The following is a 72,089-nucleotide window of genomic DNA, read 5'->3' as shown; positions in this document are numbered from 1 at the left end:
GAATAAAAAAGAAAAGAATATGCGAATGATAAGAAAGATATACAGATTACAAGTGTATAAAATGTGGGGAATTTGTATTGTCACTTAGTATCAGCAGGTACTAAAGAATAAGAATAAGATCATGTCCTTCACCTCGTGGCCCGAGTTCCCTGGGATAAGCTCCAGAAATGTATGGATGGCTTAGACCATTAACCCATATGAGATGTGTCTCTACTTTTATGAATTAAAAATAAATAAATAAATAAACCTTCCCCTAAAACTCAGGACACTCTCGGAGCTTCTCCCTTTGGAAGCCATCTTGTCTTCTCAGTGAAGGAATGAAGAAATAATAGAGCCCTAGGCGGCTTGTGTTATTTATGGAGAGAGACCTTTGCGTGGGGATCTTCTGTGGAGAGTGCACAGTCTTGAGGTTGTTAACCGACGCCTGTATTGGGATTCATATCTTCCATGACATCTAAGTCTGGAGGATGGGGAGGTCTGATGAATTGTCTGGGTGTGCGGAGAATTGAGATGGAGCGCTCATGGGCCATGCAATGCCCTCAGGAGTGACACGTTTTGGAGTGGGTTTGGGTTTTCTTGACAGAAATGAGGCGCATACAGGCTTTACCTCTATGGCCTGGATAATCGGTTCACAACTGAAAATTGCATTTGTCTCTAGAATATTAAAGGTAAAAAAAAAACAGAGGAATGGAGAATACTGCAACACTTTCTCATATGCAGCATGTTCGCTGAAGCATGGCCACACTACCAAATGCGTGTTTGTTATTCTTGAGAGCACCAAACCATGACGTGCTGCTGTCAGATCTGCTGGCACTCTGATCTATGTACTATAAGGGTGAGAAAAACTAATGGATACTTAGACGCATTTTGATTCTCTTTTTAATTCTGAATTGTTCTCCATATATATACAGTCCAAATATAATGTGAAAAATTCATAATCAATGACACTTTTTTCTTCTTAGTCTAGACCGATTGTGTGAGGAAATTTGAAACCATAAGCTTTAAATTTTATTTATTTATTTATTTATTTTTAAAAATAGTGTCTGCCTTTAAATATCAGTGGGATAGAAAATGTCGACTGAAGTAGCAGATTGTTGTTTTTGCCTTTTTTACTACCTAGGCAGTGGTATCTCAGTGGTTAAGACATCCTAGCACTACCAGGCGGGGCTGATCATTGCTGGGTCTTAACCCTCAGCCGCTCAAAATGTATAAACGAGGCGAACGTAAGTCGCTCTGGATAAGCGTGTCTGCCAAAATGCTGTACATGTAAATACTATATAGTCTAGTATATTGTAAATATATTTGCATGAATAGTCGTAGTAGCAATTATCACGTTAATCACAGCAAATTTGGTTTGATTTAATAACATGGCTTCCACTCTCATTAGCTAATAAAATAGCACTTGATCCAGCGTCATATTATTTCAATTTTTTTATTTTATTTCATGAGCCAGCAGTTAATTGTGCTATAAAATCTCTGTTTAGAGTTGTCAAATTAAAAAAATTAAGAAAAAACAAGGATTATGTTTTTTTTTAAAAAAAAAAAAAAAAAAGATAAGATGCCCATGGTTTGAAGGATAAGCTGACCAGCATGAGCATATATAAATATCATACCCCACACCAGCTGTCTGCAAGGAAATTATTCTCATTCAACCCATAAAAAAAAAAAAACAGCCGTTTCTGTATGATTTTATTCAAATCCTGTAGATTTTCTTTCTTTCATCTGAATGCTGCAAAAGGCTTACAAAGCCTGTACGGTATCTCACTTGTTGAAAGGTATCAATCAGGAGAGGGGTATAAAAGAGTTTACAAAAAGGAGCTGCAGGAATATCTGACAAGTACTGATTACTCTCTGTATGTGGCAACAGTCTCTCATATTCTTCACATGTCTGGGCTATGCGAAAAGGTAGCTGGAAGCTTTTCTCACGAAAAAAAAAAAACCCATCTTCACCCAAATAAATCACCCCAAACCATGTGGTAAAATGTGTTATGGTCTGATGAGGCCAATTCCAAAAGGTATAATAATTCAAGAGGTACAAACAAAACAAAACACCACCAAAAGAACACCATACCCACAGTGAAGCACGGTGGTGGCAGCGTCATATATAGCTCATATGCTACTTTTCTTCATCCAGACCCGGGGCGTTTATGAAGGTGGAAGTAATCAAGAATAACTACAAATACCAGTTGAATTTAGTGCAAAACATCACACAGAAATCTGCCATTTTAACAGAGGTGTGTATAACATATACTGATTGAGTATATATAGTGCAAGAAAAAGCGAATCCAAGACTCCGCCCCGTGTCCGCGATTTCTGAAGAATAGATTGTAGGTGTGTCTAAGGTGCAATTTCGGTATTAAAGCCTCACTACGTGTGCGTAACTCTCGTAACCCTGAATATGACCACCAACAAATAAGCCCAAGTATCTTCTATACAGTCCCCATTAACATTGTTTTATTTGACAGTGTGGATTATTTCTTGGTATCTTTAATGAATATGTGTGAAAATATCGGAACGACACCATTTAACAGAGCACAGCTTTCACATTCTGATGCTGGATCCGATGTGAAAGATAATATAGACTCAGTGATGATAAATGGCCCTGTACGTATGAAGCGTGGACAAGGCTGAGGTTATGCATGTTGGTTATGAATGCCGTATGGACCACGGATCAAAATCACTCTCAAATAATCACGAATATCACTGAAGCACAGTATCTGCCTTATGAAGGTGTGTGTACGTCTATCTCCGTCTGTTTTCTTCTCCTGTGTTGTTACGGGTGAACTTTATGTGATGGATGACCCTTATTGCTTACGTGTACAGTATGTCCTGTCTCTGCATTTCAACTACGGCTCCTTGTAAGACCTGTAAGATTGTATCATAGTGCAACTGGACTGCTTTTTGAGTGTCGATAAATATTTAATTACTTTCCAGCAAGTTGTCTGGCTTTATATCACCGCTTTGTCTCTAGTGTTGCACTCTTCTGATTATTATCGCCTTTTCCAGCTCGCTCACTCCGGGCCCGCGTGCCAAAGAATATTTGCGGAGCTCTCCGGAGAGCTAGCACTTTCTCCAACCCTTGTGTGTTCTCTGTTCTCATGCTGCTCTGTTCTTTCCGGGAAAACTCTCTCACCCTTGTTTCTGGTCAGTTGGTGGCAGCTTCCGTGCTCTAACTCTATGTTATCCTCAATAGGGAGTGACTTTGAATTAAATCAGAACCCGGTAGCAAAAGGAACCACAAACGGTTCCAAGTGGAATCCTTTTAAAATGCAAGGACCTTCAATGATAATAAGAGACTAGAAATAATTCAAATAATAAATGAGACAAATTAGTGCATGTAAAGGAAATATTTCATAAGAAAAAATATAACGCTGTTGAATACAACTAATCGTTGAATTCTTGATTCTGATTGGCCGGACCGGTCTATAACAGCAGCTCCGACGCTAACCACAGGTTCGAACCACAGGTTTATGCGCTCATTTCTAACAGTTTTCTGAGACGGGAAAGTCTTTACGACGTGCGCTTTGCGTTTTCTCTGTGACATGACGAACTTCAATTAACTTGTTTTTTTATTTGTGTGTGTGTGTTGCACAATATTAAAGGTAACTGTAAACAGATAAAAAGTACAATGTTGTTTTTTTTTTTTTTTTGAATGCACCTTTTTTTAAATGTCTGCTGAAGAATTGGGCAGTGCTCTGCCTTGCACACTCTTTGCTCTTTAAATGGTGTTGTGCTCGTTTTTCTAGTTAGGCCATCACACTGAACAAAAGACAAGTGGTGCTGAGCTGTAAATGAAAAAAACAACAAAAAAAAAACAACATTAATGGTGTCACTAACGGTTTGCTTTGAATGATACTTCACACCGAGAATAGAGCTAATCGCTTGTCTTTCTTTTTACAAATGTGAAACTAGCAACTATGCTTCAGGTCATCGGTTGTATTATTTTTCTACATTTGCTGGCTGGAAAATGGGCTGGATATTAAAATCAGTGGAAGAGGATGGAGGGAGGGAGGGAGGAAAAAGGAAAACATGCTTAGATAGATGAGTGCTATCAGCTTTGTGCTTGGGGTTAACAGTTGATTACATGGTCTGTGGAATACCAATTTGGTGGCTCTAGCTTGAAATTCAATGCGCACTAAAAACAGTGGGTTTCTACAGAAATGAAAGAAATGCTTATCTAAAGAAGTTCTATTAGCACGAAATGCTGTTGTGTGCTACGGCACAGCGCTTAAATTTAAATTCGATACCTTGAAAAGGATTGGGATTGACTGACTGGGTTCTCTGAGATGATTGAGATACTGTATAAAAGGCACGTTGCTGTACTTTGGTGGTTCTGTCGTATAAAATAAAAGAAGAGCACGAAAGCCTTCGACGGAAGTCTACGTAAAGAACGCATGGGTTATGTGGAGGTAGAAAAGTTCATGCCCACACCTTCTGACCAATCAGAGTTGAGAATTCAAAGACACCGTGCCATAATTTTGTTTAACAAAATGTGAATGTTGTGTGAATTTCAGCAGACATTTTCACAACAAAAGCCATTTTAAATGAACTCCAACAGAAGAAGAAGAAGCAGAAGAAGTTAACAGAAGAAGTTTGAAAGAAAAATTATTGTTCTATGTTTTCTCTCAATACAAAACGCAGTTACGTTCTTTAGGTGGATAAGAAGAACCTTTCTACAGAATGTGTGTAGGCCAAATCAAAAACTCAAGAAGCGGTGAAATCGATGGCTTACCCTGGGAGGTTGAAGGATTGAGTGAATTCATAGAGGTATTCGATAGATGACAGATAACAGTGCTGCCATTACGAAGTGCTCTGGGCCAGCAGTTCAATCTTTATACAGCGTTAGACGGGGGGAAATCTCAAGGAGGAGCAAAATCAAAGTGTAGGAAGGAAGGATTAAAAAGTTAGCAGGACTAAGTCAATGTGCGCTATCAGGATAAAATGCAGTTATGTGGTTTGAGGGAAAAACGGCTAGCCTTTACGCAAGCTAAATGACTGCTTAGGATGATGCCACATGCTGGGAGTCCTTCACCGGCAGGAAAAGAACAGCTAATGATGATGATAACACACATAACTTCCGAGAATAAGAAAAAAATAGTTGATAAAAAGTTTTAAAATCTGAGTGCAGCCTTTATTTACGACTCTGAATAATGACTTTGATGAACAACTTCAATCCCTCTGGAGTTATCATTTTTTCTGAATCAAAAACTGTGGGAAACAACTTGAGGAACGTAGGTTTGTTTACAGTACGGTGCATGGCGATGATGTATTTTGTCTGCGTAGGGTAGTATCGGTTGGTCGTCTGGCAGTCAGTTAGCTAGAATGCTAATCTGCGAGTCTCAAAATCTCGGAATGCTAGGTTCCGCCCAGGCCGAGGTATGTCATTTCTAAATGACTTACTTTGACTCAAGTATGTTGGCATCCAAGCTACAGGTTAAAGATGATGTTAGAGAGCGTCTATAAAACCTTGTCATGGAACTTGGTCTCAACATGTAATTGCAAGGTTCCACCTCACCTCAAGGCTCAATATGTTCTGCGTTCTGAGATGCTTTTCAGCTCACCACAGATGTAAAGAGTGGTTACTTGAGTTACTGTAGCCTTCGTGTCACCTGGAACCAGTCAGACATTTTGCTCATTGTATTTTTCCTCTAGCACGTCTGCAGTGGGTGTTATACTTTGGTAAACCTCTAAATCTAAATACCTGCTCATCAATTTCCTCTTTCTAATAGTAAGACTTGATTTGTACTGTCTTTTTCTTGGTGAGCTATCTCATTAGGGCCTTATAAAAAGCCTGGACTGGTCCTTAGGTCAAGTTTGATATGCCTATCTTGGAAATCCTGACCCGTACCTAAACGTAACAGCATGCCGTGCTGAATATTTTGCCAGTATCTACGGTTCCTGCAACATTAGGCAGGACGGAATCTTTTTTTTTTTTGACAAATAATGGTCTGTTATCAGTGGAAAGTTCAGTTCACTGGGGAATCGACTGTCTCTTTTCAGGAATGGATGAATGAAATTCGACACGTGATCCCCTGGGAATTTGTGCTTCTGGGGTTAAAGCCAGGACCGAGACTTGTTGACAGTTAGGCAAGAACTTGCTTGGCAGCAAAGCGCGATATGGTATATGACGGAGATCTAAGCAATATCTGTGGGAGTAAACAAATGACCACAGACAGGTGACGAATTAGATGAAAAACAAACCAACACGTGTTTGTTTCAGTGGCGACAGTACGACACGCGACATCTGAATTGAGATTTCCTCACTTCTCTGCTAATTATGTGTGAACAAATCCAAACCATTTCCACGAATGATTCTTCGGGCCAATCCTATACCGCACGTGGTCCGATGTTTCTTCAGTTCTCCGGTCACAACTTTAATTCCTGCTTGTCATTAGTTCCCGTTTACTGTTAAACAGAAGACATTACAGAGATAAATAAAGCTTGGAAGGAAGTCACAGGGACCGTTGAAGTAAAGATGCACTGGAGAGTACACACCCACGAGCGACAACGGTAGCAGTCAACTACTTATCGCTTGATGATGTGAACATAGCCAGTTTATTCTACATCACGCAGGTCTCTCTGCTATGGTGGCCACCATTTTGGTCGTGTCACTTTAAGCACTGACACACACTGAAATGCATGGAAGGTCATTATGGATATCATCAATACAAAGACAGCTTTTGTCTATGAACTGTCAGTTAGTATCATATCCACCCAATCAGAGGGAAGTTCTGTCAGCGATGAGTTACAGTAGTATTACCTTCCAGGCAGCGCTCCATCATGATCTTTCCACCCATGGAAGAGGTGAAGAAGCACCAAGAGTTGTCAGAGTTGAAGTCATTTGTTGCTTAATGCAACATACTGAAAACCGAGTTGCATCATGTCATCACCGCCTGCCTGCTTATCTTCTTCATGTCAGTCAGGAGCTCGGCTATGGGTGCTTTTTTATTTTTTTATTTTTCCCGAGCTGACAGGATCACGTTGAAGATGTGAGCACAGCAGGGCAGGAACCATGCTTGTTCCACAGCTCCACTGTCAATTCCAGTCAACAGTCAAGTATCTAAAACAATAAGGTTCTAATATATATATATATATATATATATATATATATAGCCAGACTTGGGGTGTACAAATCCAGAATTCAGTTTTTATTATTAGAATAATAATAAAGTTAAAAATAAAGTTAAAAATAAAGTTTTTATTATTAGAATAATAATAAAGAATAATCTTTACAGGTCTTTATTGGAAAGGGTTTAAACGAGGTTTTTCATGCGTGTTCAATGAACCATAAACAAATTATTGCACATGCACCTGTGGAACAGTCCTTAAGACTCGAACGGTTCACAGGCGGGAGGTGATTAAGGTCACGGGTACAATAAGTTACGGACACTAAAGAGACCTTTCTACTGACTCTGAAAAACACCAGAGGAACGACGCCGAGGGTTCCTCCTCTCCTGCGTGAACATGCCGTAGCCCTGCTGCAGGGGACATGAGGACTGCAGATGTGTTCAGAGCAATAAACTGTAATGTCTGTAATGTAAGCCGCCTGAGACGGTGCTACAGCGAGACAGGAAGGACAGCTGATCGTCCTCGCAGTGGAAGATTACATGTAACCGTGTGTCCTCCAGACGTGATCAAGAACTTGCAGATGTCTTGGTGGAAGAGTGGAGGAACATCTCACAGCAAGAATCTGGTGCAGTCCATGAGGATGAGATGCACTGTAGTGCTTAAAGCAACGGGAGAACACCCCATACTGACTGTTCCTGCTGATATCTGATATCGTCCTCCATTTTATTCAGGGACTCATTCTTCCATTTCTGTTCCTCAAACGTCTGTGAAACTTCAGTTTATGTCTCAGTTGAATGTTTTTATGTTCATACAGATATTTACACATGTTAAGACATTTGCTGGAAATAGAAGCAGTTGAATGTGAGAGGACGTGTCTTTCTTTGCTGACTTTATCTGTCATGAGAGCAGGTCCATACTTGGTAATGATCTGTGTCGTGACATCTATAGCAACCCTTCTCTTCCAGAGTGTTGCACTTCTCCGTTTCATCGGACGGAGTAACATCTCTTGGTGTCCGCCAGGTTCAGGTTAACTGGTTAAAAGCATGTTACATGAACAGAAGAAGATATTTATTTAACATTTATGGAAGGAGTCTCCAGTGTCAGTGCCTCGGAGCAGTTTCGCTGATGGGAAAGTTTTCAGGACGGAGGAGTTTGGGTATTCCTGTTGCTTAGTAACATGATGTTTTTTTTAAAATTATTACCTTCAAAAGTGAGGGAGAAAAGGGCTGTTGAGGGAATGGATTCTATACCGTAAGTGATGATTTGAACTAACTTGCGGTTCGCGGATGTATCATAACATTAAATGTAAGTATAAATGGATAAAATGGACCTTGTGTTCTTTAATAAATGGAAAATTTAAATCACTCATGAATTGCTACTATTATTATTATTATTATTATTACTACTATTATTATTATTATTACTATTATTATTATTTTAGCAGTTAATTGACTTCCTGAAGTATTCTACTTGAAACTCTTTCTGAAAGTGAAACTCATTCCCATGCCTGAAGGTATTTTACTGGATTTTTTATAGAAAGACATTTTTTAAAATCCACCTGTACTGTCTGCTTGACCGCCCACTCACTCCTGCATCCTTTCAAATTACTCCCAAGCTGCACGCTGTTGTGTCGGCTCCTCAGGGTCCTGCCATAATAAATGCTTCTATTGCAAGTGGATCCGTAATTATAATACAAACAGACAGGCAGAGGTCAAACCCAGAACTCTAGAAGCATGATGGACTCAAACCTGGTGAGCAAGTCAAGATTGATGTGGAAACTAGAACCCGAGAAGACTAGGAATTTTGTAAAGTACATGGACGGCTTCACAGGAAAAACAAACATACCGATAACTGAACTGTAAGAGAATGATGGGAAAAAAAACTTAAGACATGGAGCAGGAACTGAGGGAAACTAGGAAGAGAAAGTATTCCGTCCTAGTAGTTGGGTCTCAGATGGAATACCTTGGCCTACTCTATACACTTTATGTACGTACAGTAGGTGAAGTGGGTAGCATTGATGCCTCACATCTCCACGGTTCCTGGTTTGATCCTGAGCGTGGGATGGAATCAGTATGGAGTTACTCCATGGATGTTCTCCACTTTTCTGCATGGGCGTCCTCTGGGTTCTCTGGATTCCTACCACCTTCCTGGTGTTGGTAGGTCGACTGGTAACTCTATTTTACCTCTAGGAGAGAGCACATTGGTTTAGTGGTTAGCATGTTTGCCACACACTTCTGGTGTTGACAGTTCAATTCCCACCTCCACCCTGTGTGTGCAAAGTTAGCATGTTCTCAGTCCAAAGACATGCATTGTAGGCTGATTGGCATTTCCAAATTGTCTGTAGTGTGTGAATGTGTGTGCGAGTGTGTCCTGCGATGGGTCGGCACCCCGTCCAGAGTGTCCCCCGCTTTGTACCCAGAGTCCACTGGGCTGGGATAGGCTCCAGGCTCCTTGTGACTCTGTGTAAGATGGAAAATGGATGGATAGACATTATATCTAGGTGTAACGAGTGTTCCAGTACGTGTGTACGGTGTCCTACAATGGACTGGCAAATCTAACCATCCAACATTCCCAAAATTCCAGATCCCTGAGGATGTAGTTACTAAACATGAATAAATAAATGAACAAAAACACATTTTGGCATGCTTATAGGACATAAACAGTATAAACTGCTTTACCTTATTGTACCCGGAAAGCGGTTGCCCAACGTTCAACCCTATCACTGATGCACTTCGTTAGCAATTTGTTATATTTTTAATCATGAGTCTTTCATATCTTCACCAGTAGACTCATAGTAGTTAATCTGCTAGAAGCTGTGACACCACTGCATTGACAGGTAATGTGTGTGTTCCCCTCCCCCACTGAAAGGAGATTGAAAGAACGAAAGAGAAGTGTTCCCCGTGTAGATTGTCCGTTTCCTCTCAGCGGGTTGTAATTTAGCCATGGACCACGGAGGAAAAATGAATTGATCTTAAGGGTCAGATCGATGAACATGCGCAGGCAGTACGAGTCCTCCCCCCAACCCCCAATCCCACAACCCCGCCTTATGATATTTACTGCTAAATGACAAGATCAATTTAAACTCACTCCAACACACTAGATAGGAGAAATCAATCATAAACCGTAGGCCTCGCTTGCTAATTCCACGGCGAGGTGACAGCTTCGGGGGGAGAGCTGTGATAGGACTCAGGCGTGGAGAGCGGTGCTGATTTGAATGTGGTGCAGGTAGACTTTGCACGATACAGCATAATTCAGTTTGGATTGAGTCCTCCAAAAAAAAAAAAGAAAAAAAGAATGAGTTGGGCAGAATTGTAATCATTCTTAAGAGATGTGTTTAAACTGGAATCAATAAAGGTGTCTTGATTTAGGTTGGAGTGTGACGCCCCGTTCTGCTTTTTTCCTCTCGTTGCGCTAAGAGATATGCCAGCACTCCTATAAAGTCTGGGAGCTTTAATGACTTTTTTTTTTTTTTTTGCACTGCATTTACATATGCGGCGAGACGGCATTGAAACGTAGCACGAAGCAGGGCTGCAGCCGAACTGTGTCTCGAGAAAATGGTGCATTATTACACCGTCAAAAAAAACAACAACCCAAAAACAAGGAGGAGGAGCAGACAAAGTCTTTGAATGCTCTTGGAATGAATTTATGATCTGTCTAATTGTGTAATGGGAACGCCGGAACCGCGAGTTCTCGGCTCATGAGATAGTGAGACGTTCGTTTTTATTACATCACATCGTGCGTTTTTTTCCTTAAATTGCTGAGTTGTAATTAAAAACAGTTATTGTTTTTGTAACATTAGGGAATAACCGTTAGACTAGCGCACGAGGAGGAAGTCAGAGCGAGAAAACATGAAGTTGTTCCTCACGGTTTGACTTCGTGTAATATTGTTTAAGAAAAAGTTTATAAGACGAAAACAAAACAGCATGTCACGAAAGCTGAAGACTTTCCCAATGTCAGGGATAAAGTTGACACTGGAGACTCCTTCCATACAGTAAATGTTCTCCTTACAGACAGATGTTCTGTTACAAAACAATAATCCATTTTCAGATGTTAAAAGTGACTCCGCTTTGGTGATTCATTCATTTGATTCATTTGATTCATTCATTTCATTCAACTTATCATACTTTATTCCCTAAAATTTTTATTTCTAATTTTTTTTTTTCTCCGTAAAATTTGTTACATAATAATCGTTAGGTTTTCCGTAGAGGTTAAAAAAAAGAAAAAAAAAAGAATAATAATAAAAAAATGCACACAATGAGCAACAATTCCAAGTGGCATTTGTTATTTGTTATAACATTTCACATTTACAAGCAGATTTGTTGATTCGTTCACATTAACTATGAATAAACATTCGTTTTTGACAGCTGTATATATTATACAGTGTACTGTACTTGAGAATATAATACCTATTACCTATAGAGTAGGATATAGAAATGCCTTTCAATGCCCTTGGGATGAATTCATAGTCTGTCTAATTGTATTCTGCGACTTAAATTAAATGAGAAGGACAGAATCGCAAGGTCAGGGCTCAAGAGATGGCGAAACGTTCTATTCGCTCTCTTTTCCCCCCCCGTCTTCTCATCCTTTACAAACAAAGTCTGCCTTGTAGATTAGAAATGCAATAAAGGCATGAAAAAAAATGCATATAAGCAAGGCCAAGGTAGATGACTCATCACCGACGAGCGCAAACACAACATGATGGATACAATGAAAGTGATTGGGAAAAGCGATAAAGTGCAGACAAACTGCGAGCAAAAATCCTCTTTTAAATACCTGAAGTAAGAATGGCGTGCTCCGTTGAAGGGACACGATAAAGCCGCGTTTTATATTTCCACCGGTATTGAATTCTCTTCAGCGGATTCGTCGGACTTGCATAACGAGCATTGTTTTATTACCGTCTATTTTATTAATGTAGAACGGGACAGTGTGTATACTCAGACATCATCTCGTTTTGAAACGCCCGAATGACCATTTAAAGACATCCTTAGAGATAATAAAAAAGCCCAAGGTTAAAACTAGCAAACATTGAAACACACAAGGAAAACCAATAAACTGGGGAAGCCTAGTGATCTTGAACTAAGAGGGCAAAGGTCAAAGTGGAACGCTTAGTAAACGTATAAACACAATATATACATGCGAGTATGGTTACAACAAACTCTTTTCTAGGGGATTTAGCAAGATTTGAATTTTTGGACTTTAATCTATAAGAGATGAAACACTTGGGGGTACGCCGTTATAGGAAAATAATCAACATCGCACAGCACGGTTAGTATCGGTAAGTACGGCATGTCTTATTCCTCTCATACCACAACAACTTGCCAACAATTACAAATATACAGCCAGGTCCGTAAGTATTTGGACAGTGACACACTTTTTGTAATTTGGCGTCTGTACACCATCACAATGGATTTGAAATGACGCAATCAAGATGTGACCGAAGTGTAGACGTTCGGCTTTAATTTAAGGGGTTTTACAAAAATATTCCATTAATCATATAGGAATTCAAAGCCATTCATTTTAAAATGGAGTCCGTGCATTTTCGCAGGCTCAAAAGTAATTGGACGTTTGGCGGATGATTAGCAGTCGTACGGCCAGGTGTGGACTGCTTCCTCGCTATTTCATGACAAATTAAGGCGAAGAAAGGTCTGGAGTTGATTCCGATTTGCATTTGGTAGCAGTTCATGGGAACTCTCGATACGTGGTCCAAAGCGGTCTCGATGGGAGTGAAGGAGACCATCATTAGGCTGAAAAAACAGAACAGAACAGACCTATCAGAGAGATAGCACAAACTTTAGGAGTGGCCAAATCAACAATTTGGTCCATTGTTATAAAGAAGGAATGCACTGTTGAGCTCAGCAACACCATAAAACCTGGAAGACCACAGAAGACAACTAAAGTGGATGATCGCAGAATTCAAACCCCTTCACAACATCTAGCCAAGTCAAGAACACTCTGGAGGACGTAGGCGTATCGTTATCGAAGTCTGCCATCGAGACACGCCTTCATTAAAGTAATTACACACGTGAATGAACGTAAATTCAGTGACAACACGACCTAGCTTGTTTTCTACAATATTAAATGTATACAAAAGTACAACGTGTACAATATGGGAGTTCTGTTATGAGAAAATAACCACGAGAACAGTCAGTATGTTTTGTGGCAGGCCACGTCACACCAGCGGTTGTTGTTTATTTCACTATAACAGCGCACCTGGTTGTGTTTTATTTCTAATGTATGAAATAACGCCCTTCTTAGTTATGCTATTCAGCAAACTACTTATATGTATAAGTAAACTCTACGTCGTATTCGTTATACTTTCCAAAGGAAGTAAAGAAGTGTATGAGACAGCTAAACTCACAGTGAACTCCGTACTGTAGAACACAGCCAGCTTTCTGCCTCCGTCCCCTGCTGGCTTGGTCTGGCCAGGAGATGCTAATCACCCCGACTACCCCGGCCCCCAGCTGAATTCTGCATGAAGTCAGTGTCAATCAGGCCATTTTTTTATGGCCTGATTGTTCCAAGGACCTGAGATTCTGGAGCAATGATGTAGTGCTTCAGAGCTCTAGCTTCCCTCGGCTCCTGCTGAGAGCGGCTCGTGAATGGATGCTTGGAGATGGTCCAAAACACACTTTCCCATATTGTTTACGGGGGAATCAATGCTGTTAAACAGGACAAAAGATGACTAGCGAGAGGCTAGTCGGTTCTAAAACCGACGCCGCGGATTAGGACGCAAAGGGTCAAATCATGTCTGTTTTATCAGGGTATGAACCCATTTACTAATTACTCCCGACTTGGACAGCACTTTAATTGGCGAGAGTTAAAGGACGAAGGGAAACAATGCTAATGCGACATGACACAATTACACCGGCAAAAAAACCACCAAAAACAATTAAGGATTGGTCTAAAATGGCAGCGCTGCTAATGTGTAATTACTGGGCACTGGTTACTGGCTGAAGCCCATTAGTGTGAAAAGAACTGGTGCTTGGATTTTCAAATGCATACAGATAAATAGTCTCTCTCTTAATGGCTCATTTCTCCAAATGTCATTTGACCCGGGGAACAAAACGCAGTGTCCCTGAGGTCGAAATATTTTCATCACATCAAAATGGGAGCAACAAATGCAGAGTAATTAAACGCTTGACCTCATATGCTTGTTATAATTCATTTATTTTCTGAATTCTCTTACTTTCTCTCTCTCTCTCTCTCTCTCTCTCTCTCACACATATATGAGAACCATTTAACATTTCACATTCGAAATGTTTTTAGGGTCTTGTGTGCTTTTACAGGACTCTCACATTGGAGTTGCCATGGCAACTGCATAGAAACCTATGCAACTCATACTAAAAAAGCATACAGGTTCTATTCGCCGGCCTTTAGAGCACCAGTGTCGGTAAACAGCCTCTCTGGAGCTCTGCACTCAATAGCTAGACTAATAACAGGGCAGTCTTTTATTTTACATTCAAAGAAATCTTCCAAAAATTAAAAAAAAAAATCTCAGCTAGTAATTCGCTGTAATGGATGCCAGAAGGAACGTCATTCCTGAGATTGATGAATATAATAATTATCTCGGTATGAAAAATAATTAATGTGTGATGTGTTTTTCATGTCTTTATAACCTTGGATATAATATATACCATTCATACATGCATACATCTAATATATTGAAGTTACAGTGTACTCTGTGTGAGGAATAAAACACTGTCGTGGGAAAATAATTAATGATGGTCTGGTATGATGCCCACTTACAGTGCACATTTCCTTGGTTATAAATATAACAGATAGTGTATGAATATTCTTTCCCACACAGATTAATCCCAAGTCCCATGATTTAAAAAGAAAAACAAAAACCACTGCCAATTCTACATGACTCAAAAACAGACTTAATCTGTGAGCAGTTTGGCGTTTATAATAATCCCTACAACGATATAAACAGCAATGAGAATTGGTTCAGAAAGAGGGAGGAGATTAATTAGGCTGCGTGTGAGAATTAATTGACATGACGACGTACAATTCGCAAAGGAAAAGGAAAATGAAAAGAGCTGGAGTTGTGATTAAAAAAAAAAACTGCAGTCGTTTCAAAGGAGAAAGACTGAATAGCAATTCAGAAGTTCAGTCTGTAAGGAATAAAACACTCGAGGCGGGGGGGGGTGTTTTAGGAAAACAATCGTGGGGCGTGTGGGGCGATCAGACATGCATGAAAAGAGGAGTTGATTATTTTCCAAAAACAACACATTTTGAAAAGTTTTATTTAGTGTTTACACCAAACTCTAATAATTTTGTATTTATTTATTTAATGTTATGGAATGTCTGTGAAACAAGTTCGTCCCTCTTATATCTGCTATAAAAGATAGTCGTTCTTAACCAGGTGACATTCTTCAGCTGTGCAGTTTTGGTGTCTACTGTTGCGTCGTGTTCTTCTCTGACAGGAGGGTGACCGTCCGGGTTACGCTTGAAACCCTGTTCCCTGAGCTGGGAGCACGACATCGCGTGAGCGTCACACTGCGTGGAGCGCTCTCGCACGCGACTGGTATCTGAAGTCTGTGTGAAATCCTGCCATGGTCAGGAGACGTAGCGTTTCACGCATTTCACGCGTCATGTGACTATAAAACGCCACCTGTAAACCACGTCATCAGCCTCTGTTATCTGAAGTGAAGACGTGCCTTCTCAGGGAAGAGGGGTACATGCGCAACCCGGGCATTCCCTTTCAAATGGAACTCAATGTTGCATGAGCTTCACGCTGTAGGAACGAGTATACCCACTCCGTCATACTGAGGGTATGTCCTGTCACAGAGGCTTCATCAATAGTGCGACAGACTTTCAAAGGAATACAGACAACTGGTGATGAACTGCGTTCCTATATATAAATAACCAGTTCTTATTTTCAAAGGTAATGAGCACACGCAGACACATCACACATGCATGTACGCTTTATTGAGTGGTATATGCAGGGTGGCAGCGTGTCTGCCTGAGTGGCATTACCTTCCTTTTTGACTTTATCTGTCACTATTTTCTCTGCACTCAAAAGCACACTGTGTGCTGATGCGTCCATGCATCTTGAGGTGCGTAGAAAAGGACTCGGTTTATCAGTCAGCCATGAGATAAAGACAGAAAATCCATGACAGAGTACTGTGCAGTAAGCAAACACAAACTTCAACTGCAACCCTGATAATCCTACAAGACTGACAGCACTGAGAAGCCCATATATTCCTCCCGCATGGCCTTTCAGTTCACTTCAAACCCGCACAGCGGGGATCTGTGATATAAAAGAGCACGATAAGCACAGCTTTCACGCCGTTACTGACGGCGTCACTTCATCTGTCAGGCCTGTCACTTCCTTTTCCTTTTCATCATTATGGCAGATGTGTAGCTTAATTTTCTTCACAAAGGTTATCAGAGAACAAAACATTAATCATTGGGTGAATTTTGAGCCTCTGAGGTTTGTTTTCGTGCCTGACATGTCTATCTCAAAGACCTTCGCTCTTTTTTAGATGCTTGGTGTACTGTTTTTTTCAAAAGTATTTGAAAACATAGCTTTTATTTAATTTCATTGTAAGTACTTCCTTTGTTTTGGTATTTATAGTTTCATTTCCATTATACTTATTGAATAACAACAACAACAACAATAATAATAATAATAATAATAATAATAAAAATAATAATTATTATTATTATTATTATTATTATATAAATCCGACTCGGGAGGTAAAAACACACTGGCATGCCATTAGCATTACGCGTAAACCCAACATCATGGTAAATCATCCTCATACACTGAGTTATTCTCAAGCTGGATTGAAAATAATATAAAGCGGAGGCTGCAAGCTCTCCACATCACGCCATATGTCATCATCATCGTGAGTGTGATTCAGGAATTACGATGTGGAAGGTAAAAGCCAGCCTTAATTGATCTCATTCAAATGTGCATTACTTAACCTCTTCAGGTGATGGATAGGGAGCACTTCGGAAAGAGTATTGGCAAGAGGCGTTTCCGAGCGCTCATCAATCGTGTATAGGGCTGTAATTACATGGGCGACAATTTCATATACCGAGCAACACGGATGACAACAACACACGATCAGAGATACCGGACGATGTTGTGTACTTTCAGAATTCGAAACCATCCCGTGCTGACAAACTGAGACCCGATGCTGTGTTAGATCACTGTTCTTCCAAAATATATCCCCTCAGTTGGTGTTTTGACGATGGTGCTGTCTAACACTTCGCTCCAAAACCTCCAATAGGTATTTATTTGGGGTGAGATTTGGTAAAAATGAAGGCCATAGTGTTTAAATTACATCCGACCACTCAGTCAACCCATGTGCACTGTGGATAGGGGCGGGTCATCTTGAAAGAGACCACGCCCCCCTGGAAAAATGGGATAATATTTTGGATCAAATTCAGGATGCATTGATTTGACATAGCGCTTCTTTCTAAGGGGACACTTTGAGCCAAACTATGAGCACAAAAATAAATGCCCCCCAATATATAGTATAGCACAGCCACTGTTTTTTTTGGTCTTCTTTTCTTTTCTTCAATTTGTTGCAATTTGACGCAATATGTTGGCTTTTTGTATTCCGTGATGTTGTGCGATTATTTCATGGACCCAAAATGAGGTCTGATCTTGCTAGCACAGTTGCATTGGTTGTCTCTGACTGCGGAAATGAGGCCAGTTTGAGCAATTTTAACATTTTCAATTTGTATTTATATCTAAAAAACAAACAAACAAACAAAAAAAACACCAGAAAGCATTATTTTACAAAAATCTTGTTCTAGACTCAATCATTCAAAGGTGACAATGGTGATGAAAAACTCCCTATGAACATTAACAAGAACCCATGCCATGTTTTATCCATTTAACATCTGTCAGTGCTTACCTTGTAACTGCTATAAATACTAAGTTAATAAATCTAAACTAAATGCAGCTTGTTATGCTACTGAGATTCACAAGTCCAAGCTGAAAAGACAATTCAACAAAAGATGATGAATATACATGACACAGAATGTACCGTACGGCAATGAATTCTATTAGAATGAATTATACAGAATGTAAAGCATGGCAGTCAATTTACTCTAGAGAACTAATCTACCCAAAAACTAAAGGCCTGCCATATTTGATTATTGATTATTGATGTGTACCCTCAAGGTTGAGCATTAGTGAGCTGTTAGCTAAACTGCTCCATGGACTTAATGCAAACTGATGAATAAGGGCCGGCAGGGTGATTCGTTTATGTCACTATGCTAATAGCAGTTCCAACACAAGGCGTGTGTAATACGCTACACAGTCATGTAACACGTCGCACAGCCGAGACGCAGTCTTGGCAGCCCTTGGTATGATTTTAAAGATAAAATAAGCGCCGATTGCAAACTGGTTCCTGCGTTCGATGTGTGACATACAGCACAGTGTGTGGGATTCGGAGAGAGGAGATTTCTTTGTGTGGGCATGTGATTATTCATTTAGCAGACACTGTTATCCAAACAAGTTAAGTGAGACAGGATTGGTCCAAGTGGAGAGCTGAGCAGCTGAGGGGTTAAAGGTGTAAAAGTTATGTGGAAAATAATGTGGAAAACATGTAGAACATGATGTAAAATCCTTAAAATAAGCAATGGCATCGGGACAAGAGTATAATTTGGCTGACAAAAAGTCTGCATGGAAAACCGTGGTCTTTATATTTCATACAATCCTCATGTCAGTCATTTTACAGATACGTCCCCAGCACCTCTTCACTCCGCCCCCGTATCTGTTTGTTTGGAAAGGAAAACATGGCGGAATCTGTAAAATTGGAATAAACATTGGGATAATAGTAAAAACAAGCATTGTTCGCCATGGGGGAGTCTGAGGACGCCCCCGGGCTTGTACATGGGCGGGAATGGGAGGTGGGTCCGTTGATAAACAATGAAATAGAATTGCTCCAGCGTAAAAGAATCGCTCCAGTGTTGCTGTACGTCACCCACATGACCAATCGACAGCTAATCTTGACTAATTTAGAGATACACTTGAGGTCATGAGTTTACGTATGCCTTGCGGAATCTGGAGAACGTTAATAATTTAACACGAGATGTTTACATACTGTCCACAAGACACAATAATCACTGAATTTACACAAATGAACCAGTTCAAAAGTTTACACACACTTGATTCTTAATACTCAGTGCTGTTACCTGGATGATCCACGGCATCCATTTTTATGTGTTGTGAGAGTTGTTCACGTTAAACTGCCCACTGTTCTTCAAAAAAAAAAAAAAAATCCTCCAGGTCCTGCACATTCTTTGATTCTTTGCTTTTCCAGCGTCTTCTGCATATTTCACCACTTTCCGACAGTCGCTATATGATGTTGAGATCCATCTTTTCACACTGAGGACGACTGAGGGACTCCTACACGACTATTACAAAAGGTGCAAACGTTCACTGATGCTCAAGAAGGCGACACGATACATCAAGAGCCGAGGGGGACGAGGGGGACGGGGGGGGGGGGGGGGGGGGGGGGGGGGGGGGGGGGGGGGGGGTCTAAACTTTTGAACAGGGTGATCTTTGTTAAATAACAACGCCTTGTCTTAAATCTGTTCATTATTACGCTTAGAGGACGTGTAGTATCCGTCGTACACGTCCCTCTGAATTGGAACAAGCACATTGATATAAACCTGTGATTGGAATTACAGCCAATGCTATTATCTCAGATTCTGAGTTACTGTCCTAGAAAATGAATCGACACCTTCTGACCAATCAGGATTGAGAATTCAACATTGCTGTGGGCGGTATTTCTGAACGGAAGTGATTTTATGTGTGCTGTTTTTTTTTTTTCTGTACGTGTGGTAGATTCTCATATAAACACCCCTCCCATCTGACTGTCTCTCTCTCTCTGCAGATGCTGTACTGCTGTGTTCCCCGATCACCCAAGCTAGGTGTTCTGGTGTGTTGTCTGGGGCCTAGTTGGTTTATCTCTGATGCTTTCAGCTCCCAGTGATGCTTTAACCATGTACCGCCATTTATCATCTTGAGCCAGGTGCCATGCGCTCAGCCAGTACAGATATGCACTTCATTTCTCACAGGTATTTATTCTGAGCCTGAATGCATGCCTATGTATGTGTGTGTGTGTGTGTGTGTGTGTGTGTGTGTGTGTGTGTGTGTGTGTGTGTGTGTGTGTGTGTATGGACAATCTAGAGGTACATCATATAAAAGGTTCAGAGTTCGAATGGGGATAAATGTAAGTCGAAGGACAGATAAAGTTCATCAATTAAGGTGTGAAATATTGAGATATGGCAACGACAGCACTACACAAGATTAAAAGTTGTGACACTGCTCTCAGCCAAGGTAACACTTAATCTAATGCCCCAGCAAAGCCTTTTCGTGTCAGTGCAGCAGTGAAAAGCCTACATCATAACTGATGCTTTTCCCTATCCAGTACATGATGATGAATTTGCCATTTAAAGCTACAAAGACCAGCATGCGCCATATATATATATATATATTTTGCCGAACTATAAATCGTACCGCAATTTAGACGCAAAACAGTAAATTACGTGTGCTTAGAGGGAAAAAAATCAATATATGCATCACTTTGTTGTATCAGTGTCTTCCATAATGGGCCCTGGGCTCCCAGATGTATGGAGGCCCCCATGATAAAATGTCATACATCAATGTTTATATATAATCCACAGGGGCTTTGTAAGGAGAAATGTTCAAATGTTTTGAGCTTACCTCTGATTTTTATGGCTTCAGGCATGCAAAATAATATGATGCGCTGCAGCAAGTGCTATTTTACAAACTGACAAATAATAATAATAATAATAATAATAATAATAATAATAATAATATTCATAATCATCATCATCATCATCATCATCAATGTATTTTCAAGATACTAGACTCCTATCAGAACATTTCAAATCCTGCCATTTACCCCTTGGTTGTTTTTAAAACTGGTGGCCTAGACATTATTGAAAGAAGAAAAAAAGCCCAAAGCAAAGCAGGAGAAATCAAGTAACCTCCATAAATATGGCATTTCTTCAACATGGAAGCATTTGGGCTTTGGACCAAAACATCTGCAGCGTATTTCTTTCTTTTTTTTTTTTTTTTTACATTCAATCTTCTAAAAGCACCATTTTTCAGGATCGCTATTGAGGCCTGAGCTGAACCCAGAAACCCAGATGTTCTTCATTAAAAGATTATGTTATTATTATTATTATTATTATTATTATTATTATTATTATTATTATTATTAACAAATACATGTTGGTGACTGAGGACTAATGTTTTCTGATTAGTCTTGTCAACTTTACCTCTTAATTTCTCTCTCTCTCTCTCTCTCTCTCTCTCTCTCTCTCTCTCTCCTTTATAAATGAAACTTAATTATAAAGACAACAATCTCAGTGTAATGAAAATTCATGGGAAGTTTTTTTTTTGGGGAAGCTTCTGGGATTTGGACTCCAAACACCCCCCCCCCCCCCCCCCCCCCCCACACACACACACACACAGCCCAGATAGTGAGTTGGTATATACTGTAAGGTGAATACATCAACAGCAGGACAACTGAGCCTGTGCCCTCAGCCTGTATAACTAACTGCCGTGGTGTGCGCGAGTGCAGGAATGTCGCCTCAAGAAGGCGCGAGATTTTTCGAGATGCTACAAAATTTCTAACAGTCGACCCATGTTGGACATCCGCTACTCTGGGTAAAAATTTGGCAACCTTGGTGGCCTGAACCACACGAAGGTGATTTGAATACTCTGATTGGACCGCATAACTCGATTCTGAATACGAGGAACTTTCCCCGCATCGGTATTAAATTTGTGACTCTGAGTACGAATCACTGATGATAAACCTGGCCACATCTGAACAATATGGAGTTATATGAATTATGTAAGAATTATAGAGCGAGAGAGACCAATTAGCATATGTTATGTCTCAACCGCCTTGCATGCTATTTGTTACGAATTCTGATTTGGACGGTCGGCAGAACCGTACGAGCGTCATCCTCCCGTCATTGCTTGGTCTCAGGAAGCAGTTATGTTCAGAGAGCCTGAGCTTATTGTGCTGTTGGGGGAAATGCTGAAAGGAAATGCACTTCAGAGTTGGGCTGAGCCAAATTTGGAGTGCTGGAAACATCTAATAGAGATCACAGACTGGCAGTGCCACCAGGTGCAGGCGTCTTTCCAGTCCGTGGCATTAGAGGAAGACGGGAATGTCCACGGGCTTCATCCTCGGCCAAGCGAGCACAGTGAAAGCATGCTCAGATGCTATTAGAGTGCCGCACATCAGAAGGACAGGCAAGCTTAAAGCACATTGCTGATAGCTTCCCTGTGGAGTGCGTGCCAGAGATGAGAGAGGATTGGAACTCGCACAGGACAAAAACCTGGCATGGAGGCATCTATTAAAGTCCAGATCAGACATGTGCAGTGTCCAAGAAAAACACTTTGACAGGAAATGAAGCGCACTTGTGTAATGCACTCGTCACGTGCCAAGCTGGCGTTCACTGAGCTCGTTCACGATATCACACTGGATCATCCACCTTGGGCATTATTGTTATTAGTATTATTATTATTGTTCCTTAGATTTATATAGCACTTTTCTAGGAACGCTTTACATTGTATGGGGGGAACTCCTCAACCACCGCCAGTGTGTAGCCTCCACCTGGATGATGCGGCCGCAGCCATAATGCTCCAGAACAGCTATTGGTGGAGATTATAGGAGAGTGATGTAGCCAATTCAGGGATGGAGATTATTGGCCTTGATATATAAAGGCCAATGGGGGAATTTGGGCAGGTCACCGGGGTTATACTCCTAATCATTCCGAGAATTATCCAGGGATTTTTAACGACCACGGAGAGTCAGGACCTCGGTTTAACATCTCATCCGAAATGCCGTGCTGTTTTTAGAGTATAGTGTCCCCGTCACTATACTGGGGCATTAGACCCCACGCAGACCACAGGGTGAGCGCCCCCTCCTGGCCTCACTAATACCACTTCCAGCAGCAACCTTAGTTTTCCCCAGGAGGTCTCCCATCCAGGTACTGGCCAGGCTCAACCCTGCTTATCGTCAGTAGGAAACCAGGCGAGAACTGCAGGGAGACCATTTTTCGCATTTTTCACATAAACACCATAATTGTATGCTTCAACTTCGAAAATAAGAGTAAGAAATCCTTCTTTAAACACATTTAGGCAAACAAATTTGCATTTACAGTACTGTTGCAAATCTCCACTGCTTTCCTGAACTGAGCCAAAAAAAGAGAAGAGTTTTACACCATAGTTAATGCAGACATTAAACTTTAATAGAACACCAAGAATGTTGTAAAAGACACAATCCATCCTGCAGCACTGAAAGCTCCTGCTTAAAGGTTCTCACCTCCAGAGAACAAAATGAATTATGCTCTCTGTGTGTAGGCCACCCCGAGGTGATTTATTTGCTGATACCTTGTCACGGTGTAATTTATAGCCGTGCTTTTGTCTTCCTCTCTGTATACACGCCGTGATCTGGCTGTGCCAGGAGCCCGTGTGATTTTATTCCTGAGGCGTCACGTGGCATCCATGGACCTTTGGTCATTTCTATACAAGCGGGTTGAAGTATTACAGAATAACACGCTTTGTACACAACGTGTTAAAATTGAATAAGTGGGAAGGTGCACTTGTATCAAAGAAGATCGCTCTCGGTGAGAGGTTTTAACTTCGAAATTTCATCGTATGGCAACACGCTACAGGTGAACAGGCTATTTAAACAACAACAACAACAGCAACAACAACAATAGATATCACAATTCATCTGCACCAGTTGATAGCTGAAACTCTTACGAACAAATCTGCATACTTACCAAATCCAAAAATATAAATCTAATCAAAACGCTCTCGAGAGAAAGTCATAGAGAACAGCTAGGTAGGCGGAGTAGTAAAATCAGGAGGCCAAGTAGGCGGAGCTTATCTTTTAATCAAGAAATCACTATCCTATGCACTGTTATAAAAAATAATTTTTCATTGATGTGATTTTCAGTATAAAATCTAATGTAAATCCAGCAATAATCAACATTATGGGAAATTCCTTCTAAATAGGCATGGGAATCCAACATTTCCTGAATGCAGCTCATCTAGAAAACTTTCATTCTGAATATTAAAAAAAAAAAGAAGATATTTTAAGTGGGGAAAAAGTGATCACCTCATTGAATTGAACTTGTAAAGTCATTATTCACCAAGACAACGGTGCTGATTTGGCTCCGCCCACATATCTGTACAGTATCTAGTAACTTAAAACAGATAAAATAACAACAACAACCTAGCGCCACACTTTGTATTGTTTTGTCCGTGTACACTGAGTTCCCAGTTCAGTTGGCAGTTTAGTGTATAATAAAAAATACTGTATAACATAGTTTTACAACACACACACACACACACACACACACACACACACACACACACACATGCTATATCTCGCAGCAGCCTTCTGCTTTGTCTGCTTGCCTACTTGCTGATGTTGCATGCGAGTAGACGGGGAAAGTAAGTTTCCCTGACATTTTGATTGTGTGAATATTAATGGAGTGCTGCAGCTCTGCTCAGCGGCGTCCTGTCAGGAAGCGCTGGTTGGAAGCGGCAGCCTTGGCAGGAGATGATTCCATTCCATGCCAGCTGCTCCTGCCATCCTTATCAGCAGCCTGGCAGAGTGCTGTGCCCTGCCCGAGCTGCCTACGCTCCCTTCCTCCCTCCAAACGGCTGAGATGACGCGATAGCGCTCGGCCTGCCGAAAAGCCTGGCTGCGAACACTCAGCTTCCCCCTCACTGTAAATCTGTAAAGAGGAACATACAAGATGAAGCCAACACTATTGGCAGGAAACAATAGTGAGTCTGCAGGAGGCCGCTAGAGTTTCATATTCTGCTCGTATTTAATTTATTCTAATCTTCAGATTAAGTGCCGTATTTTCAAATCTTATGACATGATTTGAGTCAGCCTTATAAAATTTACAATACTCCATAGAGGTGTAGAAGGAATCTCCAGTGTCAGCGTTTCATAGCGTAAAAAGTTGTAAGTTGAAAGTTAGGTTAGTTTTATCGCTACTATCACACGTGATAACAGGAACTCCAAGTGGACAAAACATTTACATCTGTAGCATTTAGGAGACGCCCTTATCCAGCGCGACTTACATTTATATATCTGAGCAGTTGAGGGTTAAGGGCCTTGCTCAAGGGCCCAACATCGGTGGCTTGGCGGTGGGGTTTGAATTCATGACCATGATCAGTAAAGTCATCTTAACCACAACATCTTAACCACTGCGCTACCACTGCCTACATATTGTACACATATTTACGGTAGTCTTTCTACTCCAGAAATGATGGTATTAGTATTTTGCTAGCTAGGCTTTCGCCGTAAGTATGCCACTCAGCAGTTATGTGGTGGTTATAGGAAAGTATGTTAGCTAGCATTAGCTAGCCGCAAACATGTGGAGAAATTGTGGCAAAAGCTAAACCACACCAAGCTGGGCGATTTTTTATAGGCAGTACAAGCTGTACAAATATTATAGTACATCATATCACAGCGCTGTTCAACTCTCAAATCTGATTGGTTGAAAGGTATTGATTTAAAAAATAAACAAATAAATAAATGAACAGCAGCTCTGACAGCGGTTATGGCTTTAACTAGATTTATATTAATTTGATCGTCAAACAACAATATCTGATAACTGTATTCATCATTTAGGGAAGGAGTCTCCAGTGTCAGTGCTTTTGCAACAAGAGGTAAAGCTGTAGTCTTAAAGACCGAAGACATCGTGCTTTCAGGTTTCTCGCTAACATGCCAAGCTGCGTTTTTCTTTCTTTTATTAACTTCAAGAGAGAGAGAGAAAAGACAGACTGGAGATGGAATGACGGTTAGTAGCTGCTATAATGTTAAGAGGTTCCACGATATTAAATGTAACTATAAATGGATAAAAAGTACATGTTGTATATGAGTCAATTAAAAGGGATAATTGTTGGCAAATTGCTGAAGTCTTTATTCCTGAATAACAGGAAGGAAACACTCCGGGATATGCTGTTAGAGGAATATAATCAACAACAATATAACAACAATGTTTTATTCATTATTTAAAATGCCTGCTGTGTTAATAAACACCATTGTGTTACTCTTAGACATATAACGGACTAAGCACGGGCTCTGAAATATATTTGGAAAATTTTAGGGGGGAAAAAAATCATTTTAGCATGAATTCACTTCTGTTTAAAAATTTAAAATGGGTCATTTTGATCCTAGCAGAACATGACGGGGTGAAGAGCTGGTGATTTGTCTGGGCTGCAGATTTGAAATCTTTAAGTGAGCTATCAGCGTGATACCTAACTACACGAGATGCCTTCTGTTCGATAGACATCTCTGCCTGCAGAGAGGCTCCAAGACCCATGATGGTAGGATGATTATTTAATTATTCCTGATATTTGTTCCAGGTGGGTGTTGCACCGTGGGTGTTCAACAGAAAATCTGGTTAGTCTGGTCACTCAAGAGTGAAATTAGGAAGATGCCAAAGGTGTGTCAAACGTGTGACTGCATTCAGCAGAGCCGAACTGAATTTCAAATAATGAGCTCTCAGATCTCCTCTTCATTTTTCCCCCTGTCTTGTCAGGAAACGAGCCAGTGCATGTGATTGTGCTTCAGTTTTATTTGATATTCTCCATTTGGTGTGTGAAGGCATGTCCAATAACGCAGTGGCATGAGTGAGAATGAAACGCTGTGGGTTTTAACATGGACCACAGTTATTCTGTATTTCGTGATGCCACAGCTTCACGTTTCATTTAATACATATCAACTAAAGGGTGGGAAAATGCATAATATTAGAGCGCATCGGGACCGGGATCCTATTGGACGCAAAACAAAAAAAGTCACAGGGAGCAGGTGGGTAGGTATGAAGAAAGACTGCTTTGATTAATATGGCATGGACATGGCTTTGGCTTTATTCATTCATTCTTTCATTCATCTTCAGTATTAGGCTTACCCAGGTCAACGTCACTACAGAAAAAATCCCAAATAACTGCAAGAGGGTGGGATTGTTCATAGTTTCTGCAGGAGCAGGCAGGATTGGTCGAACTTTCTACAGGATTGGTCAAGACTGTCTTTGGGATTGGTGCGATTGGTCCTTCAGGAGTGTACAGGGTTAGACAAGAGTGTCTGTTGAGGGGGCGGGATTGGTCAGTATTCCTTCAGGAGTAGAAAGGATTGATCCGGAGTGTCTGTGGAATGGGTGGGATTGGTCAAAATTACTTTGGGAGAAGATGAGATTGGCGAAGAGGGGCTGTGGAGTGAGGGAGATTACTCAGGATTCCTTGGGGGAAATGACTGGTCAAGAGTATCTACATAGTGGATAGGATTGGTCAGAATTCTTTCACGAGCATATGGGATCGGTCAAGAGTGTCTGAGATTGGTCAGAATTACACTGGGAGCAAATGAGATTGGTCAAGCGTGTCTAAATTGTGGATAGGATTGGGTCAGAAATCTTTTGGGAGCAGGTGGGATTTAATGTTTTAGCATTAAATGGAACTATAAACGAATGAAAAATGATCACCATATAGCATATAGCATGACATATCTACCCTCCACCATATATCTACGATCAGACTGGTAGATAATCCCATCCCTAATTACCACACACATCACACAGGATCTCGCTCTCAGAAACTGGCAGTTAACCAGGAACCGCTGCCAGTTTTTTGTTCCTGCAACAACAGAGATGTTCAAACAGCCATGACAACAAGCAGTACCACTAGAAGTCTACACCGATTAAAATGTGCACTTCATGTTCACTCGCTCTGCTCCCGGTTGGTAAAAATAGCCCTAGCTGGAAGCGAAGCATTTTACTGATCAAGACTTTGAGGAGTTTAAAAGGACAGTGGTAACCTCCCCGGTCGTTTAAAATAGCTTGTTCTTTCCCCTCTGGCTCTCTAAACATCGCCTAAACATAAACGCTTGGCTTTCTCACGCGTGCCGATAGGTCGTCTGTAAGGCACAGGGCTTCTGACAGTGAGACGAGAAGGCTGGATTAAAGCAGACCTACATGATGCTGGTCGGACTGTTTAAACACATCTTGGTAGGCACCACCATCCCTCATACGCCTGTGCTGCAAATTCTTTCTGACTGAATCTTAATTAACCAATCAGTCTTTTCTCGCATTTGAATATGCATGCTCTGAGTGCCGAGGACGTTCACGAAGAAGGCTTCGCCCGTGACAGTTCTGCACACTGAGGCAGATTCGCAGAGGGAAGATCAGAACATGGGCGGAATGACAAGTCAGCCTGCATTTGTCGGGCATATTGAGAACAAAGTGCTGAACAAACACCAACAGGTACATTGACAAATCAGTTTGTGATGAACACCGTGCACTTCTGTACAGCTCTTTTCCTCAGAAAGTTACACTTTAAGGAATGTTCAGTGTGTTTGAACGGATGCCTGGTGCGTTTTCTTCTTCGGCGAGGTTCTTTAGGCAGGTGAGAACACAGCAAACATACTCAGGAGCCGTGAGAAAGTGAATCGACGCTGATTCAACTCAGTGACAGGAAGTGACTCAATCATGTTTTGAGTTGCAGCATTTTTCGTACACGTGAGCTGCTGAACCTGAACAGAGGACAGAGCTGTAGCTCTACAGAAACGCCATCAATGCTGGAGATATATATATATATTTAAAAAAAAAAGGAAATAAACACTGGATGTGATGAACAAGAAGTATAGGTTTCTAGTTAACTACAGGACACAAAGCCAATCCACCTGCTAGCAGTTTTTTGGGAGGAAACCAGAGAACCTAGAGCAGGGGTGTCCAATCTTATCCGGAAAGGGCCGGTGTGGTGCAGGTTTTCATTCCAACCGAGCAGGAAGCCACATCTGAGTCTATTGAAAGCCAAGATCAGCTGATTAAACAGGTGGAATCGGGTGTGGCTCGTGCTCGGCTGGAATGAAAACCTGCACCCACACCGGCCCTTTCCGGATAAGACTGGACGTCCCTGACCTAGAGGAACTTGGACAAATGGAGAACAAGTGAAACTCTAAACAGACAGTAACCCGAGATCAGGATCAAACCCAGGACACAGGAGCTGTCAGGTGGACATGCTTTGGTATTTACTTTGAACCTCTAAAGCACAAATTCTTGTGATAACAGAACATAGAGTCTGCTATTACAGATATGCCCAATCTACTTCTGGCATGTAGTTCCACCAGCTTCCAAATTCCACTCAGGTATGCACAAGGCTGTGTTTTCTGTGCACTCCTCACACACACATACACACAGAGAATGGAGCGAGAGATCATCATTAATCACCGGTCATCTGTTCATGTTTCATGCAGCCGCTTCGACTCATTAGTGCTAATGAGTCATGAGAGAAAGGGAACGGATCCAGCCGAGGAAACAATCCCATTCCCAAACTGACCATGCTGTCTATCCTTAAGCGTTGAAGAAAATAACTGCATGACACAGTAGCATCCAGGGAAGGTGCGGTAAACTACATCCAAAGCAGTCAGCTCGGCGATTATTCACATTGTTTACAACAAACCCAGAAAAGGTGCTATATCAATGCCGTAACCTTCACAGCCGTCCAACACGCCCATCTTTTACCTGCAACCTTTTATTATCAGCGCTGAGAGCACCGCATTAAGGATAAACTCACATCATGGTAGATTATGAGAGCTGAATTAAAGGGGAAAATGGACTGAAATAGATAAGGCCTTGATGTTTTATGTTGTTTTTTCTTTCGTCTAGAACACAGATTAGAAAAGAAAAGCTCGAGGATGACAAGGCTCTAAGCATAAACAAGGCAGTGAAGGTCTGATCATTTAAGGAGATTAAAAATAAGGACTAGACAGGGTTCATGGGACAGGGCTTCATTTGATAAGCACCAAACAGCTGCATATCTGAGCTGGGTTTTTTATATTTCATGTATATATATATATATATATATATATGAATAAACAAAAAAATAACATGTAGTCTGGGAAAATGGAGAACAGAAATTGGGTTTTGACCAAAGTGTTGTTTTTCTGCCATATCTACATATACACCGATCAGCCATAACATTAAAACCACCTGCCCAATTTTGCATAGGTTCTCCCTGTGCTGCCAAAACAGCTCTGACCCGTCGAGGCGTGGACTCCACAAGACCTCCGAAGGTGTGCTGTGGAATCTGGCACCAAGACGTTAGCAGCAGGTCCTTTAAGTTCTATACGTTGTGAGGTCGGCCTCCGTGGATCAGACTGGTTTGTCCGGAACGTCCCACAGACATTGGATCGGACTGAGATTCTTGGAAATGTAAGTAAGTACGAGTCCATGTACTCAATTTCAATAATACTCAAGTAAAGTATAAAACAGCAAAGTAAAACTTAAGTATAGTGACAAAATACAATTATAAGTATTAATAAATAATTATTAAGCATTTTCAACCCCTGGACTAAATATATTTTTATCGAAATCACATGGAAATGTTTTATTTTATTTAGTTATTTAAAATGTTGATTGTTTGTTAGTTTGTTTTTCTCTAAAAAAAAAGATTATGCCAGGTAAGCAGACAGTTTTACGAATGCACAGGTGTAGCTACGTGTATTGCATAGCTACATGCCGTAGTGAAACCCTGAACAACTGTTCAGAGCCCCCGGTGTCTTGCAGTGGAACTGCAATGAAATTTGATTAGAATCCTAATATTTCATCAAAAATCTGTCCTTTTCAGATCTACATGTACAGTATAGTGTATAGTAGAAAACTACACTTTTTGTGATTTAAACATAAAGGGACTGCGGTAGCACAAACATTTTGTTGCTATACTATATATCCTTTTTTTTTATTATTTTGCTTTTGCACTTTTTAATAATGATCTTTTTTATGATTTGCATGACCTCTGCGCTTGTACACTACATCAATTTGCCTCTGCATTTTAATCATTGTTTATGATGTCCTTTTTCATGGCTATATTCATCCCTAATTTCAAATGTCAGGCCTGCTTTTGGCAGACGGAGGGTGCCATAATCGATTTGCATAGAAGCAAGGTGATGAATCTGTACCAGTCCGTCCTTTGTCTTTGGCCTTATGAGTTCTGGGTCAGTGCAGTGGGTGTGTTTGTGTGTGTGTGTGTGTGTGTGTGTGTGTGTGTGTGTGTGTGTGTGTGTGTGTGTGTGTGTGTGTGTGTGTGATTTATTCTTTTCCATCCCTAGAGAAAATGTGAAAAGGGCACAGAATGTCAGCGGAGAGTTCCGGAGCTCTCCTGATTGACAGGTTGCCTGCTCAGTTGGTCACCATGTGAAATATGAATACAGTCATCATTGAAAGTTATCCCAGTCCCTCCATCTGGTGGTATTTTCCTGGATAAATCTATTAGTTAAACTATATGTCACATGTATGTAGGACGTTATGTGATTGCACCGGAGTGATTACGTCGGCGAGACGTCGTTTCAGTGGGAAATCCTCCTACCTTTTTTTGCCTTATGCTTTTACCATATGCTCTGGAAGGCCACTGGTATTTGAAAGGAATCATTTGTCCCTATATTTTGATACGAATCCAAATGGATGACCTTGAGCCTTTTACTGGAAATTAAAGCAGCGGGCTGTGGGTGTACTTTAAAGGTGTGGGGAGCCTGCCTGAGTGGCATTACTCACCCGCCAGTGTGCGGCTGAAGAGCAGCCTGGCCGTTAATAATGCTCTAGCCCTGACGCACTCTCCATCACTCCTAATAGAGATATTGTCATAGGCTGCCATTCTCCAACTCCGCAGGCCCCATGGGCGTATGAATGGGGTGGAGCCGAGGCTCTCATCCGTCCTCATTGTGGCCTGTGACATAAACACAGAACCTAATAACTACCACAATGCCTCACTTTCAGCTCCTGGTGCGTCATAGCTGTGAGACTCAGGCCAGCGATACCTCTTCCTACAGCGTCACGGGGAACCTGGGCACAAGGCAGGGTACACCCTGGACAGAGTGCCAATCCATTGCAGGGCACAAACACAATCACAATCATATACTATGGACACTGTGGACACACCAATCCGCCTACAGTGCATGTCTTTAGACTGGGGGAGGAAACCGGAGTACACGGAGGAAACCCCCGCAGCACGGGGAGAACATGCAAACTCCACACACACAGGGCCACGGTGGGAATCGAACCCCCGACCCTGGAGGTGTGAGGAGAACGTGCTAACCACTCATATTGTTCGCCCTCATATTGTTCCAAAACTGTATGACTAACTTTCTTCTGTGGAAATATTGAACAAGCAGTCATTTACATATATGATGTTTCATTTTGATCTTTCAGCTTTTAAATATGGGATGATTGGACGATTGGTCTTTTGATCTTTATAAAGGTTTGAGGTAGAAAATGATATTTTATACCCTCAGCAGCCTCACAAACTGCTGGATTGGAAAGTGTTAGAAATACAAAGCCTTTAGTCCAGATGTGGTAAAACAGCACCAGACGGGGATTTGGCTGCAAGAAACCAATAATCCCAAATCTACCGGGAAATCACCATGGAAGGATTGTGGATGAGAAGCTTCTCATCACCGACCAGAACATTTAATTTTTCACCACTCATCTTCTGTCCTGCTCCTTTCTTTACGGAACTCGTAATCTTTTTCTCTCTGGACTAATAGCTATTGACCAGAGTCGAAATTCTGTTTAATTATTCTTATTATTATTATTTTTTTTTTTTAGTAATCAGCATTACCAAGGATTTTCATTCATTCATTTATGTTGATCTGTGCTGTGGATCCAGAACATATCCCAGGAACACTGTTCATGGGGTGGGAATACATCCAGAATAGGATGCCAGTCCATCACAGGACACGATCACACATTCAAACACTAATGTAGACAATCCACCAGGTAGCTTGCGTTTAGGAGGTGGGAGGAAACTGGAGAACCAGGAGGAAACCTACAGGGACAGAGAGAGTATATACTAACCTCTACACAAACAGTAATCCAAGCTCAGGATCGAACCAGGGACCCTGGAGCTGTGATCATCACTAGTTTCTTCATCCTGGTCATGGTCATGGTCATGGTGGATCCAGAGCCTATCCCAGGAACATGACTTGAGGCAGGAATACACCCTGGATGGGCCACAAGTCCAGGATTGTCTAAAAATGAACATTACATGTTGTGTAAAGAAATTACACTTATATATATATATATTCACTAATTCAAGAGAAGTAAAACAAATACTCACTCAATTCCAATTTTTTAAAATCTTGAAGAAATAACAAACAAAAACAAAAACAAAAAAACAATCCGTGCCACTCTACAGTTGTGCGAATGTCGGCAGAGTGACTGACACTCAGAAAAAACATGACTGGATATTGAACTGTTTGTATCCAAAGCAAGCGCCGGTGGCTGACGGACAGCTATTGAGCGACTAATCCTCCACAACAGACTTAAACGACTTTGGCTTGATCTCCTAGGGATACAGATTTACAGTTAATTATAACTTACAACTTGGACAAATTACAACTTAAATGTGTTCAGTATACAATAGATGGGGCCAAACAATACACAGGAGTGGTATAGTGTATCGCATAAGTATTCACTCCCCTTGGACTTTCCCATATTCTGTAGAGTCACATCCTGAACATGAAATGGACTTCATGAGGATAATATGGCATTAGAATAGCCTGTAATACTGAAATGATCTGATCTCAATATAAATACACCGGTTCCTTGGAGGCACCAGGGATCATTAGAGTAAGTACCGAAACAAACGGTATCATGAAGACCATGGAGCTTTCAGAACAAGTCCGGGACTAAAAAAAGAACGTTTTGGAAGAGTATCGATCAGGGTATCATTGCATTCATCGTGAAATAATGGAAGGAATATGGCACAAATGTGACTCTGACCAAAATTCAGTGAGCAGGTAAAGAAAGCATCAGTCAGAGAAGCAAACAAGAGACTAAGGGTAACTCTGAAGAAGCTGGAGAGATCCACAGCTCAGAAGAAAGAAGCCACTGTAGGTGGTATCCATCAGAGCAGAGTATTTTAAAAGGTTAAACAATAAAGACGATTTTTCACAACCTTCTTTGCTCGTATTTGACGAGGGTGCCAATATTAGTGGAGGGCGCTGTATATCATATTTCAACTACACATCATCTTGAGAACACCTTCTCCACAGTGAAGCATGGTGGTGGGAGCATCATGTTTAGAGACCCCCTCGGCTTCCTGGTTGCTTCTCTGTCTCATGCAGACCTAACTCGCCCTCTTTGTATCTGTAAATCATTCTGCAAATTATACAAATTTCCCCCGCCCATCTAACTACAGCATTTTGTGTAGAGTCATGACATAATCCCAGGAAAGTCCATTTCAGTTCCAGGTTTTAACGCTACAAAATTTGGAGAAGTTCAAAGGCAGTGAACGCTTATGCGAGGCACTGTAGAAAAGACTGCAATAAGGAAAAAATCCATTGACATCAGCTCAGACGTTCATTAACCAGAAAAGGGGCCGATCTCAAAACGATTCAAACAGATCACGGATAGTTTTGGAGCGTTTGGTTCATGGTCAGAACTTGCCCACAGTGAGAAATGGAATAGCCCATTCCATACTGCGATTAGAAGAACTGGAGCCAAGTGGACTTCAGGGGGAATAGCTGACATGGGCGCACAACACAAGATGAACAGGCGTAATGAAGCCAGTGGTTCCCTGCAGCCCATTCCAACCCCCCGTCCAATTCCTCATCACTTACTGATCACTGCAATCTAGGGTCTAATGGTCCCGCCAGGATTCGGCATGCCCATGCGCTCTCTGGCTGCGATGTTTTCTGCCATGATGGACAGCTAATAGCTCTGGCGTGAAGGACTCTGAATGGGTCTGGTTTGATTTGATTCATCAATTAACCCTGGAGTTCATCCCCATCAACTTGGAATGGATTAGAGAACAGCTGCTCAAAGCATCGGATCAATTTCAGTTTCTTACAGAATACCATTCACATATTGTTTAAATCAGAGGAGGGGTTGGAGGAATTTTCTTCCGGGATGCAACTGGAGGATGAAGAAAAATCGATCCAGATTTACAGTAACTGATTTTCAGATGCAATTGGGGGGGAAACACTCTCATACGTTTATTTTTTTTTTAGGAATTTTCTTTTCAAGCCAGTGGAGGGAGGTACTGTGTGTTTATACTTATGTTTCTGGATATAGGCAATTCTAATCACATCTATCTATCTATTTATCTTTGTTCAAATGTGACAACCATAAAGCTGGAATTACCTTTAGTAACACAACTCAAAGCCGTACTCCGTGCCAACGCACGTCTTTCTCTAAGGACGTCCTTGAGTACGCTTCAGCTCCTTGCAAAAGACAGCACGTCGTTCAGCAGCCGTACGGATCAAAACGAAACATTTCCGCGTGAAATATTATGATGCAAAACAGCGTGCACAACATTAATATCTAAAATGTCAGCGCAGTCATAATGTCAGCGTGCACAAGCATGTCTTTCTATTAAAATGCCATGACGGAGTTTCAGCATACAGATGATGGCTGAATGTTTCAACTGGCCCTAATGTAGCATTAGCACAGTAGCAAAAAAGTAAATACTGAATAAATAAATAAATAAATAAATAAATAAATAAATAAAAGCCCTGAAACTAGAGATAATGTATATAAGAATGATAATAGCCAGGAGGAAGAAATATGAGGTGATTCACGATAAGCTATTATTATCCATTAAAAAAGAATGAGATGGTTGGGAGCACATCATTGGTTTTAATCATCGGTATAAAGGAACTCGGTCGTATCCAGACTCGCGGGCAGAAACGCCTCTTTGAAAGGAAGTCTACCGTGGAAAATTCATCCCAGCTGATGAATTCCTTTCTTTGCCCAAGGACATGAATCACAACTCAATTTAATTGGATAAGTACAATAAATGGAGCTTTTGATGACATCGATATGCATGGGCAGTGGAACGCCTCTGAAGTGAATGAACATCCTCGGCAGAAGAAGGAGAAGCCAGTCACAGGTGGTTCACGCGGAGGTGTGGAATCGAATCCTTTGAAGATTTATATAACGTTACTAAATTGAACATGAAAAATTCATTCATTACCGTGATTTAATCTGGCACAGAATGGATATTAGACACTGTTTAAACCACTCGCACTCACCTACTGTGCACCATTTCCTTCCTTCATTCCTTCACTCATAACAGCCGGCGAAGTTCCTTACACTGATTAATCCTAGTCCTATGATTAAAAATTCAAAAAAAAAAAAAAAAAAACACTTTCACTCAATTCTTCATGACTTTGAAAGTCCCTCTACAGAAAAATAATCTCTCCGATATCATGTGAAATTCACGTGGTGTGAATGTAAAACGTCTCACACTTTCGCACGTACGTACGTTGTGATTTTCAAATGACTTCTAAACATGATTCAGTTATTTTCACATGATTCGTTTTTTTAGCGATTCATATATTTTCACGAGTCCTTTTTTATATACAAGTTTTAACACGATTCATTTTCTCACATCTGAATCTTCGCGATTCATAGCTTTTCAAACGATTCCTTTTTTGACGTACATTTTTTAACACGATCCGTGTACTCTCACGTGATTCGTTTTCGTTCCCGAGCAATTATTCCATGTGATTTTTTTTCCCCCCACAGGAGTCATTCGTTTTCGTATGATTTATATATTACATGAGTTTTATGACGATACATTTATTGTCACATGATTTATTTTCCACAGATGGGTTTTTTAACATGATTCAATTTTCGCATATGACTTTTCATATGATTCATATATTTTCATGTGATTCCTTTTTCACAAATGATTCTTCAAATAATCAATTATTTATTTATTTATTTATTTATTTTTTTTTGCCACATATGGGTTTTCTCATAATTGATTTTTCATACTATTCATTTATTTTCACATGGTTCATAAATTTTAAAAATGATTACAATTTCAATCATGCCCCCCCCTCACATGATTCTTTTTTATATATGGGTTTTCATATGATTCATTTATTTTCATGATATATTTTTGCCACATGATTCGTTCACTTTCACACGATTCATTTTTCCACTGATTGGTGTTCACACGATTGCTCACATACTGGCACGTTTACTTGAGTTCACGTTTTTACACGTGATTACACATTAGTCCCATAATCACATATGACATGTAGGTAAGTTGTTTTGCAAAGCTAGTGTGTGTGTGTGTGTATTTATGGTTATATTTAATATCTGTGAAACAAGTTTGTCCCTGTAATAAACAGCTGCTCCCTCACCAGCCCCTCTTTTTTTTTTCTCTTTGTCTTGAAGCTAAACACACACACACACACACACACAAAAAGTTATAGCTTTTATGTCTGACGGTTATAAAGCGCTATAACACTAGAGACTCATAAACAGAAATAAAAATAAACATCTCCTCGTGAAAAACTTCACCGTGTGAGCGTCTGTCTCACAAGTCCCGGTGTAAGTTGTTCCTATACAGGAGGACATTAATATAAACCATGCAGCGCTGTCTGAGCAACACTTTCTGACCAATCAGATTGGAGAATTCAGCAGCACTGCACTGAGGTGCTGATAGAAAGGCTTAAGCAGCAACCTGAGCACACAACGTGTTAAACCTGCTTATATTTTGTCTCCTAGCAGGGGAGAAGCGATGAACACTATTTCTCACTGTGAGTTTAGCATGGAATGTTGTGACCTCTTCCTCCGAGCTCCTTAGTGTAACATTACTCCATTTTCTGCTGTGATGCCTTATGCAAATGCCGTGGCCCGGGTGAAGTGCTCTCCAAAGGCTCTTCGTTTTCAGCTATTGTGAAGCCACACAGCATGGAAAGCAAATGATGCTCGCTGGGAAAATTGGCAGGAGTGAAATAACATTTTTATTGAGGGCCACTTACAGTGCACAAACAGGAATGAACTCGTTTTCAGCTCAGACTCGCCAGCGCCGTTTCAGCACACACGTCCAAAGAACCGGAACTAATCGTGTGTCTCGCAAATAGCTTATCCGTAAGACAATTCGTTTTCATTTAACACGTACTTATCGTTCGCCGTCTGATTAATATCTTTTAATTATACCTAGGAGATCGGTCAATATTCGGGCCGGGACTGTAGAGTACCTGTAAACAGGTTTGGGGAGGAAAGAAAAAAGGGATATTGAGCCAAGAGGCAGAAATAAGGCCAGGCAGATGGAAATGGAAAAGAGGAATAAATATATAAATAATTAAGTAAATATAGACATGTGTTTGGCTGAAAATATACACAGATACGAATACCTCTGTAAGGTCAAGCAGCTTAGAGGAATACGTTCGGGTCGATTCAGTGCAGTTAGAGCTGTCAGTTACACACACACACACACACACACACACACACACACACAAACAAAACACAGCAAACTGATTTTTTAAAAGTTTTTGTGATTAAAGAAATACATCACTAATGAAACATGCTCAGTAAATGATCAAATACGTATGTGTCTTAAATACACCATGTACAAGATGACTTCAAATCATTGATGATAATCATATCACATCAGGACATTCATCCAAAGGAGATGAAAAATCTGACATCAGGTTTGCGAAGAAAAATGAGCTCACGCAAACAACAACAACAACAAACACTAACGCTTTTCATTATAAGAAAAAAGAAAAGAAAAAGAAATATGGCTAGGGCTAATCATCATAATAAGTCATTATCCCAGAACTCATTATCCAGGAATTCTGCTAGTCATGTCACCTGACCTGTCACATGACCGCTATATCCGCTCACTAGCCCCTAATTACTAATCTCACACACACACACCCACCCACATACACACAGCTGTCTCTCACTCCCAAACTCACAGAAATAACCATGATTTAAGTAAGTCATGTTTGGAACAATCTCCAAACCCTGTTTGAAAAAAAAAAGTATGAGAGGTTATTTTATTGGAAAAGAAATGATCTACTGTAAAGCTAGCTGAAGAGGCAGATCTGGATCACTTTAAACCTTTAAAGCTATTTCTTAACTGCAATTTTTAGAACATGTCTCACACACACACACACACACACACACACACACACACACACACACACACACACACACACACACACAATGCAGGGCTCATGCTAAAAACATTGCTAAACAATTTTGGAACTTGTGTAAACCCACGAACCCACTGACTTCTCATTTCAATCTCATGAGAAATTCTGTTTGTTTTCTTCGTAAACTCCTGCCTCTTCTCATTCTCCATGTGATGACCTAGCGAACGTTAGCAACAACGAAAGCTAGTCACAGCAGAAAGATTTGGAAAACTTTTAACATAATATCCTTTTCGTTATTCAATCTAGCCAACGTTGTGGAATAAACATCCAGCTAGCTAAGTGTCCATGCCTTGACCTTTATAAATGTATATGCTATACTGTTATGTCAAGACTACTGCTAGCCATGTTTACTAGCTAACCGTAGCTTGTAGCCTGCATAAAACAAAATAAAAAATCATAAGTTTTAGTAGTTTTTACATGACACAAAGATGACTGTGTCAATCAAGATATCAAGACAGCATCAAGCCGCTGACCACGACACTTATTACTCCCTTGCGCACGTCGATATTTTTGAACTGTTGCTGCGGTTGACGTCGTCCCCTTCGTCTGAGAGGATGTTTTTCCAGATCACACTCAGGGAACAGAGCTCATTTACGTTGCTCTGTATGGTCTATTGATTTGAAGGGGCAGATTAACTGCCAGCACCACAGTGGATGCTGAGCTGAACAGATAGAGCTGAGCTGAAAATAAGCAGCCACTTGGTCTTCGCTTAAGTCAGACCGAAACGGCGCTATAGCTGGGAAATAAGTGGAGCTAAATGTGACATTTATCATCAGTAGTGATGCATGACTCCATGCTTGATGGGTCACTATTCTTTCTTTCTTTTTTTTTTGTTGTTATTGAGAAAACCAGAAGTCGGGCTAGCAGTAAGAGCAAAAACAACTGCACTTTAGCGAGAGCCAGGCATGAAATTTTAAACAGATTTACGAGTGACAGATAGCTCAAGGGTGTGTGCTTTCTTTGGACTGGTAATCAGTGGGCTGTTCATTCTGTATTCAGAATCCTGCTGGGACACTACTGTTCTGCCTGATAGCAAAGCACTCATTCCCTCTGTGTGACCCACAGATGATGCCATACTGTTCAAATTTCTAGTCAATTACCGCCAGTACAATTTGTTTTAAATAGCAATGCACTCAGAACCTGAGCTGCTCCACTGTCATGTCCATGAGTCATTCGAAAATTTTGGATACGTTTGACATCAACTAGAGCGGTGGCCACCAACCTCGTTGCTTTGCTTGGAGATCTACCTTCCTGCAGGTTTCATCTCCAACCAAAATCTCACACAGCTGTTTTAGCTGATCAAGAACTGATTAAGGCAGTGATTAAGGTCTTCAGGAAGGTAGATCTCCAGGAACAGGGTCGGTGACCACTGAACTAGAAGGTACACTTTTATTTATTTAATTTTTAATGGATCAATTAGTTTTCAAAGCACTGGATTTCCTGACTATATATTCACTAAGCTATAATGTTAAAAAAAAAAAACAAAATACAAAAAATAAAGTAAAGAAGCTTGAGCTATTAATTTGTCAGCTAGCGTTACTGACAAAATGTCTCTCGATTTAAAACTGTTATGTGAATTTTTAAAATGTTTTGTGTCTTTATAGACAGTTTCGTAATGGCTTGTTTAAAACCAGGTCAAAATATGATTAACCAATCATTAACTGATTGGTTGATTTAGCTGAGTGGTTTAAGTGGATCCTTAATCCTAGGATTATGGTTTATCATAAATCTCTATTAATGTACAGCTTTAATCTTACAACAGGTTATCAGTTTTCGTGCAGGAGTGTTTTTATGATCGTCGCGGCCGAAAACGCTCGATTTTTCCTGCGGCTTTTCTGAAAATCCGCGTTTTTTCGCGCTCCGTTTTGCGGAAAATGACCCGAATCGATCGGCGAAATCGCAGGAAATTGTTTCGCGCGGTCTTCCACAGCGATGCTTGTTGGTCAGTCTGAACGCGTGTTGTGATGACGTCACATGACCCGAATCTACGGTAATTTTGAAAAATTGCACGCTCCTCCGGATATTACGGAGTTTCCTTGATTTTGTTGTTCATTTCTGCGATCGCAAAACCCTGGAGGGACTGGGTTATACAACAGACGTACAGCAGCCGTATCCGGTTTAGTGTAGATTATAACTTCAGTATACATGAAAGAAGCAATTCTACAGGTTAAAAAAATACATAAAAATAAAAACAAAATAAAAACAAGTGTTTTTTTTTTTTTTTTCAACTGTCTTTTTTTTTTTCTCCCTTTAGTTAGAGAGGAGACCACAATATTTTATTTTAACTGTTTGGACGAATGTATTGTAACTTTTAACAAGACAAGGAATTTATTTCATTTTTTAAACACACACACACACACACACACACACACACACACACACACACACACACAAACGTTGTGGGGTGTAATTTAGAACTTTTTAACACCGTTTCTTCGACATTTCACTTATTTTAACAGAGCATCATTTGCATACTGTGTCTTTTTTTAATTAGCAGTTTTAAGTGTTTTTTCTGAGTCCAGATCCTTGTTTTATTCTCTGTTTTATAGCATCCACAGCGTTCTGGTTTTGATCGCAGGCTGCTCTTTGGTTTATGATCATTGATTTCACTGCATTCACCCTGTGTCTTGACTCCTACTATAAATATCGATGATAATTCTTTGCATATGGATCCACGTCACTCTCCTGACACTACATTAATATGTTCATTTCCTGGAGAGGGTATGTATGAGCATTTGCCAGGAGATTATGAGAAGTGTGTAATCGTCCTCATGCAAACAAATACGTAAACATTAAATGTTACAGAAATGGAAGAATGAGTCCCTGAACAAAATGGAGGTCGATATCAGCAGGAACAGTCAGTATGGGGTGTTCTCCCGTTGCTTTAAGCACTACAGTGCATCTCATCCTCATGGACTGCACCAGATTCTTGCTGTGAGATGTTCCTCCACTCTTCCACCAAGACATCTGCAAGTTCTTGATCACGTCTGGAGGACACACGGTTACATGTAATCTTCCACTGCGAGGACGATCAGCTGTCCTTCCTGTCTCGCTGTAGCACCGTCTCAGGCGGCTTACATTACAGACATTACAGTTTATTGCTCTGAACACATCTGCAGTCCTCATGTCCCCTGCAGCAGGGCTACGGCATGTTCACGCAGGAGAGCAGGAACCCTCGGCGTCGTTCTTCTGGTGTTTTTCAGAGTCAGTAGAAAGGTCTCTTTAGTGCCCGTAACTTATTGTACCCGTGACCTTAATCACCTCCCGCCTGTGAACCGTTCGAGTCTTAAGGACTGTTCCACAGGTGCATGTGCAATAATTTGTTTATGGTTCATTGAACACGCATGAAAAACCTCGTTTAAACCCTTTCCAATAAAGACCTGTAAAGATTATTCGGATTTCACAAAATGATCTTTAAAATACAGAGTCCTGAAAAAGGGACTTTTTTGCGGAGTGTGTGTATATAAATATAAAATGTGTGCAAGTATGTGTGTGTATATACAGTTTTTATATTGTCCAAAGGCTACGAACTCGCAAAATGTTCCATAAGAGCAGTCCTCATTACCACCTGCTTCTTACCTAGAGCTCAAAATTTTATTTTGGGAGATGTGAGAAAAATCCTTTAATGTTCCTGCTCTCAACTTGATAATATCAAAGACACATTTCCTCCCAGCTCTCCTGGGTGCCTTCCGGCCGCCTCGCGCTCATAATTACAGAATGAATACGCATTAGCCACAAGAAAGACAGACTTTTGGGCTGAGTTATACCAAGGCACAAGCTCTTTCTCCCTCTCTTGCTGCGCGTGGACTCTGCAGCGCTGCGGCACGGAGATTTATGGGACACTTAATTCAGCAGCCGGAGAATCAATGAAAAAGACCAGCCCCACCTTGATAACTCCAAGCCTCGATATATCATAACCCACCTTGCAGATGGGTGAGAAGCTCATTCATGGAGTGACACGCAGCCTTGATTCTGGCATGCCGCTCCACGCTGGAGTGACTGTGCATAACCTTTAAAGCTCATACACTGTAGCTCGCCTCTGTCTTTGCTCTCTGTCAGGAGAAGATCAGCGAGAGCATTTTAATCAGGGAGAAATATCATAGAAATGAATCATGGATCTTGTTAAGAGAATATGTTTTGAATGTACACGGCGGGCATGAGACGAAATAATAATAAGTAATAAACACACGTGTTTTTTTTTTTCTTCATACATCTTACAAGATAATAGACTCCGTGGGACGATGGGAGGGATAACGCACACCTTGGTACTTTCCACAAAATGCTCAGGAAATCTTGGTAAATAAACTGAATACACCAGCTAGCTAACTAAACACAGCGTTCTCATGAAAACGACCATCATCCTGTCAGACAGCGTCTGCTCTAGATTTATGGTTTGAATGTCTCATAAAAGCTAGACTTTTTTTTTTATCATCATACACCAATAAAAACTTCCAAACACACACAAAAAATCAACTGCTTGACCTTAAATCTGGTTTCTACCAGCAATAAAACACTGTAGCAGTTTATCGCTTTTCCCATATTGTGAGTGTAGTTTACTCTATAGTCATATTTACACTATAGTCAGTAGTTATTTACTGTATTTACCCTATAGTGAGTAATAGTGTACCATATTTACTCTACACTCAGTTATAGTTTACTGTATGTATCCTATGGTAAGCAGTAGTTTACTGTATTTAACCGATATTGATTAGAAATTCTCCATATTTACCTATATAGAGTAGTAGTTTACTGTGTTTACCCTGGAGCGAGTAGTAGATAAATATATTTACGCTATTTTGAGTAGCTTACAGTAGATATTTGTGTTATAGTGAGTAGTACTTTACTGTATTTACCCTATAGTGAGTAAATATTGCTGTATTTAACTTATAAAGAGTAGAAATTTGCTATACTTATATTTACCTTATACTGTAGCAAGTAGTAGTTTATTGTCTTTATACTAGAGTGAGTGGTAGTTTGTCAGATTTACAAAATAGTGAGTAGTACCTTACCATACTTATCCTTTAAAAAGTATAGGTTTACCAATTTTACCCTAGAGTGAGCTGTAGGTTACCATATTTACCCTATAGTAATGGTCGTTTACCATATTTACCCTATAGTAAGTAGTCGTTTACCGTATTTACCCTATAGTAAGTAGTCGTTTACCGTATTTACCCTATAGTAAGTAGTCGTTTACAATATTTACCCTATAGTAAGTGGTCGTTTACAATATTTACCCTATAGTAAGTGGTCGTTTACCGTATTTACCCTACAGTAAGTAGTCGTTTACCGTATTTACCCTATCGTAAGTAGTCGTTTACCGTATTTACCCTATAGTAAGTAGTCGTTTACCGTATTTACCCTACAGTAAGTAGTCGTTTACCGTATTTACCCTATCGTAAGTAGTCGTTTACCGTATTTACCCTATAGTAAGTAGTCGTTTACCGTATTTACCCTACAGTAAGTAGTCGTTTACCGTATTTACCCTATAGTAAGTAGTCGTTTACCGTATTTACCCTATAGTAAGTAGTCGTTTACCATATTTACCCTATAGTAAGTAGTCGTTTACCGTATTTACCCTATAGTAAGTAGTCGTTTACCGTATTTACCCTACAGTAAGTAGTCGTTTACAATATTTACCCTATAGTAAGTAGTCGTTTACCATATTTACCCTATAGTAAGTGGTCGTTTACAATATTTACCCTATAGTAAGTGGTCGTTTACCGTATTTACCCTACAGTAAGTAGTCGTTTACCGTATTTACCCTATAGTAAGTAGTCGTTTACCGTATTTACCCTACAGTAAGTAGTCGTTTACCGTATTTACCCTATAGTAAGTAGTCGTTTACCGTATTTACCCTACAGTAAGTAGTCGTTTACCGTATTTACCCTGTAGTAAGTAGTCGTTTACCGTATTTACCCTATAGTAAGTAGTCGTTTACCATATTTACCCTATAGTAAGTAGTCGTTTACCATATTTACCCTATAGTAAGTAGTCGTTTACCGTATTTACCCTATAGTAAGTAGTCGTTTACCATATTTACCCTATAGTAAGTAGTCGTTTACCGTATTTACCCTATAATAAGTAGTCGTTTACCATATTTACCCTACAGTAAGTAGTCGTTTACAATATTTACCTTATTGTAAGTAGTCATTTACCATATTTACCCTATAGTAAGTAGTCCTTTACCATATTTATCCTATAGTACTACATTTACACTATTGAGAGTAGCAGTTTCTCTACACTGCTATATTTACTCTGCAGTGAGTGTTGCTGTATATTGAGAGAGAGACATTTTGTTCAGGGTGATGTGTTTATCATCATTGGGGTTCAGGCCAAACTCTGGCACCGGCTGCTAGACGCAGCCCAGACTTGGCCAAGTGTGGCACTCTGTTGAAGGAGGAGGTTCAGCTCTGAAGGCTGAAATTGATTTGGAACAATTGCCGAGCAGGCACTGGCCGTGTCGCACCCATAAATGGCAGCTGACTGCCAGTCCCAGAGCTTAGATTAACCCACATCCCTCCACCATTGTGAGACGGTCTACTCATTCACAGTCCATTAAAGTCAGCTGTTCCACAGGTTTACCAACCCTATAGACCTGATATACATATTACATGCCTGTGCCTCATACCGAGTCAGAGTCAGTGTGGGTAACGCACTAAATGCATGACTGTATCGCTGATTTTAGAATGTAAAAAAAAAAAAAAAAACTATATCGGGTCAATACCTTTCAGAGGGTCTACAGAGATAATTTTATATTTTTTTTGGGTACTAAATTCATTATTCCTATGAAACCGCCAGAGAAGCACTGCGAGAGTTTGGTCTTTTAGTATCACTTAGCAATGGGTTCATACAGCGCAAGAGCCAAAAAACAAATGATTAAACACTCCCTAAAGAGCCAGCGTGATTTAATCAACTAAAGGTGCACTTTGATTAATCCATACATTATGATTAATGACGTAAAAGAACCCTTTCATTAATCAAACACGGGGTTCTCAGTTATATTTTATTAACAAATCAGAGCTATAAAAAATTATAAGCACTCTATAACCTGCCAAGAGCAGAAACTCATTACTAAAGCCTCCTGACCTTTATAAAGAGAATAATATAAGGATGCCAAAAAAAATGAGATTCTCATGGAAAGCCATTCAAAAGATGATAATAAAAAAAAAAATTGTCTGGAAAATTGTAAAGTTTATTTATTTATACTATACTGAGAAGTACTTTCCCGTATTTCCCGGATTGGCAGACATCCTCGCCCCTTTCCTGTCAGGGGAGGCCCAGCGCGCCTACTTCGCCCTCTCACCCGACCAACCTGATTACACGACTACACGGCTAAGAGCGGAAATTCTTCACCTCTGCGCTATTACTTACTAATTCGTTGATCAGAGTTTCTAGTTAGTTAATAGTAGTTACTAGAATGTTAATATTGCGTTATTCATTTCTTCATTGTGTAGTTACCGATTAATGACGGATCCGTATTCTACAGCGTTAGCTATTCACCCTGCAGAGAGTACTAATATACCGTATTTACACTATAACATGTCGCAGTACCCCATATTTACCCTATAGTGAGTTTTAGTTTGAGCCATATTTACCCTTTTCACGCGTGGTGTGTTGCTTTCGATATTCACTCCGCAACATTATTCACACACAGTTAATTTATCCAGGCACCTTTGGCATAAACGAAACGTAAAAATTTTCCTATTTATTTTCATCTTGATAACTATATGAGTTCAAACTGCAGCCTGCGGATTTGATTAAGGGTTTCTTGTTGACACTCTTCCAAGTATTATCGAGAGACAGAGCGAGAGAGAGAAAGTGAGAGAGAGAGAGAGAGACTGAAGAGTGATAAAATGAGTGAGAGGGGACAGATGTTCAAAATATGTGCAGGAGCCAGATATTAAAGAGGTCTGTTGGACAGGAGAGATGAGCGTGGCATCCAACTGTGTAATTGACAGGCAAGTAAATGATAGGCTGAGGCTGCCAGTTAGCCAGGCCTGCAACAGCAGCAGGGGAAATGACCTGGGTTTGGGGGATGGATACATCAACATGTCAGATAAGAGACTTGGTTGTGTAACACCTGTACCTGCAATATGCTCTTATGATTCCAAACATATCAATTAGCGTGGGCCAACTGCTATCTAAAGTCATTAACAGTTACAGTAATAGATTTGCTGAAAATGAAAGGGGAGCATCCTCATGCTGTTACTGCGCCTTGCAGAAGTATTCAACCCTGTTGCTGTAAACATCATAAATTACATCTGGTGCAACTAGTTGACATCAGAAGTCGCATAATTAGTTAAATGGAGTCGACCCTCGTGCAATTAGTGTCACGTGATCTCAATATAAATGCACCAGATCCTGAAAGGTCTCAGAGTTTGTTAGAGACCAAACCTCAACAAACAGCATCATGAAGCAAGGGAATTGCCAAGATGTCTCCTCCAGCCGTCTTGCTTATTTAATCGACTGTTTCCTCAGACTTAAAGGCGGCTGCTTGCGTTCAAAAGTGATGCTCCGGACACCATTGGAAACTTTTCACTAACCGTTGGTGTACTAGCAGGCAGACATGGACCATGCGTGCCATCACCAACAAGCTCCAACGAGCAGGGGTGAAGGTCTCACAATCGGCCGTCCGAAGAAGACTTCAAGAGCAGGAATATACAGGCGGTACGAGACGCAAAGCTCTCATTAGCATTAAAAATCTGAAGGCCAGATTGGAATTCACAAAGAAATACAGAGATGATCCACAAAAGTTCTGGAACCGAGAAGAACCTCTACCAAAGTGATGGAAAGGCCAAAGTATGGAGAAAGAAAGGATCTGCTCATGATGTAATCAAGCACGGTGGAGGTACTGTAGTGTCATGGCTTGGGCTTGCTTCTGGGATGGGATCACTAATCTTTAATTGATGATGCGACTCATGATGGTAGCAGCGGAATGAGCTCAGAAGTCTACCGGTACACTCCGAACCGAATGTGCTAAGCTGTTTAACACATCTAGATATAAATATCAGGAAATTCAATTCTGATCTATCATCTCATATTTCCCGAGGGGACTGTAATAATTTTAATATTTATAAGGAACATAGCAGCGAACGCAGCGCTTCACAATGTTTTTTCTCCCTTCAGTCGGATTTAAATCTGACGTGACCCTAACAGCGTGGTCACTCGCTAGAGACAAACGGCAGACGTTTTGGGTTTTTTTTTAACCGTGGTTTCACAGCCCAGGTGTCTGTCGGCTTGTTTCTCCTAATGGGTATCATGGAGCTCTGGAGTTATGTGAAGACCACTACAGGCAAGCGTGCCAAAGTCCCTAAATGAACCAAAAAAGATCTTGAGAGAAGCGGGTGTCTCTGTGTAACAGCAGGGCCATGTGTGAATCACTGATGCTTGTCAGGAGAGCTGGCACTCTTGTCAAGGGAGCCAGAGACGCAGTTATACTTGCAGAACAAGAGAACCGGGCTCAGTGGGGAAGCCGAGCCGTCCGACTACAAATGGATGTTCCAGAGCTACAAATAACACTGCTGAAAAGTGCTTTTAAAAGAAGTATGGACGACAAAGTTGTTTAGTGCACTGGGGAATCTCTGGAATATTTTAATTAGACCAATTACTTGCAGAAGAAAAAAGCCTAAAAAAAAACAAAAAAAAAAACCCCTTTATTTATTTATTTATTTAAAATCTAAATTGAGATGGAAATTGATGACATTTGAAAAACATTTCCGTGAACTGCACACGTGACGTCCACATGTACGTTTTAAACGCTTCACACGTCTTCACGCAAAATATTTTTCACGTGGAGCGGACTGTTCTGTTGTTGTGCATGTGTCACGATGTTGATTTAGAGGCGAATGCAAATGCAGAATGGAAGTCAAACGTTTAATAAAGCGTCACGCAAAACACGACAAGACTTACACGAAGCAAGGCCGAGCGTGACTTGGAGACAGAATATACAACGTAGGATATACTAGTGCAGTCTAGAATGTGACTGTGTATACACACACACCAGTGCTAATGAGCTAAACTAGCTTATTAGCTAGCTTCTAGTCCTTCTCCTCTATTGCATGACATGTGTTTATTATCAGATCTCATTTTTTTCCCCATGTGATTCTTTCACATGATTCGTTTACTTTCACGCAGTTCGTTTTACGTCATTTTTTTCCTCCTGATTTCACACGACTCATTTATTTTCATGATTCATTTTTTTTTCCACGTGATTTTTTTTAAAGAAAACATTATTTCATCCGATTCATTTTTCACATGTGATTCTTTTATATGATTCATTTGTTTTCACACAGTTCATTTTTTCCCCTCATGATTAATTCATTTCCGTTTTCACGTGATTCATTTACAAATGATTCACGAATTCATGTTTTTAACATTTTACATCATTTCCCCCCCTTACGATTCATTTATTAAAATTTTTCACATGATCCAGTTTTTCCACATGATTTCCCCCCCCCCGGGATTCATTTACTTTCACAAGTGATTCTTTTATATGATTCATTTGATTCATACAATCCGTTTGTATTTTCTCATGTGATTTCATGTGATTTTTATTTTGTAACATGATTCATTTATTTTTACATGACTCGTTTCTTTTTAGACGTAAATCTTTCACCGGGTTTAATTTTTCCGACATAGTTTCAGCTCACAACACGGTTAAATCCATGGTAACACTCATTAGTCACATAATCACATGCACACTCTATATGCAGTGGTAGCTCCATATGCTTGAAACCTGAGTGCTCGAAATTAGTTTCCTTGACCGTGTTCAACCTTGACCAACTGAGCACTGTTCTTTCACCCGTACACTCCTAAGCAATTATCCAGTTCTTCCGAGTCCTCCGATGACAAACAAACACTTAGATATATAATCACATTTTTTAAACACGGCCATTTCCCTAAGCACTGCGTTCCGGTGTCGTTGGCAATGGTCTTGCACGACAGATGTGATCTCCTTATATTATGATAAATTAAAGCTCAACCGTGGCCAAGAGATTTAATTAAGATTCAGCGTTCACCTTCTGCAAAGGTAGGTTTGTTACTTCATTCAAATTAAAAAGGGAGGCAGGGGGAATGCTTGCACTGCTGCTTTCCTCCATTCAAATCTCCTCTGCTTGACCTCCGCACAACAGCATCTTAATAACGCAGCACACGCTTCTGCATTAAAAAACAAAAAAGAAGCAAAACTTCCCGTCAGACCGCCGATGAAAGCTGAGTTAGTAAACATGCTCCAGTACATATGTAATTGGTGTAAAAAAAAAAAACTGGAGGGAAGAAAAAATAAAAACAGGAATGGAGAGAGAGAGAGAGACGTAGAGATGAGAAACTGTCAGCTGGGTCACGCTGTGCAGCTTTACATTCGGCATCGTAGCTGTAAATGGACAAAACGGATTATACATAATTTCTCTGTTTACCAAACTGCACACCTGCATCTCGGAAATCTTTATACCATAGGGATTGTTGAATTCTCAAATATGAAGACAAAGAAGTGTTTCTGCTCTCTCGTTAACTTCAAGAGAGAGGAAAAAGTGAAGCCGGTAAGGGAACGACGCTTTGTAGCTGCTCGAACGTACCCGAGAACAGGAACGGACTCGTCTCGTGAATGTCTCATAACATTAAACGTAACTAGCAATGGATAAAAAGTATGATCCAATTATAATCAATACATGTTCCTTGTTGGCAAATTGCTGCGGTATAAGACACGCTTTATAGTTATCGGAAAGTAATCAGCGTCCAAGTGGTAACAGTAACTTACTTTACTTTCCGATAACAGAATACAACATGGTGGCCACGTTCACGCCCATTAGCCCGTATGCAGAGTCTGAATTAAAACGATTCTTTTGATTCATTTGACAAAAAAAAAAAAAAAAAAGTCTAAAGGTTGAAAACATCTTCATTAGACTCTTTCACCGATTGGTCAGGAATTCAGTGATGGAAAAACGTAAACAGACCGGTAACACTTTACAATAACTATTGTAGCATGAATAATCGTGCACTAATACCTGGATTCGATGCAGAGTCGAATCGCTCTGTCACTGCAACTCGAGTTCACTGGGAAGCGGACCGGGACCGGGTCCGGACCACACCCGGGTGTATTCTCACCTGCCTAAAGAACCACACCCCGAGGTGGAAAACACACCAGGGTTTGATTTAAACGTTCTGGTTTCAAGGTTGCACTCAAATTCTGCCATCACAGGGGGAAAAGGTGTGTGTGTGTGTGTGTGTGTGTGTGTGTTGTGCTGTGCTTAGTCTTATCCAGGACCCCAAAGCAATTTACAACAAATTTCAGCCAAAATCTCCTGCTGCAGCGCTGGTGCTCAGGGTCTCGACCTCGCCGTCTGTTTCACGCCGGGGTACCATTCACACACTCGCCGCTGAAATACGCTTATTCTGTGCACACAATACACAGCGCAGGAGTGAAGTCTGGACCAGAACTGTGGGCGAAAAAGTATGTATTCAACTGCGAAGCAAAGAATCACCAATATCCACAGTTCCCCAATTAAAATCTGCTAACATGAAGGGTTTTAATGATTCTGCCCTCGCCGCTTCTCTCACACTACACTAATTATTTTAATTAAAATAAGCAGTTTTTTTTTAATTACATTTCATCAAAACGTATCTATTACTGTGCAAGTAGTGTAATAACTATGGATTGCTGTGTGTGCATTATACTCCGCTGCACAGTTCTGCAGTTTCGGCTCCACAATTAATTATTCATCCGGCTTGAAAATGGATAGCGAAATGTACAAAAGTAACGTTTTGGGGGTTTTTTATGGAGGGGGGAAGTGTTGGATCAAGGTTTGGAGAAACACCAAATTTGGAGAAACAGCCACGAGTGGGTTTGATTTCAAAGCAAAAGATGAAGCAGACGTTTTGGACAAACTTCGCATTTACTCTGGAAAGAAAGAAAGAAAGAAAGAGAAATTTGCATTAATTTGCACAAACATCTCCTTTGAGACTTTAACAAACAAAACATGGAGGATAAGTGAGGAATAAAACACTCCGGGGAAAACGCATTAGGAAAACGATCTCAAAGCAGAGTTGCTGTTACCATGACAATTTACCAACAAAAACTGTAGAACTATTTTTATTCAGGAAAGAACAGAACATCGCACTTTTTATCCATTTTTAGGTGCATTTAATGTTGTGGAACAAGCGCAAAACAAGTTAGATCCTGTTATCTCTTACATTATAGCAGCTATAAACGGTGTTTCCCTTACCAGCCCTCCCTTGTTTTCTCTCTTTCTGAACTAATTAAAAAAATAAATAAATAAAATAAAATAAACAAACAGCTTGTCATATTATCAAGGAACCAGAAAGCTCTAAGTGCTCTGTCCTGAAGATTTCCCATGTTGGAAAACTTTTCCTCTGACTGTTTATACAAAGCGCTGATACTGGAGACAACTTTTACGATTTAGCTGTAGTATTTTTACGACTTTTCCACCGTGCTTCTCCGATACTGAGGACTGAAAACGATGCTTGTCTGCTTTTTCAGCTAAAGCACAAGTGTGAAAAATCAGATTCATTGGACAGAAAAAAGGACGCAGGATGTAAAAGACGTGCATTTGCTTTCGCTGTATACGGATTTTATCTAGGTCGGTAGAAAACTGGGAAATCATGAGCCTTAGTCTTGTGAGCCAATAGAAAAGAAGTGGGCGGGGCCATCGTGACTTGGGTTGGAAATACAACGGAAGAGCTGCTAAATATTAGGTAGAGCTCAATATACTTTTTGTTGTTCTTTTCTCTCTCTCTCTCTCTCTCTCTCTCTTTCTAGGAGTTCTTCTTTGTAAATTCTAACTTCAAAGAAACGTCAAAGAAAAACTGCAACACCTTCTGGCCAATCAGAATAGAGAATTCACCAGCGACGTAGTCTAAAGACATAAGATAGGCTACGCATCATGTATTCCCACGAGATATACAAAGTATCAATTAATCGAATCCGTAGAAGCCACATTGAAGATTTAGACGCGACTTCGTTTCCACACTCGGGTCGGAGCCACGCTGCCAGACGAGACCTCCCGTGCACCAAGTGTCCGACTGAGCGAGCGCTCACAGGACTGGACTCCCAGTAGCCGTGACCTTGTCGTGACCTTTTCCGAGGCCGACGGGTACTTATTCAGTCCCTGGACCAATTAAAGCTCGTGCGTTTGCAAAGAAAGGTGTCTCATTAAGGGTTTCTACACAAGAATAACGCTCCTCACTGAAAAAAAAAAAAGTTCCTTCCTGATTGTCCGCTCGCTTTAATCAAGTGCCTAATTGGGCTGTGTTGACCATCAGAAATGTCAAGAGGGCATGTGTTTGGTTGGGATGGAAGATTAGCATCGAAAGGAACCACACTCCTAGAGCGTTCACGGTCATGCTTCAGTTTGTGTATCATTTAAGCTTCGTCTTGTATTTTGTTCCAGAAAGCACTTAATCACCTGGCACACTCTGTAGATTCCTGCATCGCTCAACGTCAGCGTGACACTATAGGCGACTTCCTGGGTTTTTTTTGTGTGTGTGTGTGTCGGCACGGAATCTATTGTTTATGCATCCGAGTGGAAGCAAATTAATACCTGACGCCGAATGAGTCGCCCTCATCGGCAAGCGCAAAGTGCTCATGTGTTCTGCAGCTGTAATAAACAAGCGCTTAGATAACGTAATTCATTATTATCAGCCGTTTGAACAGCAAAGCGTGTCCTGAGGTTGTATTCGCATTAGTCCCTGCTGCTTTTTAAAGTAAAAAAAACAAAAAAAACTCTTTTAGCGTCTTACATTTGAGATGGATCGTAACGTAACCCGATAAGTACTGTGCTATGAAGGGTTTGTTTTCTCCTCACTGAGAATGAATGATCAAACTGTACAGAACGCATCCTGAATGCATCTTTTTACAGCACGGAATAACGAGTTTATCATCAGTACATGGCTGCACAGTGCATAAAATAACTCTACCCACCAGAAATATGATGTGTTCCTGAACGCAGGGTCTTTTAAGCGCTAAATTTACGAAGGAATGTAAGATATTATTTTCCCTAGAGTCTCGCGCCCCTTCAGCATTGCCACACGCCCTCCTTTTTTTTAGTTAGTCAGAAGAAAACCTCAGAGTTTTTAATCTGACCAATGACTGCAACGATGATGATCAGTCTGTGACGCTCGGGCGTACCGTATGATGACCTGTGAACTCCTTCATAACATGTTATAATGCGTTCATGAATTATAAATATTCACATATTCAATTATTACTCTTTATAGCAATGTTTACCGTGCATTTATAGTGTCTGTGGTTCCTGCGTGGTGCAACAGAACAGGAAGTCTGGGTAGGAAGGATGACATACTCTCTCTCTCGCCTGTCAATCACAGCAACACTAGCCAGTCGTAGGTGTCTCCAAGACTTTAATTAATGTTCCGTTCATCATGAACTACCGAACTTTATTATTACTTACCGAGGAATTACCCAGAATTCATTAGTAGTTAATGTAGCCCGTGTTTCTTGTGTATTCGAAGCAAAAGACACAGGTTGATCAAAAGTTTGCACACACGAGTAAAATTACAGCTTTAGATTAACGCTCGCCTTGTAATCTGTTACTACGTTGTTTCTATAGCAACGACGCGCACTGCGATCTCATTAGCGGACGCTCCGCATTAATGGGAAATTTAACGTGGGTAATTGTCGCTATGATGTAGTTTTCCGTGATATTGAACCTTTATGGAAGGAGTCTCCAGTGTCCGTGCTTGGTAACAGTCAGAGCGAAAGCCGTAGCTTTATGTTCCCTGATGTTCGCAGGAGGTTCATCAGGACAGGTGACCTTTCACTTTGTGGTTTCTTGGTAACACGACAAGCTGCGTTTATTTTCTTTTTAACCTTAAGAGAGAAGCAAAAAGAGACGCCGGTGCCGCAACAGCAGATTACAGCTGCTATAACGTAAGTGATGATAGGAACTAACATGTTTCACGGATGTTCACTGCCATTAAACGTAACCATAAACAGATAAAATCGCATGACGTGTCGTTCATTAACAAACGGCGTTGTTTTGTCCGTCTTTAAGAGAACGTAAAGCGCAAGGAACGCGCGGTTTTACTCTGTTATCGAATTGATATCGCTTTATTATCTATTAATGCACTTATTTAATCCATTTTTTAAAAGGTGGTCGTGTGTAAAATATTTAAAAACTGATTATGTTGTTGTGGGTTTGAACTGATGGAATAAAAGACCATAATGTATGCATAAATAAGAGATCAGCTGTCCTTTGTTCTTATTAATAACTAACTAAAATGCACTGCTGCGTCTCTCCAAGGCTTTTTGGGCAATATGCTCTCTAGGTGAGGAAGTGATTTCAGGGCCTATTTCATTTTTAATGGCCTAATATATTAGTTCACATCAAAGTCTGCGTGACCTTTTCCACAAAGTGAGGGAAACGGCTGAATCCAGGGCCTAAAGGTCACATCTGCTGTAGAGTCTTGAGCCCCATCAAGTGGCACTCGCTTCTGCCAGAGTGTACACCGCACCTCGTAGGAGCATAAATGGCGTTGCTCTTTCGGGAAAATTCCACGCTCAGATAAACACAAAATATACCTTTGGGAAATGAAAGCGGTTGTCTACAGTACGTGTGACGCTGGAAACTTTCTTATTTATTTATATGCAAATGTTTTATGAATGCGAACCTCGGCGTGTGGTGGAAAATGGCTTTGACATAGCTTTGTGTTTTTTTTATTATTATTATTATTTAAACCGACACTGAATCACAAGCAAAGTAGATTCAAATAGGCTTTAGAAAAACAAACGCTATTAAAATTCCGAACAGGCCATGAACAGGCCGTGGGCATGCACCTCCTGACCTTAGCCTCTTCATTGTGTCGCCTGTTTGGCTCTGTGAATGGCAGCGCGCTCCAGATATGAGGCCGTGCGGCAGAGTGAGGAAACAAAGCTGCTGCATAATGCAGATCATTTAGCCCCGTATTGTTTCCTCCACTCTGCAAGATAATTATCATTCATTCGGGTCTTATTTTGCAGCTCAGCACGCTGATGTATTAGCAAGTAGCTTTCAAAAAACATCGGCAGAGTCGAGGAAACACAAATTGCCTGCTATCCTAGAGCACTCGGAATTATATGATAATGTTTGCACATCCAAGGTTTAAGCTTGCGTCAGGATGAAGTTCTACACGAGGCCCAGTATCGAGAGATTAGAATAAAAACCTACAGCAACCTGGACTAAATCAAAGCAGCAGTCGTCAAACACTCACGTTGCTGTTCACGGATCAAATTAGCACATCAGAGATTCAGTTCGGCTCAGTCGGTCTGCTCGGCTGCGTGTGTGAAATCTTCACACCATCGTTTCATCATTTCAGCTATTATTGTAACAGCATTTTTTTTTTTTTTTTTTTAAAAAAAAGGAAAAGAGCATAACAATTGTGGAAGTCAAAAATTTTTCGAAGTCACTACCAAGAACTATTATTAGCTGAATTATTCAGTAATTTCTCAGTAAGTAATAATAAAGTTGGGTCGTTTTTTATGAACTAACTATTAATGAACGTCTTATGTATAATGCTGGGGGTGCATTTATTTTTTGCTTTCATGGCTTGGCTCCATTTGTCCTCTTTGAGGACTTCAAATCAGTCCTTTCACTGATCACCTTTATCTTATGATGAAACGTTTCCCTCTTGGTGGGCGTGGTCTCTTCCGGGATGACTCCTCCCCCATTCACAGTGCTCGACAGCTCACCGAGCGGTACGGACGAAATTGATGTATATCATGTGCTATGGCCTTCGCGCTCACCAGATCAAACACCTTCTGGAGATTTTGGATGGAGCACTCTCCAGCACCGTCATCAAAACACCAACTGCAGGGAGAGCATTTAGAAGAACGTTATTCATCGTGCCGGAACAGAGATAGAATCTATGACAAGCAGCATCGAAGCTGTTCTGGTGCCTCGCGGTGGCTCAAAACCCCCAAGTCACGCACTTGATGTTGTTTTTTTCCTTTAATTTGTCGCCGTGGAAGTCTGAACCCACCCACATGGCTTGGGCATGACACATGGGATAGGATAAATGTGTGTTTTTTTTTTTTTTTTAAAAAGCATGACTAACTCAGATGTCACTGCCCAGCTGGATGACTATTATTTTTGTCCTAGTAACCGATAACATTACTGAGCTACATTTAATGTAAACATTAACACAAAAATGATGACATATTGTTCTTTAGCGAAGAAAAAATGGTCATCATTGGCAAATTGATGTTGCGTAAGAAGAATAAACACCCTCGGGGTGTGCGCTTAGATGAAAGTAATCAACGTTTGGGTGGTAACGCTAATCTCTGCTTAGCGTCTTGTCATTGATTATTTTCCTATAACAGCGCATGCACATTTCTGTTATTATTCCTTGTTTGTACTATACGAATTGCAGTATAAGTGCTGGAGCTCCGCCCCTCCCCCTGTAGTCCTGCCCAGTTTAACCTTTAGATATAAAATATAACAGTAAATTCATAAACATTGACCCGTACGCTGTTCGGCTGAATATTTAACGCGCGCTGTGAGAATTCGAATGATGCATGTTTTTCATAAGCGCAGCATCGGCCTTGCCAGCTGGGGCGCGATCATTAATGCAAACGCAGTCAAATATTCATTTTTCTCCATTTTCCTGATCGTCCTATAAAGACTACATGTCGTGATATCAGCGGCATAATTCTCCGACCTGCAGTAGGTGATGAGGAACGGTCTGCAATAACGCCCGAGTTGCACTTTAAAGATGGAGCTGGAGAACGGACGGGCGATTCTAGTTGCTATAACGTAAGTGATGTAAGAGTTACTCCGCTTTGCATCGGTCCACATCGCACCGTTGATTCTTTTCCTACATGGTGTTTGATTCTTCGTTCATCATACCTGGTGTCCTTTACTGCTACGCATGCTCTCTCTCTCACACGTGATTATTAACGCCCAAGTCTGCTCTCTGAGTGTCTCGTGATGTTTGCCATGAGAGTCTATAACAGCGAATAGATGTGATGTCTTAAACTGCGTACACGTTTGATTCCTTTTTCATCATACCGGTTAGTTTTTGTTCACAGATCTTGTGCCATTTCTGAAGGTGTTTCTTAACATAACATTACAGACGCCCGTGCCCTTTGCTCACAGTATAATTCATCGCTTTGACTTGAAGCACTGCCTGAAATATCCACCGCAGCTTAGTGTGTATAAATCTTGAAGAAGCGATTTGAAGAGGTTGGAAAAGTGAGTGACTGTCGTTTTTTTTTTTTTTTTTACACCCCTTTTCCCAAGAAATAGAGCATTGTACTTTGTGTCAATGACAGTTGCAGACAGACTATGTAATAAAAAATAAAAAAAAGACATGAAACACTCAAAGTCACCGTTTTTCCCCTGACCACAACCAGCTAGGTTTTTTTTTTTGCTTGTTTTTTTTTACTGCCCTAAATAAAATCCTCTGGATTTAGTCCAACCACATCCACATCCACAAAATCATCCTTTTTTCACCACCAACTATGATGGCAGAGAGAAACTGATCTCTATACTGTAACTTCAACAACAGCTGTTTTCCAAGTAGAGGCCGCAGCCCCCTTGGGGGCCACCAGGGGGCGCCCGGGGGGCCTCAACAATTTGGTGTGCCCATCCCTGCCACTAGTATGTTTTCTCTTCCTCACTCTCAGACAACCACACACACACACACACACACACACACACACACACACACACACACACACACACACACACACACACACACACAATCAACTCCTAATGTAATGTAAAGAGGTAAGATGTAATTATTAATAAAAAAAAAAAGGGGGGGATATATTCAGAAGTCTGTATTTTTAATGTTTTAAAGACATCGTGCAAAAGGGGGCCTCGGTCAAATGTTAATGCCATTTGAGGGGCCTTGCCCTGGAAAATTTGGGAACCCCTGCCCTAAACAACAGTTGACGTAAATGTTTCCAAGATGGAGGATGGAGACGCGTGTTGCGGTTTCACTGTAACATGACACGCTTTAATTTTTTGCGATTTTTTTTTTATTGTCAAGAAAGAGATGAAAGAAGAAAGAGAGGCTGCCGAGGGCGTGACTGATTCTGATCCTGCCACGGAGAAAAAAAAATTAAGAAGGTAGTTGCGACTTTATATCTCGCAGTTCGGACTTTATTTGCCGCAATTACAAGTTTAAATCTCGCAGTTCAGACTCTTTCTTTATTTTTTCTCCCCTCACAGTTTAGACGCAGTACCTGAGATGTGATTTACTTGACCAGTCTTGGCCAGAGTGTTGTTCTCACTGTCTGTAGCCTACTACGGGAAATAAAGTCAGAAACTCCCAAATGTAAGAAATAAACTCGCAATCACGTTCATTTTTTCGCCTCCATGTTGGAATGGGGCTTCGATAGTTTATAGCTTATTCCCTCCCGTATCACAAGTGACTACAGGAACTAACTTATTATACAGACGTTCTAGAATATACATCAAACTATACAGTATGTAACTATAAATGGAAAACACATAGAATTGAATACATTTTATTTGGCAAATTGATGGGGTATAAGAGCAGACAAACTCTTCAGGGCGTGATGCGATCGGAAAACGATCAACTTGAAGGTGGCACCGGTCACTTTTACAGCTTAATCAATCCACTGTTGATTCTTTTCCTTCAGTATACATAACCCGCACGCTATGTACTCATCTCTTCAGGACGGTCAGCTTCTGAGTCCAGTGACAAGAAGCTTTTTTTTTTGTTTGTTTGTTTTTTTTTTAGCTTCAAAAGACGGACGGAAATGAGAGAGCCCGGTGATCAACATGAGTTGAGTTACATCACTGTAACTGTAAATGGATAAAAAAAAAAAAATATGACGTGTTCTTTAATTAAGTAATAATTATTTATTTTTTACAAAAGTTTGGTCAACTGTCGAATAAAACAGTTAACACTCTTAACGACAAGTTAAACTCGCAGCAACCCGTGATTACTATCGATGTGATCGTTCTCTCTCCTGCGCTAACCCAGCATGGCTGATAATCTTCTTCTTAGCGTGGTACTGGATTCGTTCTCAGACGGGGCCTGAAGATGGATGAGGATTCATTATTATAGCAATGGCGAAGCCTCTTTCTTTTCCTCCGCAGAGCTTCAGTACTCAGGCCTGAGGTAAATGAAGGTAGCCCACATAGCGCGCTGTAAGACCGACTCCCACGCACGCTCTCAAACAGATGATTATTATTGCGCAAGTCTGCTCTCTGCTCTAATATCTCTTGACATTTGCCATGAGAGTGTATAATGGCAAATAGATGTGATGTCTTAAATCATATTCCGACTTTCGCTCCCACCAGATGGCCCTCTTTCATATGCGTTCGTTTTGACGGAGTGAAAAATGCTGATTAATCTAACGGGACTCTGCGCCTCATGTGGCAGCATGCCCGTTGCTAATTGCTTCCATCCTGCACTCGGGCTCGTCTCCTTCGCCGGGATTTTTACATCGACGCCGTGTGTCTGCGGACGCACGTGCCTCCGTTTATTTATCCTTTGGTGCCGAATTGTTAATAAATACATTTGTTCATGCGCTCATGAGGACGCAAACAAACAAAGACATCCAGGCACATACATCCACACACACCCTGCTTTCCCGATGCTAATATTTCACTCGAGCCTCCTCGACTGCTGGGAAATCATGTGGATCGATGGACGATCAATAACCGGCTACGTGAATAACCGCTTCTCCCTGATTGCAGAACGACGGCGAGTACGGAGACGTCTGAAACGTAGAAAATGGTTCGAGGGTCAAAAGGGGAAACGGGATCTAAACACCGATCCGGCGTAGAAAAGGCGAAGGAGGATGCTCTAGGCGGAGAGGATGAACAGACGCGTGTGTGCGTGTGACAGCAAACACACAGGCTTCCTCCTGAAGACAAAACGAATGCAGATGTGCTCTTCAAAGCCTCAGCCTCTGTTCTCCTCTCGTCTCATCTCTGACATATATTCATATTAGCGCCTTTATCTTCAAGGTTGCAGCACCAAGACAGGAATGCAGCGTGATGCATGCACCCACACGAGCGAGCGTCTCACCTGTGAGATAGAATAGGAAAGGAAGAGAAAAAGCGAATGTGGCATGCCGTAATGCGCGCACTGCTTTGATACCAAACCAGTTCCATGTAAAATAAGCACATCCCTCGCTCACGCTCGACGATTCAGAATGGATCAGTTGCCCCACGTGCGGTGGGGTAGTGTAGTTCGCGGAGTATTTCTGCGTGTTTTGATCTGTCATATCGGTCGTTTTTTTACTTTTCAGCTCAGCACGTTTGCACAGAGCGGTTATTTGATCTTCAGCCGGATTATCCACTCAAACCAGCGTGCACGCTTCAACCGTTTGGGACGTAGTAACTCGAGTTTTCTGACTTAAGTGTTTACGATCGTAGAAATGAACACGAAACCGAGCAAACTCCGTAGAATTCGGAGGAGCTCGCGATGTTTCGGAACCGCCGCAGGTTCCTCGTAGATCCGTGACGAGACGCATAACGTGATGACATTCGGTCGAAGCCGTCTTCGATTCACGTCCGTCGAACACGAGTGCGGCTAAAAGGTCTCGTTTACCAACAGACGTCACTGCGGAAGTATTTAACGCAATTGCGATTTCGCCGATTCGAGTCGTTTTCCACACACACACACACACACACACACACACACAAAAAGCAGAACAAATCTCTGCAAGTTGCTTCACACATTTTGAAAACATCTGCAGTGAAATCAAGCGGCAGTTACAAGAAAACAACTCCTGATTTTATGTTTATTTCCGGGGGGATGTTGATGTTCTAGCTCTAAACCCGGCTCTGGAGTCCGCCTTGCCTATAGACTGCTTTGCAAAGTGGGAAAAAAAAGAAGTAAATATTCATTGACATTAATATATAATATAATATCCATCTGAAGAAAGATTTTATGAAGCATGCCATTTACGAGCAGGTCACGTCAAGCTGGAACTGTTTCAAAAAAAAAAAAAACCTTCATTGCTTTATTACATTCATGGACTTTTTAAGTTTCAGTAACCCTTCCTCTTGCAGGCTTTGCAATTTCATATCTTAATGTGGCACCATTACATTTATTCGACCCAAAGAAATAAATTGCATTGCTGCATTTTTTTTTTCTTCCCCTTTCTTGATGAAAACTTTCTTACTTAGCAGAACATATCCGCTTCCTCGGATGACTGGAACCCTCATTATGAAAATCTCATCCTCGCTCTCAATATTAATGGTTTGGGAAGGCTTCCTTTTTTTCTCCCCCCCCCCCCTCCCCCCCTCTCTCTCTTCTTCCTTCTCTTCTTCCTTCTCTGAGAAATCCTGAGCAGTCAAAGAGCAGCCTGCAGATGTTTGAACAGATTTCCCCCTCCTTCGTCGCTGGATCTTTATGTGCGTAATCATGTTTCCTCTGCCGTTGATCTGCAGGTGTGGTGGAGCACCTGCTCCGGCCTTCACTCTCGCACTTTGCATACGGAGCAGACGTTCAACCGCTGGAGAGATTCCGAGGTGAGGACACACCGTTCCCAGATACAGACACAGATGAGGTTCGGAACCGAACGCAAAATTAGTGGGACGATAAACACACAGTCCATTAGCATAGTTTTATTCGATGAAGAACATTCTCTCCTTTAGAAATCCTTCTACGACATTAAACGCCTTTAAATTAAGCGGCGAAAAGGTCCGAATACTCGTTTTAGTCGAGTATGCTTATAAAACGGAGGTGAACTTAACCGTCAGTAAAATCTAGTGAGCGTCGGTTCCATTGGGGGAAAACGTCCGGACTGGTTTGAGCTGAGAGGAAGACGTCAGTAACTCAAACAAACACTCTTTACAACCGTGGTGAGCAGAAAAGCACCTCAGAACATGCAAGAGTTCTTTATGCAAAATGGAGATCATCTACCCGGGTTGGATCACTTTCTAGAACGCGAATAAAGTCTAAATATCAATAAGGAAGAGCAAATTGTGCTAGCGTTTATACAGCAGCAGTTACAGATGCTTCATTTTCTCCATCCAAGCAAAGAGCCGTGCAATTTCCATCACGATTCTTGCTCTTGTTCAATTATTAGCCTGCTTGGATTACTGATGTGTAGTAATGTCGGCTCTTTTGCGAGCACCTCAAAAGCGCAGGGATCTGCACCGGTCCGTTAAATTGAGATTAAAATTCCGGATTTGGCCCGTGCGCTCGCTATGCTCGTGGTTATAGCATTAACAACTGTGAATCCAATTATGAGCTCAAAGCTCATTTACATCTATTCATTTGGCAGATGCTTTTATCTAAAGAGATACACAATACTCGCTCTGTCGTAGTCCCAGGGATCAAAGACAAAGTGAAGCAGATATGTTTACATATATGAAATATTTGGGATGTGATTGGCGATTTTTGGGGGCTTTTTCTGTTGGAATGTGCTGCATTTCTGACATTCTTGTGAGATGTTGTCGCAGCAGGACGTTGTTCTTGCTAGCGCAGTTACAAGGGCGGTTAATATAAGAAGAAGAAAAAAATCAACAATCTCGGACGTGTGTAAGATTTCAGTGAAATTAATGAAAAATCCGTCATGGAGGAACGAGACGTTCCAAAATATGATGGAGAATTGCAGCGAGTTACGGGAGACACTCGGCTTGGCTAGTTAGCGAGCTACAAGATGACACTGGCGGTGATATTAGCATGAACGTTGAAGCTTCGGATGAGAGGAGGTGAGATACGGCATTGTGGGTAATATAGAAAACCATTAACCGACATGAAAATAGAACAACATGTCGAAGAAAGACGTTCAAACTCAGAATTTCATTCGAAAATAATTCTTGGATGCCACTGAAGATTGCATGTTAGATATACAGATTAATATTCGGGTGTTTGGGTTGGATTTTTCCTTATCTCAGAAGCAAAACAATCGAAGCCATGGACACTGTGAAACACATGTTGTGTACTTGACATGCAACAGTTTTTTGTTTTTTTTCATTTTGGTGCTGATTGGGGATCTGGGGGAGATAATTGTGCCAGCCTATTTTGTGGCATAAGCACAGTCTGACCAAAAATGGCACATTGAGTTCTCAGTAAGAAGTCTCAAATTTCAGAAATGAACACACAGAGAAAGCCAAATTAATACATTGAAAATGGAATATGCTAATTATCTATCTTGAGCAACGAGTTTCAAAGAAATATATGAGCAGAAGGGCATTCTTGAGGTTGTCAATATTTTTTATATGCGCAAATATATGAATACAAACATAAGATTATAATATGTTTGGTATTTAACTAATCTAACTCTAAAAAAAAAAAATGTTCTTTAGTATCTGAATGCTGAGGCCAAGGCCAGTAAGACTAGGTTTAAACAGAATGTATGCGTGTCTTCTGATGAAAAAGATAATTCTAGTGATAAAAGGTATAAACAGCTTGTTTGAAGTGCTCCTCCAGCAGGCTAGAGATTGAGATATTTATTTGCTTTTAAGCTCGTTTGTGTGCTTAGGTTTTGCTCGTATGGACTTCCTTCTTCACGTCAGACCACAGGGTTTGACTGAGATGGTCAACGAAAAACACTGATCTTGTGTTTCTTTAGTAGTTATGTGGAAGTATTTCCGGCTCATCGTATTGTTGAAAGTTCTAAGTGTGGCCAAGTCAAAACCTCCTGACACGTTTTTGGCTGAAAAGCAGAATTTATGACGCCATCAATCTTCACTAGAGCTCCCAAAACCTGGTTACCTCTACCAGGAGGTTCTGACTTGAGAAGCAGGTTTTGGGCTGGTGGTATATAGTGGATCTCTTGTAAAGATTGAAGATTGACCCTGGTTGTGAAGTCAGAAGTTCCTTTAAGAGGCAATCAGGTTTGGGGCTGAAAATGCCATGATGCCATCAATCTTCACAAGAGCCCCTGAAGTGCCAGCTACAAAACAGCCCTAAAGCATCAACAACCCACCGCTATACTGCAATTTTTTCCCGGACTTTTGGAACGCGGCCATGGGGATTTGTGATTTCGGACGCAGCCTGAGCCTTAGTCTCTGTTTCTGTTTCTCCTGGTATTGACCCCGTGCAACCACACATTTGTACCTCAGGGAAACATGACATGCTACGAATAACATGAACCAAAGTTGTCGTGGTAATATTACACCATCGTTTTGAGAAATTTAATAGAGTGAGGTATACGGTACACTACCTGCTCCCCAACTATAGCAATGGTCAAAACAAACGCAACTTAAAAAAGCTAATTCACTGAAAGGAAAGGAAAGGATATGGACCAATAGCATCAAAGTGGGCGGGACAAGTGGCATCTCTTTGGTTGGTGAAAAAAAAAGGTCACTCTGGAGTTTTGTCTTTCCATTGTCATACTCTTGCTTGGCATGCACGTAGAAAAAATAATTACCCACCTTGTCCACCGACATATGCTAAGGTTTTTGTAGTAAATTGTTTTGTTCTCTTTGCCAGCTAGGATTAAAAAAACATATATATTGTAAGCAATGTTTCTGTCTTTGTATTATGATAATACTAGTACAACAGCTGCCCGTTTGAGATAGTCAGAGCTTCCACTGAGACCTGATGCTACCATATCTTTTCAAACAGCTGCACATTATACAGTGGGACAGCTGAACACGGCTGGAGGTGAGCACTAACTGCGCTATTCTTTATACAAGAGCTACCACATCTGTGATCAGCTGTAATTGACGAGAGAGAGAAAATAGGACAGATAATGCTCGACGGACTTCCAGTTACAAATCGTGGCAGTATATTTAGGATTTAGACTATTGTACTACTCAGGGGAACTTGCCTTGCGTTTCCATTAATCCCGCTCAAATTTCTACGCTAGTCTCCCTTTGAATTAAAGAGTCTATTCCTGCAGTCAACTTGGCTTTAGAAATCTAAACCAATAACATTGCAATCCCAGTGTTTGGAGCAACGCCAGAGCAATTATACTGAAAATGACACAATATCTGTCTGAGGTGCCATCACGTCATATGGCAGACCGGCGCAGAGCAGAGAGCACTGTCAATGCCAACAGCCATCAGCTATTCCGTGTGAAACGCTCCCCTGTCAGATGTCAGAGGTTTATTGCAGCCATTATTGGAATTTAATTATTCAGTTTTTATTCCGCTCTCTTAAGCCAGGGTTTGAACTCTAAACGTGGTGATACGAATACCGCTCAGACGTCACGATTTGATCTCTTAATTGGACGGTGAGGACTGTATCGCAAACGCGACCATAATATATCACAACACACTGTAGATATAATCGAAAGCCATCCGTCGGACATTTTTGGCAGTTGTTCGGTTTTTCTTGCCACAACTTCAGAAGTAAAGAAAATAATACAAAGAATAGAGACACAAAAGGATGTTGTGGTTAAGTTCAATCAGCGGTGTATAATCGAAACTTGTTTTAACATTTGACCTCGTGGGGAGCGTGTGTACCGTATCAGGTACTGTTTAACCGGTTTTACCGTGCGATTTATCCAGAAGTGCATGAACGTTGACCCATTGCTACATCGATTCCAAACTACGGATCCACTCGGACGAGTGAAAATGAGGAAACGTGTCAAGTTTGCCTGACAGAAACGCCTGATCGCTTAACCAGTGGGCGACGCTAAAGTCAAGAGTATTTTTGTGGTCGTTGTGGCACGAAAACGCTTTATTTTGGTGCGGCGTTTTAATTTTTTTTTTTAATTCCGAAGAAATTTGCTGATATTTTTGGGCTGATTTGTTTTCTTTGGCTTTGACTGAATACGCGTTATGATGATGTCACATGACGCGTCTTGGCCCAAATCTGTGGAAAATCTGCGGGGATTTTGAAAAAAAATCGCAAGCTCTTGCGAGATTGCGTTCATTTCTGCGATCGCAAAAATTGTGAAATCCTGGAGGGACTGTAACGTTTAGCTTTGCTGTTTCTGCATCTGAAAAAAAAAAAAGAGAAAACAAACAAAATATGAATTAGCTAGCTAGTTAAAGTTAACGCTAAGGGTGCGCCATCCAATCCACTCATTTATGTAAAAGTTCTGTTCTCAAAATTTCGACTACGACTTTCTTGTTAGCAATATTGCTGCCTCACGTGATTTTAGCCATGATTCCACTCAGTAAAATCATGTCTGAAATCTGACCAGATCATACATACGATATTAACCCGAATATAGCGACTGAGCAGTCCAAAAAAAGCGCATGGATAGTTATTGTAGTGGTACACGTATGGAGTAAAACACTAAAACACATGATGTTAATAAAACAATAATCGATGGCAGGGTGGTGTGATGTGGCCCAAACACAAAGTGGAGAAACTGGAACGTGCAAAACTCTTCTCCATGAAGAATGTACGGAGATGTTCAGGTGGCGTTATAGAAAATTCATCTACACCTTCTGACCAAGCAGATTCTCAGATGTTCTGACCAAACAGGCTTCGTTTTGTCATCACCACAAAAGATTTCAAAAGCAAAGAAGACTGAAACACGAGTCACAGACGTGATGACAGAGAAGCTGCCACACGAACGCATCTTCACGCCCGACCAGATTTGTATTCTTCGTACTGATATTGTGGAGCGGCGCATGTGCTCGCCATTGTTCTCACTCAAAGTTTCTTGGGAAGCGTCGGCTTCATTATCGCAACGCCACACACCCCGACAATTTGGTCGTCAGCTTGACATTTTCAACACGCCGAGTACGAGCTGCACAAAGCGTCGGAGCTGATGAGGCTCCAGGTGCTGTCGCGTGATTGGGCAGCCACGTCTCTGTGAGGATGAGGATGATCTGGGCCCGACCTGCACAAATCCCTCACTGTGATCTCGTCCATCCACTGGCGTCTCGTACATGACAAGGTGGAGTTCAGAGATTTGGTTGCAGAACAAAGCAGGAGTATGGGGAAATCATAATCGCAGAATAGAATTGTTGGCGCGCCGTGTAAGGAAGCTGGGGGAACGAGTTGGACGGTCTGTAAGAAGCAGAGACAAAAAAGCAAATCCCTTCATCACCATCAGTGCTCACGAACAAACTGCCTGTGAGCAACTTTTGTGCGCCAGACAGCAGAAGACCCGTGTCATCATTCAGACAGCCTGCATCTCCATAATGGCGCTAAGATATTTAATTTGTCACTGAAGGCTTTGTTGCGTCGCAGTTTTTTAAAGTGTTTTTACAAAGAACATTTGCCTCTCGTGAATAAACAGAGGGTTTGAAAGAAGACAGCGTGCGTTTGCTAAAGTAAACAGTCTTGTCAAAACCTTTTCATCTCAAAAGCTGATTTTCTGATTTTTTTTTCTTCTTCCCAGCATGCACTGAGAAGGAAAACTGTGTGAAATCTTTTCTGTATGGTAGACCGTTCTGAGGCAATTGGATGAATCTTTTTATTGGCAGGATTCCAAAATTAATAATCAGAGACCATTGCGTGAATCATCAGACGAAGTTTAAAATGATCAGAACGAGCAGAAATTGGAACCACAGCTAGTACGGGGAACTGGAAGACGAGGGACCCAGAAAACTTTCTCAGAAGCGAAAAACACTAGGAACTAGAAAATGAAGAACATGACCCAGACTGAAACTTTAACAGGAATATAGATTGGATTTACAGGCATCAGACTTTCATTCCCTGTTGGCAAACTGAAAGTTGGCAATGGCAGAGGAAAAGTCTGAGATGGAAGTGAAGAAGGAAAAACACATGGAACAAAGAATCAGTTGGGGAACACATTCTCCGGCAGGCATTGTGAATCCATGCTTATCCTACACAGGCTCGCAGAGGAGCCTGGAGACTATCTCAGGGAACTTAGGGCACAAGGTGGTGGGGCACCCTGGACTGGGGGGGTGGACCCCATCACAGGGGACAATCACACATACATTCACATTCACACACTGTGGACAGATTGGACCTGCCAATCAGCCTACAACACATGTCTTTGGAATGGGTAGAAAACCGAAGGACCCCGAGGAAACCCCGGAAGCACGAGGAGAACACGTGAGCTCCGCACACAGAGTAGAGGCAGGACTCGAACGCCCGACCTCGGAGCTCGGAGCTGCGAGGCAAACGTGCTAACCACTACGCCATCGTGCCGCCCGATCGGGTCACGTCTTCACCTTTGAGTCACCTATTTATTTCTTTTACTGTTTATCTTGTCCGATTTCGGTTTCATTCAGCCTGCAAATGTGTGAAATCGGAACAACGTGAATATCGATGTAACGTTTAAACTTGGCCGAATTATTTTAAGTCATTAAAACTGACAGGTCTAGTAAGTCGGAGTTACATAACGGTGAAGATACACACTGACGCCCCCACCGCCATGCTTTACTGCGGCGATGATGCTTACGCAATACTTACGCGAGACGCTCTGTCGACTTGAACGGTAGTGATAGTCTTACGCAGGCGTTCGTGTAGACCTTCTGTATACCCCGGGTTATATTTCCTATTGACTTTATAACAGCAGCCGTTTTTACACTCGAATCTTGTTTGAGATAAGCCTCTGTAGTTTGACTGTCAGTTGCCATGAAGAGTTTATATACCGTAGGTGTTGTATACAACGCATGGGTATTTTTTAAGTAAAGGGCCACGAGGGCAAACCGTTGCTAAGCCTTTGACCAATTAAAACAACTCGTCACTTCTAGCTTCAGTTTCGCATTTCATTCGGATTTGAACTCGCGGTGCTCGTATTGTCTTCCTTTACCGTAGCGGGCGGGTGAAAAGCGCGGATTTAAGCGCGGATCATAACTTCAGCAGGCCGAGCCGAGGGCCGGTCGTAAGAAGACGGAGTACCTAATGATTAATTATGAAAAGGAAAAAATAAAGTGATCCAATCAGCTCTATCAAAAAGGTTGAGTGTTTTACAGACTCAAACTGAATCCGAGTGAATCAAATCCAATTCAAACACAAACCTCTGTGGCTTTTGCCTTGGTCAAACGTGTTTAGCGCTTAGGAGTGCACTTTCTGTCCGGTACATGTTATATTCAGTGACAGCAGCAGCGGGAGGCTTTCATCAGCTGTGGAACGCCAAAACCTCACTGTAATATAAATGAAATATTAATACAGAATTTGTCTTAAAGATACCAAACCACCATTGACCATCATGAATTACTGTATTTTTCACGGTTCATTTTACGATATCAATAATTCATACATTCATCATAAGTAATTAAAATAACATTACTTTTTCTGTAATTCTTGCTCTTCTGTCAGTTATAAAAAATAAAAAGAGAATAAAACACCTAGGGTTGTGCCATTATAAGAAAATAATCAACGACAGTGTGATGTTGTGATGTTTTTTCTTCCTATAACATCACATCACATATAACATGTGGGTTTTTTTTTATCCATTTATAGTTACAATTAATGTTGTGGAACATGAGTGAACAAGTTCGTCCCCAGTTACCACTTAACGTCGTTCCTTCACTCGCCTCAAACTGTTTCACAGTCTGTAACCATCTGAGTTGCAATATTATGCTGCATAGATCGGTCCATAATTATATAATCAAATGTAGTAAAAATGCTAGACAATGGGTTGTAGATCTTTAAAAAAAAATTCATATATATATATATATATTATTATATTTTCCCCCAGTTATTGTCAATTTTACAGGTCATTCTGTTTACTTAGAAATAAATCTAAATCTAAATTCATTCTGATTTAAAATGCTCAGTCCCTTGTTGTCATTCTGAGTTGCAATATTTGTAAAATTGTCAATAATTTATATGCAGACTAGATAAAAAACACAGTGATTTTTATGATCCTTCTTTTTTTAACATTGTGCAGATTCTGCAAGGCGTATGCAAACTTATGACCTCATCTGTACACAAATATATTACAGAGCCTCAGCAAAGAACTTACAAATCCCTCTCTGTGCAATCAGTCCAATAATACGCCAGGGTGAAGTACGACTCATCGTCCCTGAGCGGGTGCGGCGATCGAAATTCTCTCAGACTCTCAGGCTAATGCTAAGCGGAGAGAAACAGGAAGAGAGCTGCAGGAAGGCAAGAGAGAAGCCGGCAGTCACTGGAATAGAGTTGCAGGATGACCTGAAAGCAGCAGGAACGATCGTTCTGCAGAGAACTGTAAGCGATGCTAGAAACAGTAGCACAGAGATGTGTGTCTAACACGATTTAGACCAATCAGAACTCTTTTTTTGGAACAGACAAATGAAAGGGAAATAGAACGCTTTGGCAATAACTCGGCTTGCTGTGTTTGGAGAAAGAAGAGTTGCGCGTACAAATCCAACCCATGAACACCGTATACACTGTGGTGTACGGAGGTTGGAGCATGATAGCAGGATCTGTTGCTGCTTCCGTGTAAAAGGTCCTGAGGCATTTACACATCATCAGAGGAGATATTTCTCATGCAAAAGTGCTTGAGACCGATTAAAAAAAACGATTAAAATATTGTTTTCCTTCTTCAGTCTGGTCTCTGCGGGTCTGTCGCTACACGCTGAGAATATCATTTTCACTCCAACCTCGAGTCATTTGTCACTCAAAAGGATTGTGGATCAGTCAGAGCGAGAGATTCATTTCTGTCGCTCTTCGACGTCACGCTCCAGTGCCAAGGAGGAAGTTCTGCGGTCGCGCACGAGCGAACGCACGCGGCTAATCAGAACCGCTCTTAATTACTGCCAACTCGGATTGACTGGATATCACTTAGATGGAGTGTTATCATGTTACCGGTGTAATCTAGCTGGAAGGAAAATGCCATTTAGTCAACGCAGCCGAACGTGATCGTCGTCGCCGTGTTTGAGCTCCGCGAGGCGAGACGCCAGCAAAACGCGGGCTGAGGTTTGGAGATAACGGCTTTGTGAGCTCAGCTCTACATCACTGGCATGACTGAGAGCAAAGCTCTAAACGTCGGCCTCCTAGATCCCTATCACCAAACACACACGCACACACACACACATACACACACGCACACACACACACATACGCAAACATGCACGGGCAGACACATATTTCTCCGCTCCAGCCTTTTTCTACACGTCAATACCTCTCCACCATTCAGGCAATTAATGACAGCACATTTTTATAACTCTTTCACGGGAGCTTAAAGGATGGCTCCAGCTTCATGGCTGATAGAAGAGCGAGAATTTGTCTGTGTCAATATCTTCCAGCTCTCGCAGATTTCAGTCTTCATGTGCT

Source organism: Ictalurus punctatus, chromosome 9, assembly GCF_001660625.3.
Source record: "Ictalurus punctatus breed USDA103 chromosome 9, Coco_2.0, whole genome shotgun sequence".
Taxonomy (NCBI): domain Eukaryota; kingdom Metazoa; phylum Chordata; class Actinopteri; order Siluriformes; family Ictaluridae; genus Ictalurus; species Ictalurus punctatus.
This window is presented reverse-complemented; position numbering follows the sequence as displayed.